Genomic DNA, 72,089 nt, shown 5'->3' with positions numbered 1-72,089 from the left:
AGGGATATTAGAGGCCATTCAGTCTAACACTTCCTTTTAAATTGATTCCAGCACCTTCTTTTTACAGTTTAGAAAATGAAGAAACAGAAGAATTAAATCACTTGTGCAGGATCACATGCCTAATATGCATATAAGGTGAGAGGTGAATATAGGTCTTTTAGACATCAAAAGTATGAACAAATCCATTATATCATGCTGCTTCTTTGTTGGCATCTATTTCATTTCCAGGATTCTGCTACCATAAAAATGTTGCTATGGACTTTTTAGTATACCTGAGTCCTTCCTGACTTTAAGTGTATATGTATAGTATATTCTATATATGTGTGTATGTGTGTGTGCATGTGTGTCCATATATATATCCTTAGAAAATAGGTATACATTTGTCATTTAAATTCCTGCCTAATTTATAAATAAAGTAAAATGTCTAGAGAGGGACAATGAATTATAGAAGATCACATAATTAATCACTAGGAGAACTTAAACTCTCATAAAGAGTGCCCACTTGAACATTATTACATGCTGCCTCCATACTCTATCTTCCCATTGTATTTTCTTAATCATAGTATATAGCTAGTATATAGTATTTATAATAAATTATTATAGATACCATAATGGAGATTTTAATATTCCACAAAGAGACATATAATCCTTATATATTATAATCCTAATAAAGAGACTTATAATCTTTTGTTGAGATTGAAATTTGGTTAATAGCTTGTGACTGGAGAGAGAAAAAAATCATGTAAGAAAGGAATTATAAAGGTAGAAATGATAAAAAAAATGGCTATATAGTGAAAGAGTTAAAGTTAACACTGAAGTTATGAATCTAGAAAAGAAAAAAGAAAAAAATGAATATCTTTAGTAGGATCTTATGTACAAGTACAACCTTGTTATCTATGCATCTAAAGATTGAAAGTCCTGAATTATTGCAATTTATAAAGGTAGACTAGATCAGAAGCTTGTTAGAATACCTTACGTGACTGCAGCATTTGGAAAAGCTCAAAAAACAATGCAAACCTCTCTGATATCATATTTATGGCCCATTCTTATATACTTCACAGTATTTCTGAGGCTTTAGTGACATACCATTTCTACAATTAGTGCCACAGAAAAAATGACAGAAAGTTAGGCTCAGATTTAAGTTTTAAAAGTGGAAGAAGACATTGATTATGAACTAAATATGTCTCATTCTCTCCCTGAGCCAAATCCTATGAGAGTAAAATTGACACAATGCTCATCCTACTCCCTTCTTTTCCTCAATTGTAATTTTTTCCTCTTCATGAGATGTAATTTACTTTATTTTATACCCTCTTTCCTAAGCTTCTTCCAGTATAATCCCTTTTCCACTTCTAGTTTCTTTTTTTTTAAATCATCACAATAAAATCAAATTATAACCAACATCCTCTAAGTATACCTATATCAGAGATAGAGTTTTCAAATGTTAAATATATCATCTTTCCCCATAGGGATATGACATTTTTATCTTTTAAAAGAAACAGTTTTTGTTTCCTCTTCTTTTTTATGCTTCTCTTGAATTCTGCATTTGAAGAACAAATTTTCCAAACACTTCTGGTCTTTTCATCAAAAATAAATGAAATTCATCTGTTTCATTGAATGTCCATCTTCTTCCTTGAAAGATAATGTTCAATTTTATGGGATTGTTGATTCTTGACTATAATCTAAGTTCCTTTACCATTCAGAATATCATATTCCAGGCCCTTTGATTTTTTAAAGTGGAAATTGCTAGGTTCTAGGTAATCATGATTGTAGCTCCTCAATATTTGGGTTATTTCTTTCTGGTTGCTTGCAATATTTTCTTTTTCATCTGATAATTCTGAAATTTATCTATGATAAATTTTCATTTTGGGGTCTCTTTCAGAAGGTGATGAAGTGGATTCTTTCAATGGCTTTTTAATCATCTGGTTCTAAGACAACAGAGCAATTTTCCTTGATTTCCAGAAAGATATTATCTAGGCTTTTTTATTCATCATAGTTTTCAGGAAGCTCAATAATCTTTAGATTGTCTCTACTAGATCCATTTTCTTGGTCAGTTGTTTTTCCAATGAGGTATTTCATATTTTCCTCTATTTTTCCATTTATTTTTGTTTTGTTGGAATGATTTTTGATATCTCTTTGAGTCATTTACTTCTATTTGTTCATTAATAATTTTAGTGCATTATTTTCTTCAGGAGTAGTTGAGTGGTTAAATGAGTTGTTTTGTTCATTGGGTTTTTTCCATCTCACAAATTCTCTTTTTCAACAAGTTGGTTTCTTTTTTCTATTTTATCATATATATGTTGTAAGGAGTTATATGCTTTTTTCCATTTCATCTAATCTATTTTGCAAGGAGATATATGCTTTTCCATTTTTCTAAATCTATTTTTAATGGAGTTTTCTTCAGATCATTTCTGAGTATACTTTTCCAAACTCTTCTGCAAAGTTCTCATTTCCTTTCTTTATTTGTCTTCTAACTCTTTTAAGATTCTTTTTGAATTCTTCTAAGAGAACCTTGTGAGATATAGACCAACTCATATCAACTTTTGGGGCTTTATCTGGATTTGGTTTGCCTTTAATATCTGTAATGTCAGGGCTAGGTCCTTCAGACAGGCCTTGGTCTCAGCAGGATAGACACCACGAGAATGGTCAGGAGTAGAGTCTATAGTCTTTTTTGTCTCTTTCACAGTCTGTGTCTGTCATAGTCTAACCCAGTCTTGAGTACAGAAGGCAAAAGAGCTACCAGGATGTTCAAAGATAGAATGTCTCATTTCTAGTCCTTCTCAGCCCTTCCTTAAATACCTTGGTATGATTATATCATTACAGCATACTGAATATGTGTGAACTAGAGAACCATTACATCACCATGCTAAATACTAAGTATGTGTATACTAAAGGACCATCATCTTACCAATTCCACTGAGTTAATACCTTGTTGTAAGTATCCTTGTTTCAAGTATATTTCTCCAGAGTCCCCCAATATCTGAGTTCCTCTACAAATATACTCAGGGTTTGAAATCTGTTTTTCTCTGTCTCCATAAAAGTTGTCTGGGGGGATTTCTTTTTGTTATTTTGCTCATTTTAAAGGTTGAGGTCTGCTCTTAGGGGGAAGGGTTTCCCTTACCTTCCTTTACAGGAAACAGGTTTCACACTTCCCTATGGCTAGTGCTACTAAATTCTTTCTTGTGCTGGGTGAATATGGACAAGTCCTGTATTATGTTGGGATACAGTAGCTCACTATTTGCCTTTTTTAGCTGCATGAGATGTCTCACAGCTAGTAACTGATCCACTGGCTTCTGAACCAGGACAGAGAATTAATGCTACTGAGTTTTGGCTAAGAGTTTTCCTGTAGAATCCCTCCGGTACACCACACTGTCCTGGGTCCTTGCACTGAGCTTGATCTTGGCCACTTGACCCATGGCCAACTGAAACAGACCTTTTCTGAAGTTCTTCAGAAATATCTTCTGAAATTTGTTACACTCCCAAAAGTTGTGAGTTCTATCACTCCAAAACCACTTCAGAGGCCTAATCTGGTGTTGATCTAAGGGAAACAAGGAAGAGCTCAGACAAATACCTGTCTGATCTCTGCCATCTTGGCTGAACCCCAGAAGACATGGATTGTGAGAATAAAGTTGGAAATACTATTTTGGGAAACCCGGGCCAAGAACTATATTTGCAAAGGATTAAGATAATAACAATATCAGAAAAAAGTGGAAAAGGCATTTTTGTCAATGTAGAATCAGAAAAACACATTTTATACATATACATACATATATGTGTGTATTATATGTGCCTCTGTGTGTGTGCATATATGTATATATATGCATACTAGTATATTGCATGTTTCTGTTGTATTAAATAGTAGATATGTGTGTATTTGCACATGTGTGTTTTTACATAAACTCTATTGCCTCATGACAATGGGATACTTAGAAAGCTCAATATTTGAGAAGAAACAATACAATGCAATGTATAACAACAAAGTATGAATTTGAACTGTGACTCAGATGGAATGAAATGATGCTTCAGATGGTTTTATAACATATTGGAATTTTTATTAAATCTAAAAGATGATGTCCAGAACTGACATTAAATAAGCCATAAAGCAGAGGTTTAGGACTGACCAGACACAAAAATTGACCTATCCTTCCAAAAGATTGTCTCTCTAGGTTAGAGTGAGGCAAATGAATAGACAAGTTTAATCTATAATCAATTCTAAGAATAAATAGGTACCTAGAGTGCACTGCACCACAATGGATGCACATCTATTGCTATTCACTGTTTCTCTTGTGCACACACAAGAAACAGTACTGACAGCCTCTTTCTTGCACAATGACTTTTAACATGGACTTTGTGGGCATTGTTAAATCTCCATGATGGAATTGGACTAATTGAAAAATCCTAATTTCTCTATTGGATAGATAGTCACACTGTACAAATACACTAATGAGACTACAGTTATATTTTCAAAAGCTCTTCACTTAAGAATAATTTTGTAAATCAGATCAGTTGGAAATGAGGAATATTAAGAAAAATAAACGGACAAAGAAGCAAGAAGGATGGATAATTAAGCCCATTTTTTAAAATGTGCCTATTGTACACCAAACCTAGAACCATGAAAGGGCATAGAGAATCAATCTAAAGATCATAAAGGCTTGGATTCCCTGTACATCTAAATCCCATCCTTCTATGCAAGGAATTAATACTCACCAATTATGGATAGTGCAACATTTTCAAATACACAGATGCTATTACCTAAAGAGGGATCAAACACATAATTGTGAAAACAGAATGTTATTTGATTTACAAATTAAAGAATTGCAAAATAGATAGTCTGAGTGAGAGAAATTATCAATGGCCAATTTATTTATCAATTTGTCAATCAATATCAGAGAAGACTTCATGAAGTATGTGGTATTTGCTTTGTATTTTAAAGAATGGCTGCAAAATCCAAAAGAAAAAGATGTAGAGATAGACTATTGAAGACATAAGGAAGAAAAATTATAAAAAATAAAAAAGCAGAAAATAAAGGTCACTTAGAGAAATATAGAGTAACCCAATTTTGCCTGAGCAAAGATTCCAAAGTAAGGACTACCAGATAAAAAAAAATTATTGCTTTTGAGAAGTAATTTTGAGTCACCAAAAAATGTTCAGGTGAAGAGAAACAACAGCAATATTGGGGCAGAGCCAAGATGGCAGAGAGGACACAGGTTTCTTTCTGACCTTCTCCCACAACCCTCACACTAATTACCAAAATCAGGCTCTGAATTAGCTCTGGACCAGCAGACCTCACAAATAAAGTGTAACAAATTATCATCAGAAGATAATTTCAAAGATCACCAGAAAAGGTCTGTTTCAATTGGGTATGAAGGAAGGTAGGCCAAGTGTAAGCAGGCCAAGCACAGACACAGAGTACAGCCAGCACAGACCCAGGGTGGTGAATTGGAGAATCTATGAGGAGGAATCTATAGCAGTGTTGGCTACTCTGCCCTGGTCTCAAGTCAGTAGATCAGCAGAGAAGTTATGAAACATCCAAGACAAAGACAAAAGGTAAATAGTGAATCCAGGCTACGCTACCTGGCCACACCAACCCAGCACCATTCACACACCCAGTGAATCAGCACTGACCCAGCACAGCCACTGTCACTTCTAGAGGAAGCTGCTACTTGTAGAGGAACCTTGGAAAAATCTCACTTGCCCTAAAAGCAGATCTCCACTTTAAAAAAAAAAAAATGAGCAAAAAAAAAGCAAAAAGAACTCGCACTATAGATAATTTTTATAGCAAAATAGAAGAACAGATTTCAAACTCTGAGAACACTAAAAGCAGATCATAACCAGATGAAGCACCAAAGGGAGATATAACCTGGTCCCCATCATGCAAGGCTCTCCTAGAAGAAATTAAAAAGGGTCTTAAAAGAGAGCTAAAAAAAATGGGGAAAGGAAAAAAAAAACAACAACTTTGGAAGAGGGTTTGGAAAATGCAACACAGACATTATCTAAAGAAAATTCACTGCAAAATAGGCAGTGAAATGGAAAAAGCAAATAATTCATTAAAAATAGATTTGACATTCTTCAATTGATAAATGGTCAAAGGATATGAACAGACAATTCTCAGATGAAGAAATTGAAACTATTTCTAGCCATATGAAAAGATTCTCCAAGTCATTATTAATCAGAGAAATGCAAATCAAGACAGCTCTGAGATACCACTACACACCTGTCAGACTGGCTAGAATGACAGAAAACGATAATGCAGAATGTTGGAGGGGATGTGGGAAAACAGGGCACTAATACATTGTTGATGGAATTGAATACATCCAGCCAATCTGAAGAGCGATTTGGAACTATGTTCAAAAAGTTATCAAACTGTGCATACCCTTCGATCCAGCAGTGTTTCTATTGGGCTTATATCCCAAAGAGATATTAAAGAAGGGAAAGGGACCTGTATGTGCAACAATGTTTGTGGCAGCCCTCTTTGTAGTGGCCAGAAACTGGAAACTGAGTAGATGTCCATCAATTGGAGAATGGCTGAATAAATTGTGGTATATGAATATTATGGAATATTATTGTTCAATAAGAAATGACCAACAGGATGATTTCAGAAAGGCCTGGAGAGACTTACATGAACTGATGCTGAGTGAAATGATCAGGGCCAGGAGATCATTATATACTTCAACAACAATACTATATGATGATCAATTCTGATGGACCTGGCCATCTTCAGCAATGAGATGAACCAAATCAGTTCCAATGGAGCAGTAATGAGTGAAGAACTCTGGGAGATGACTAAGAACCATTATACAGAATTCCCGATCTCTATATTTTTTCCCACCTGCATTTTTTTATTTCCTTTACAGGCTAATTGTACACTATTTCAGAGTCTGATTCTTTTTGTACAGCAAAATAACGGTTTTGACATGTATAATATTTTTTATTTAATTTATACTTTAACATATTTAACATGTATTGGCCATCCTGCCATCTAGGGAAGGGGATGGGGGAAGGAGGGGAAAAATTGGAACACAAGGTTTGGCAATTGTCAGTTATCTAAAATTACCCATGCATATAACTTGTAAATAAAAAGCTATTAAAAAAAATAGATTTGAAAAAATGGAAAAAGAAAATGACTCCCAGAAAAACATAATTTGTGAAATGGGAAAAAAAAATCCAGAGAATAAATTAACTCATTTAAAACTTCATTTGCACAAATACAAAAAGAAGTTTAAAAAAGTAAATAAAGAAAATATTCACTAAAAATCAGAACTGAACAAATGGAAAGAATGACTCTATGAGATATCAAGAATCAGTCAAGCAAAACAACAACAACAACAAAAAACCCATGAAAAATAGAAAAAAAAATAAAATATTTATTTGGGAAAAGTGACCTGGAAAACAGATCTAGGAGAGGCAATCTTAAGGATTCTTGAAGTTCCTGAAAACCATGATGAAAAAAAGAGCCTAGTCATTATTTTTCAGGAAATCATCAAAGAGAATTCCCTGGATGTCATAGAATCAGAAAGCAAAATAGCTATTGAAAGAATTCACTGAACCCCTCCTGAAAGAGACCCTAAAATTAAAACTCCAAAGAAGAGCAGCTTCCACATTAGAGGACTGAAGGGCCTGGAATCTGATATTCTAAAAGGCAAAAGGAATTGGATTGGAGCCAAAAATAAACTACACCATTAAACTGAGCTTTTTCTTTCAGGGAAGAAGATGGTCATTCAATGAAACAGGTGAATTCTATTTATATCTCATGAAAAGACCAGAGCTAAATAAAAAAGAAAAATGACCTCCAAATATAGAGCTCAAGAAAAGCATAAAAAAGGTAAAAAGAAAAGAACTTTTGAGAACTGTATTTCTATTATAGGTATATATATAGTGTATATATAATTGCTTTTATTGTTATAATATTAAAAATAAGCTAGTGTTGGAAAGGAGATTGTACTGGAAAAAGGGGAAAGTGGAGGGAAATTACATCTCAAGAAGAGACCAAGGAAACCTATAATAATTGAGGGAAAAAAAAGGAGGGGAATGAACACTGAGCTAATCTTACTCTCATCAGATTTGGCTCCAAGAAATATTAGACATATGTGGTTTCACAGAGAAACTTCTCTCACTTTATAGAAAAGTGGGAGGGAAAACAGGAAAAGGGAAGGGGTAATCTAAATAGAAGGGAAAACAGAAATAGTTGGGGAAAGGTATAGGAAAGGGGGAGTGATCTAAAGAGGAAGGGCTGCTTGAGGCAAGTAGTACACATAAGTAAAATACTGAGGAGTAGGGAAAGGGGAAAAGGAAAAAGAAATGCACAATTTGGGGTTAATAAGATGGCAGAAAATGCACAATTAATAGTCTTAACCATAAATGTGAATGAAGTGAACTTTCCCATAAAACAGAAGCAGATAGCAGACTGGATTAAAAGCCAGAATTCTAGAAAATGTTGTTTACATATTTACAAGAAACACATTTAAAGCAAAATGTTACATACAGAGTAAAGGTAAAAGGCTGGAGCAGAATCTATTATGCATCAGGTGAAGTAAAAAAGCAGGGATAGCCATCCTGATCTCAAATAAATTAAAAGCAAAAATTGATCTAATTAAAGAGATAAGGAAGGAAACTATACTACACTAAAGGGTACAATAGATAATGGAGCAATATCAGTACTAAACATAGATGCGCCAAGTGTTATAGCATAAAAATTCCTAAAGGAGAAGGTAAGAGCACTGCAAAAAGAAATAGACAGCAAAACTATAATAGTGAGAGATGTCAAATTTGCTCAATTAGAATTAGATAAATCACATTACAAAATAAATAAGAAAGATGTTTAAGAGGTAAATGGAATACTAGAAAAGTTTGGTATGATAGCTCTTTGGAGAAAATTGAACCAAGACAGAAAGGAGTATGTTTTCTTCTCAGCAGTTGATGGAAACTATACAAAAAGTAACCATATGTTAGGAAACAAATTCCTCAAAATCATTGCAGAAAGGAAGAAATAATAAATGAATTTTTTTCAGATCATAGTGCAATAAAAATTACATGCAATAAAAGATCAGAGGAAAATAGAACAAACAATAAATTGGGAACTAAATAACTTCATCCTAACAAATGAATGAAATAGCAAATCATAAAACACAAATAACAATTTCATCCAAGGCAATGACAATAAAGAGACAACATACCAAAATTTGTGGGATGCAGCCAAAGCGATAATAAGGGGAAATTTTATATCTCGAGATGCCTACTTGCATATAATAGAGAAAGAGAAGATCAATGGATTGGGCTTGCAACTAAAAAAAGCTAGAAAAAGAACACATTAAAAATCCCCAATCAAATAACAAACTTGAAATTCTAAAAATAAAAGGAAAGATTAATAAAATAGAAAGTTAAAAAATATTGAATTAATAAATAAAACTGAGTTAATTTATGAAAAACCAACAAAATAGATAAACTTTCAGTTAATTTGATTTAAAAAAGGAAAGAAGAAAATTGAATTGTTAGTCTTAAAAAACAAAAACGTAGAAGTTTCCAACAATTAAGAGGAAATTAGAACAATAATTAGGAGTTATTTTGCCCATCCTTATGCCAATAAATTTGATAACCTAAGTGAAATGGAGGAATAGCTACAAAAATATTGATTGCCCAGACTAACAGAAGAAGAAATAAATTACTTAAGTAGTTTCATTTTAGAAAAATAAATAGAACAAGCTATTAATCAACTCCTTAAGAAAAACTCTCCAGGACCAGGTGAATTTACATGTGAATTCTACCAAACACTTGAAGAATAATTAACCCAAATATTATATAAATTCTTTGAAAAATAGGGAAAGAAAGACTCCTAACAAAATTCCTTTTATGACACAGACATGTTACTGATACTTAAACCAGATAGGATGGAAACAGAGAAAGAAAAGTATAGACCAATCTCCCTAATGAATATTGATGCAAAAATCATATATAAAATATTAGCAAAGATATTGCAGATAGTTATTTGCAGGATAATACAACATGACCAAATAGAATTTATACCAGTAATGCAGGGCTAGTTCAATATTAAAAAAAAAAAAAAAACTACTAGCGTAATTTGACTATATAAATAAGCAAATTAACAAAACTCATATGATTATCTCAACAAATGCAGAAAAAGCATTTGATAAACACCAACACCTATTCCTATTAAAAACATTAGAGAGCATAGGAATAAATGGACTTTTCCTTAAAACAGTCAGTAGCATCTATTTAAAAACCATCAGCAAGCATCATATGTAATAGAGATAAACTTTCACCATTCCCAATAAGATCAGCGGTGAAACAGTTTGCTCACTATAACCATTACTATTCAATATTGTATTGGAAATGCTTGCTTTGGCAATGAGAAGAAAAAGAGATTAAAGGAATTAGAGTAGGTAATGAGGAAACCAAATTATCACTCTTTGCAGATGATATGATGGTATCCTTAAAGGAACCTTGAAAATTAGCTAAAAAAACTATTAGAAATAATCCACAACTTAAGCAATGTTGCAAGATACAAAATAAATCCACATAAATCACAAGCATTTTTATACATCACTAACAAAATCCAACAGCAAGAGATACAAAGAGAAATCCAATTTAAAATAAGTGTCAATAGTATAAAATATTTGGGAATCTATTCCTCCAGGGAAAATTAGGAATTATTTGAACAAAACTACAAAACACTTTTCACACAAATAAAGCCAGTTCTAAACAACTGGCAAACTATCAAGTGCTCTTGGAGAGGTCGGGTATATATAATAAATATGACAATACTATTTAAACTAACCTATTTATTTAGTGCTATTCCAGTCAAAATGCCAAGAAACCATTTTACTGATGCAGAAAAAATAGCAACAAAATTCATATATAAGAACAAAAGGTCAAGAATTTCAAGGGAATTTATGGAAAAAAAATCAGGAAATCAACGTAGGGTGCCTGTACTAGATCTAAAATGATATTAAAAAGCAATGGTCATCGAAATCGTTTGATACTGGATAAATAATAGAATAGATGATCAGTGCAATAGGTTAGATTCACAGAACAAAATAGTCAAGGACTATAGTAATCTAGCATTTGACAAACACCAAACCCCAGCACTTGGGATAAGAATTCACTATTTCACAAAATCTTATGGGGAAATTGGAAACTAGTATGACAGAAACTAGGCCATGAACCACACCTAATACAGTATACGAAGATAAGGTTGAAATGGCTTCATGATCTAGATATAAAAAATGATATTATAAACAAATTAGAAGAACATAGGATAGGTTATCTCTCAGATCTGTGGAGAAGAAAGGAATTTGTAACCAAAGAAAAATGAGTTCATTATTGATCACAAAATAGATAATTTTGTTTATAATAAGTCAAAAAGGGTTTGTACAAATAAAACTAATGCAGATAAGATTAGAATGGAAACAATAAATTGGGAAGACATTTTTTTACATTCAAAAGTTCTGATCAAGGCCTCATTTCTAAAATATATAGAGAAAAGTGACTTCAATTTATAGAATTCAAGCCTTTCTCCAATCAATAAATGTTCGATGGATATAAACAGACAATTTTCAGATGAAGAAATTTAAACCATTTTTAGTCTTCTGAAAAGATTCTCTAAATCACTATTCATAAGAGAAATGCAAATTGAGACAACTTTGAGATACCACTACCCATCTGACAGATTGGTTATGATGACAAGAAAAGATAACAACGAATTTAGAAGGTATGTGGGAAAACTGGGACACTGATACATTGGTGGTGGAACTGTGAAGGGATCTAATGATTCTGAAGAGCAGTTTGGAATATGCTCAAAAAATTATCAAACTGTGCATACCCTTTGATCCAGCAGTGCTGCTATGTGGCTTATATCCCAAAGAGATTTTAAAGGAGGGAAAGGGACCTGTATGTGCCAAAATGTTTGTGGCAGCCCTGTTTGTAGCTGCTAGAAACTGGAAACTGAATATATGCCCATCAATTGGAGAATGGCTGAATAAATTGTGGTATATGAATCTTATGGAATATTATTGTTCTGTAAGAAATGACCAATAGGATGATTTCAGAGAGGCTTGGAGAGACTTAGATGAGATAATGCTAAGTGAAATGAGCAGAACCAGGAGATCATTGTACACAGCAACAACAGATTATATGATGATCAATTCTGACGGACGTGCCTCTCTTCTTTTTTTTTTTTAATTTTATTTTATTTAATAATAACTTTATATTGACAGAATCCATGCCAGGGTAATTTTTTACAACATTATCCCTTGCACTCGCTTCTGTTCCGATTTTTCCCTTCCCTCCCTCTACCCCCTCCCCTAGATGGCAAGCAGTCCTATATATGTTAGATATGTTGCAGTATATCCTAGATCCAATATATGTTTGCAGAACCGAATAGTTCTCTTGTTGCACAGGGAGAATTGGATTCAGAAGGTAAAAATAACTCGGGGAAGAAAATCAAAAATGCAAATAGTTCATATTCATTTCCCAGTGTTCTTTCTTTGGGTGTAGCTGTTTCTGTACATCATTTATCCATTGAAACTCAGTTAGGACTCTTTGTCAAAGAAATCCACTTCCATCAAAATACATCCTCATACAATATCATTGTAGAAGTGTATAATGATCTCCTGGTTCTGCTCATTTCACTTAGGATCAGTTCATGTAGGTCTCTCCAAGCCTCTCTGTATTCATCCTGCTGATCATTCCTTACAGAACAATAATATTCCACAACATTCATATACCACAATTTACCCAGCCATTCTCCAATTGATGGGCATCCATTCATTTTCCAGTTTCTAGCCACTACAAACAGGGCTGCCACAAACATTTTGGCACATACAGGTCCCCTTCCCTTCTTTAGTATTTCTTTGGAATATAAGCCCAGTAGTAGCACTGCTGGATCAAAGGGTATGCACAGTTTGATAATTTTTTGGGCATAATTCCAGATTGCTCTCCAGAATGGTTGGATTTGTTCACAACTCCACCAACAATGCATCAGTGTCCCAGTTTTCCCGCATCCCCTCCAACATTCATCATTATTTTTTCCTGTAATCTTAGCCAATCTGACAGGTGTGTAGTGGTATCTCAGAGTTGTCTTAATTTGCATTTCTCTGATCAATAGTGATTTGGAACACTCTTTCATATGAGTGGTAATAGTTTCAATTTCATCATCTGAAAATTGTCTGTTCATATCCTTTGACCATTTATCAATTGGAGAATGGCTTGGTTTCTTATAAATTAGGGTCAGTTCTCTATATATTTTGGAAATGAGGCCTTTATCAGAACTTTTAACTGTAAAGATGTTTTCCCAGTTTGTTGCTTCCCTTCTTGTTGGAATCCTTACTAACTGCTAAGTAATTAGAGTTGATCTAATCTTACAAGAAGATGTTTTGGGCAGAACCTGAAACAAGGTACTAAGTAGAACTACCCATAATCCCTCTCTCTGGAAGGAGCATAAATAGGCCAATGGGCCATTCGGAGAGGCTAGAGAGGAAGACGCTACAAGTCGAGATTTCACCGAGTGAAGAGTGGAGCTGGCTGGAGGCTGAAGAAAGCAGAGGCAGAGGCTGAAGGACCAGACCTTTGGATTTAAAGACATTTGGAGAGAGCTCTTGGAACCAAGCAGAGAGATAGGCCTCTAAGCTAACCGGGCTATATTGGATATAATAAAAGATCTGAACTTTTATCACCTGGCTGCGTTTTGAGAAGAAAAAGCTCACCACATTTTGGCGCCCTGAACGTGGGACAAACAGACCCCTCAGTGGATTTCAGTGGAAAAGCTCCGATCCTGATTCAAGTGGAAAAGCCTCTGATCCTGATCCAGTGGAAAAAACTTCAACCCAGAAATTAGGGTGAGTGCAACAAAGAAATTTTGTTAGAAGAGTTAAAGTAGAATTTCATCTAAGATGGGACAGATATTTAGAAAACAGTCTGTTTCTGTTCAAGGAAAATGTTTAGAGAGCATTGTCAAAATTATGGAAAGCCAAGGTTTAATTATAAGTTTACAGCAAATCACTGAACTTTTACAAACTGTAAAGGACATATGTCCTTGTTTCTCTCTTGATAAGGAATTAGATCTAAATGAATGGAAATTGGTTGGAGAGGATCTTTGTCAATTCTATGATAAAAATGGGCCTAACTCAATAATTAATACATATAATGTAATACAATTGGCTATAAGAAGTTATTTAAGTGATAGAATGATGAAAAGGAAAGTACAGGAGGAAGTGCCAACTTTACTAGGTGAAAAGGAGGACAAATCAGATGAGAATGGAGTTAATTACAACTCTGAGTATAATACTTCACAGAAGAAAGAATTAGGTGATTCCACATCTCATGACCCTCCCCCCGCAATTAACCCTTCATGGGTAGAACAAGGGGGAGGGAGAGAGACAGAAACACAGTCAGCTTCTCCTGTAAAGCAGAATTTGACAAGATTAGAAAAAGCATTAATTAAAGCAAAAAATGAAGGAGAAGATATATCTGATTTTATAAATGCATATCCTGTGATTGAAGAGCTCAACTCCTCAGGTCAAAAAGAGAGAAAATACACTCCTTTTAATTTGGGACGCAATAGGCAAAAAGGAGCTGTTGTACAAATCACTTTTGACCAACTAGCTGGTGAAGGTCAGTATGCAGAGAGTTCAGAACAGATTTATTATCCCATAACAGTCTATGAGCAAATTTCTTTTTTTTTTTTTTTTTTTTAATAATAAATTTTATTTTATTTAATAATAACTTCGCATTGACAGAATCCATGCCAGGATAATTTCTACACGACATTATCCCTTGCAATCACTTATGTTTCGTTTTTTCCCCTCCCTCCCTCCCCCCCCCCCCCAGGATGGCAAGCAGTCCTATATATGCTAAACATGTTGCAGTATATCCTAGATACAATACATATTTGCAGAACCAAACATTTCTCTTGTTGCACAGGGAGAATTGGATTCAGAAGGTAAAAATAACTCGGGAAGAAAATCAAAAATGCAAATAGTTCACATTCATTTCCCAGTATTCCTTCTTTGGGTGTAGCTGTTTCTGTCCATCATTTCTCCAATGAAACTCAGTTAAGTCTCTTTGTCAGAGAAATCCACTTCCATCAGAATACATCCTCATACAATATCGTTGTCGAAGTGTATAATGATCTCCTGGTTCTGTCTATGAGCAAATTTCTAAGGCTGCAATAAAAGCTTGGAATTCTCTCCCTGCACAGAAAGATGGAAATAATGCTTTCACAAAAATAGAGCAAGGTCCCAATGAACCTTTTGCAGATTTTGTGGGACGTTTACAAACAGCTGTAATAAGAACCATTGGAGACAATGCAGCAACAGAAATAATGACTAGATATCTGGCTAAAGAAAATGCCAATGAGATTTGCAAGAGAATTATATGGGGGCTAGACAAAAATGCTCCTTTAGAAGAGATCATAAGACGCTGTGCCACAGTGGACATAAATGCTTATTATGCCCAAACTATGATGAACATGGAAAGACAAGGTCCTTCTTGGCAAAGGAATTATAGAGAAACTCGTCGATGTTTTCATTGCGGAAAAGTTGGACATTTGAGAGCTCATTGTAGATATGGAGATAGAGTGAGAAGACAGGGTGAGAGAAAACCTAAAACCCCATGTCCAAACTGTAACCGAGGCTTTCACTGGGCCTCTAAATGTATATTGACCCAGAGGAATGAGAGGCAGGGCCCAGCTCTAAAGTATCAATCAAAGGACAGGTGGGGCATGATAGCAGCTGAGGTTACACCCAGAGAGACTTTAGAAATTCAGAACTCTATGTCATCAACCAACAGAAAAGCAATCAGGATTACAGTTGGGAAGAATACAGGCCTTTTAAGACAACAAGACAATATCCAATGCAAAAAGCTCCAATGTAATTACCAGATGATGAGGAGAAATCCCAAAAGTGGTAAATAGAAGAGAATTAGATAGGTTAACTGCTTGGGGATTTCTAGGACTTATGGACATTTGTAAATTTTCAGGTCGATTTATGTTGTTACATTACTACTAGCCTGTGTTATATTACTATGGGCTTATGTATTTTAAGCAATTGCAAGAATCACTGGATTTCTTGAGATGAAAGATTGTTGATGAGACTTTTGCAGTAGTTAAATTTTCATGTTGATTCATGTTATTTGTTACATTACCACTAGCCTGTGTTATATTGCTGTGTGCTTTTGTAAATTATGTATAATGCCTCCCATATTGATGGATTTATGTATACCATGTATATCTGTTACAAAGTTCTGGCCCATATTGATGGATTTATGTGTACCCCTTCAGAAATCCACTAACCTGATTAGATTTCCTATTTCCTTTGGTGTTTTCATCTAACAAAAGAAAGGGGGAGATGTTGGAATCCTTACTAACTGCTAAGTAATTAGAGTTGATCTAATCTTACAAGAAGATGTTTTGGGCAGAACCTGAAACAAGGTACTAAGTAGAACTATCCATAATCCCTCTCTCTGGAAGGAGCATAAATAGGCCTATGGGCCATTCGGAGAGGCTAGAGAGGAAGACACTACAAGTCGAGATTTCACCGAGTGAAGAGTGGAGCTGGCTGGAGGCTGAAGAAAGCAGAGGCAGAGGCTGAAGGACCAGACCTTTGGATTTAAAGACATTTGGAGAGAGCTCTTGGAACCAAGCAGAGAGATAGGCCTCTAAGCTAACCGGGCTATATTGGATATAATAAAAGATCTGAACTTTTATCACCTGGCTGCGTTTTGAGAAGAAAAAGCTCACCACATCTTCTAATCTTGTTTGCATTAGTTTTGTTTGTACAAAGGCTTTTTAATTTGATATAATCAAAATTTTCTATTTTGTGATCTGTAATGGTCTCTAGTTCATCTTTGGTCACAAATTTCTTTCTCCTCCACAAGTCTGAGAGATAAACAATCCTATGTTCCTCTAATTTATTTATAATCTCGTTCTTTATGCCTAGGTCATGGACCCATTTTGATCTTATCTTGGTATATGGTGTAAAGTGGGGTCCTTGCCTAATTTCTGCCATACTAATTTCCAGTTATCCCAGCAGTTTTTAACAAATAATGAATTATTATCCCAAAACTTAGGGTCTTTAGGTTTGTCAAACACTAGACTGCTATAGTTGATTATTCTGTCTTGTGAACCTAACCTTTTCCACTGATCAACTAATCTATTTCTTAGCCCAATACCAAATGGTTTTGGTGACTGCTGCTTTATAATATAATTTTAGATCAGGTACAGCTAGACCACCTTCATTTGATTTTTTTTTCATTAATTCCCTTGAGATTCTCGACTTTTTATTGTTCCATATGAATTTTGTTATTATTTTTTCTAGATCATTAAAATATTTTCTCGGAAGTCTGATTGGTATAGCACTAAATAAATAGATTAGTTTAGGGAATATTGTCATCTTTATTATATTCGCTTGGCCTATCCTTCAAGAGCACTTAATATTTTTCCAATTATTTAAGTCTGACTTTATTTGTGTGGAAACTTTTTTGTAATTTTGCTCATATAATTCCTGACTTTCCTTTGGTAGGTAGATACCCAAATATTTTATGCTATCAACAGTTATTTTGAATTGAATTTCTCTTTGTATCTCTTGCTCTTAGATTTTGTTGGTGGTGTATAAAAATGCTGAGGATTTATGGGGATTTATTTTGTATCCTGCTACTTTGCTAAAATTATGAATTATTTCTAATAGTTTTTTAGTAGAATCTCTAGGGTTCTCTAGATATACCATCATATCATCTGCAAAGAGTGATAGTTTGGTTTCCTCACTGCCTACTCTAATTCCTTTAATCTCTTTCTCAACTCTTATTGCAGAGGCTAGTATTTCTAATACAATATTGAATAATAATGGTGATTGTGGGCAACCTTGCTTCACTCCAGATCTTACTGGGAAAGGTTCCAGTTTTTCCCCATTGCATATAATGCTTACTGAAGGTTTTAAATATATGCTCCTGAGTATTTTAGGAAAAGTCCTTTTATTCCTATGCTCTCATGTGTTTTTATTAGGAATGGCTGTTGGATATTATCAAATGCTTTTTCTGCATCTATTGAGATGATCATATGGTTTTTGTTTGTTTGGTTATTGATATAGTCAATTATGTTAATAGTTTTCCTAATATTGAACCAGCCCTGCATTCCTGGTATAAATCCTACTTGGTCATAGTGTATTATCCTGGGGATGATTTTCTGTAATCTTTTTGCTAATATTTTATTTAAGATTTTAGCATCAATATTCATTAGGGAGATTGGTCTATAATTTTCTTTCTCTGTTTTCAGCCTACCTGGTTTAGGTATCAGTACCATGTCTGTGTCATAAAAGGAGTTTGGTAGGACTCCTTCAATCCCTACTTCTTCAAATAGTTTATTTAGCATTGGAGTTAATTGTTCTTTAAATGTTTGGTAGAATTCACATGTAAATCCATCTGGTCCTGGGGATTTTTTCTTAGGGAGTTGATTGATAGTTTGTTCTATTTCTTTTTCTGAGATGGGAGTGTTTAGGATATTTACTTCTTCCTCTGTTAGTTTAGGCAAGCTATATTTTTGGACTTATTCTGCTATTTCATTTAAGTTGTCGAATTTATTGGCGTAAAGTTGGGCAAAGTAACTCCTAATTATTGCTCTAATTTCCTCTTCATCAGTGGTGAGTTCTCCCTTTTCATTTTTAAGACTAACAATTTGATTTTCCTCTTTCCTTTTTTTAATCAGATTTACTAAGGGTTTGTCTATTTTCTTGTTTTTTTTTTTTTTTTTTTTTACTTTTAATTTTATTGATCTCTCCTTTTAATTTTGGAATTTCAAGTTTAGTGTTTGACTGGGGGTTTTAAATTTGTTCCTTTTCTAGCATTTTTAGTTGCAAGCCCAATTCATTGACCTTCTCTTTCTCTATTTTATACAAATAGGTCTCTAGAGATATGAAATTTCCCCTTATTACCGCTTTGGCTGCATCACATACATTTTGGTATGATGTCTCATTGTTATCGTTTTCTTGGGTGAAGTTATTAATTATGTCTATGATTTGCTGTTTCATCCAATCATTCTTTAGTATGAGATTATTTAGTTTCCAATTATTTTTTGGTCTACTTCCCCCTGGCTTTTTGTTGAATGTAATTTTCATTGCATTGTGGTCTGAAAAGGATGCATTTACTATTTCTGCCTTACTGCATTTGAGTTTGAGGTTTTTATGTCCTAATATATGGTCAATTTTTGTATAAGTTCCATGAACTGCTGAAAAGAAGGTATACTCCTTTCTGTCCCCATTACATTTTCTCCAGAGATCTATCATATCTAATTTTTCTAGTATTCTATTTACCTCTTTGACTTCTTTCTTATTTATTTTGTGGTTTGATTTATCTAATTCTGAGAGTGCAAGTTTGAGATCTCCCACTATTATAGTTTTGCTGTCTATTTCTTCTTGCAGCCCTCTTAATTTCTCTTTTAAGAATTTAGATGCTACACCACTTGGTGCATATATGTTTAATATAGATAGTGCTTCATTATCCATGCTACCCTTTAGCAAGATATAGTGCCCTTCCTTATCTCTTTTAATTAGATCAATTTTTGCTTTAGCTTGATCTGAGATCAGGATGCCTACCCCTGCTTTTTTGAATTCACCTGAAGCATAGTAGATTTTGCTCCAACCTTTTACCTTTATCCTGCATGTATCTCCCCATTTCAGGTGTGTTTCCTGTAAACAACATATTGTAGGATTCTGGCTTTTAATCCATTCTGCTAACCGCTTCCTCTTTATGGAGGAGTTTACCCCATTCACATTTATGGTTAAAACGACTAATTCTGTATTACTTGCCATCTTGTTAACCCTGGTTTATGCTTTTCTCCCTTCTTTCCCCCTTATCCCCATTTCCAGTATTAAGCTTGTGAGCACCACTTGCTTCTCACAGCCCTCCCTTTTTAGTATCTCTCCCCCCACTGCCTTAGATTTCCTCCCCCTATCTTATCCCTTTCCCTCCCCGTTCCCGTATTCCCTTCCACTTAGCTTATTCCTTCCCTTCTCACTTTTCCCTTCTCACTTTTCAATGAGGTGGAAGAAGTTTCACCATAGATTGAATATGTCTAAAATTTTTCTCTTAAAGCCAATTCTGAAAGCAGTAAAACACTCATCCCCCTCCATTCTTTCTCTCAGATATAATAGGTTTCCTTTGCCTCTTCATGAGATGTAGTACCCCCACTTTACCCTTTTTCTGGTAGAATGTCCTTTCCACATCTAGTCTCTAGAACAAGGTATACATGTATTCTTTATACATCTTTATAGCTGAAATATAGTTCCCAAGATTAATCTTTACATTTTTAGATTTCTCTTGAGTTCTGTATTTGTAGATCAAACTTTTTGTTAAGTTCTGGCTTTTTCATCAAAAATAGGTAAAATTCGCTTACTTTGTTGAATGTCCATCTTCTTCCCTGGAAAAAGATGCTCATTCTTGCTGGGTAAGTTATTTTTGGTTGCATACCAAGTTCCTTAGCCTTTTGGAATATCATATTCCAGGCCCTTCAATCCTTTAATGTGGATGCTGCTAGATCCTGGGTGATTCTTATTGTGGCTCCTCGATACTTGAATTGGGTTTTTCTAGCCACTTGCAGTATTTTTTCCTTCATCTGAAGGTTCTGGCATTTGGCCACTATATTTCTTGGTGTTTTGATTTTAGGATCCCTTTCAGTAGGGGATCGATGAATTCTTTCAATGTCTATTTTACCCTCTGTTTCTATGACTTCTGGGAAGTTCTCTTTGATGATTTCCTGGAAAATAGTGTCCAGGCTCTTTTTTTCATCATGCTTTTCTGGAAGTCCAATGATTCTCAGATTGTCTCTCCTGGATCTGTTTTCCAGGTCTGTTGTCTTCCCCAGAAGGTATTTCACATTCTTTTCCATTGTTTGATTTTTTTGGATTTGCTTGACTGATTCTTCTTGTCTCCTCGAGTCATTCAATTCCATTTGTTCGACCCTGATTTTCAGTGAAGTATTTTCTTCACTCACTTTTTTAAAATCTTTTTCTAATTGTCCCATTGAGTTCTTTTGTTCTGTGGAATTTTTTTTCCATTTCACCAGTTTTGTTTTTTAGAGAGCTATTTTCTGTTTCCAGTTCACTAATCCTATTTTTCAAGGATTTTATTTCTTTTTCCACTCTGTCTTTAAATGAGTGGGGTAACTTCTCCAGCCTCTCTTGCCAAGCCTCCCTCTCCTTTTCCCAAGCCTACCTCTCTTTTTCCCATTTTTCTTCTAGCTCCCTTGCAAGAGTCTTTTTAATTTCTTCTATGAGATTCATAGAAGAATGAACAGATGATCTCCTCCTTTGGGGATTCACCTGGGGACTGTCTGTTTTTAGTCTCCTCAGGATTTAGAGTCTGCTCTCTATCTGTATAGAAGCTGTCAAGGGTTAAAGTCCTCTTCAGTTTCTTGCTCATTCTGTCTAATAATCAAAGACAAACTAGCAAAGAAACAAAAGAAAAAACCCTTGAAAGGAGGCTGCTTTCTTTGGGACGGGGGAGGGGCTGGGTGGTGTTACCGAGCTTCCTCTACAGACTGCGGGGGGGCAGCAGTGAGGTACTAGCAGGACTGTGCTGCGCCTGCGCGCTGAGACTCCAAGAGCATGCTGAATCACTGTGGGGGAGTGGTGGCCAGGTCCCAAGAGACTCCAGCTGTTTGGGGTTATATTCTTCACCCCTGGTGTTTTTAGCTTCTCTGCTGGGCTGCTGACTTGCTGCCGGAGCAAAGTATCCAATCCTGTAGCAAAGCTCTCCCCGCAGAGACAGCTGCGATCACGCCCCACCCCCTCTCCAGTCTGCTCGGCTGTGAGCCGCCTTCTCTGCTCTCGCTGTCACTGCCTGTCTGCCCGCAGCCTGCTTCCGATCTAAACCCATCCCCGCCCTCGCGCAAAAACAGACCTTTCCTGACGAGTCTCAAGGATGGCTGCTCTTGGTAACTATTTGTAGGTTTTTTTTCAGTCAAGCATTAATTCAGAGGTTTATAATAAGATGGATAGTGAGAGAAAAACGCGGAGTTTACACAGCTGTGTGTCTCCTCCTCTCCACCATCTTGCCCGGAAGTCCGGACATGCCTCTCTTCAACAATGAAATGATTCAAACCAATTCCATTTGTTCAGTGGTGAAGAGAGCCATCTATATTCAGAAAGAGGACTGTGGGAACTGAATGTGGTTCAGAAGATAGCATTTTCATTCTTTTTATTGTTGCTTGCTTACATTTTATTCTACTTTTTCTTTTTTTTTTGATTTGATTTTTCTTGTGCAGCACAATAAATGTATAAATATATATGAATCTATTAGATTTAACATATATTTCTATCATGTTTAATATAAGTTGAACTACTTGCCATCTACAGAAAGGCATGGCGAAAGCAAGAAAAACAATTGCAAAGACTAATGTTAAAGAATTGTCCATGTATATGTTTTGAAAAATAAAAAGCTTTAATAAAAAAAAAATTAAAAGTTGTGAACCTGGACAAATAAATGACGAAAAACAACAGCAATAAATGTGTAGAAAGATTATTATGTGGCCATAATGAAAAGGGCAGAATGTGGATGTGAGTTTGGACGCAAAAAGATCCATAAAGTGGTTAGAGTCATAGTTTATGCAATAGTAATGAGGGTTTAATGCTAAAGTTATAAAAGTGAGAATGAAGAGGATACTGATTCCAGGGAATATTGTGAAAGTAAATTAATAGGATTTATCCAGTTATCAGATATAGAAAATGAAATAGAATTATTATTTCATTCTTTGTATTTGTATTCTAATCACCTATGCATATTGTAGGCATTTAAGAAACAATTGTTAATTGATTGATAAGCAAGAGAGAGAAATTGGATAATGAGTTTAAAACAGAAAGAGTAAAGTTTGAAGAAAGGAAGATTTAAAGAAGAAATAACTTTATTTTTAAACATACAGCTTGAAAAATAAATGAGATATCCATGTGTAGACAACCTTTATGCACTTGAAGCTATTGATTTGATACTAAGAAACTAAGAAAGATCAGAACTAGAGATGCACATTAGGAATCAGTGTAATAGCAGGGACAGGTTAAGCTTATAAGACTGAATGGAGATTGACAATAATAACAGTAAAGAGAAGAGAGAAAGGAACAGCAGCTCCTATACTACTTTAAAAGCTTCAATAAAGAATAAGGAGCAAGTGAAAGAGACAGAGAGGATTGGTTAGTGGAGAAATAAAAGATTGGTGCAAAGTCCTACAAGAATTGTGTCAAGGGCACTGAACAGTATGAGCTGATACTGGTGGGAAAAGATAAGGACAACAAAAATAACATTCTAAAGCTATATTGGTGGATAAAGATGATTAAAAAAGGATAGACGTATGATAACAATCTATGGGGAGAAAAGTTAAATATTCAATTCTTTTTTTCTCTATCAAGGGGGAGAATTTGGGGATTGGAAAGGATAAACCAAAAAAGGCTGGTTGGGAGTTGAAGCTCAACATTATTTACACAGTAATAGAGAGTACCCCTTAATAAGTTAGATACCATATGAACTCCATAGTAGTGAAAAGAGTGTAGGATAAAATTACTGTTTTTTGAAAAAGAGTGGGGAAGATTTCATGGGAGAAGTTGTATATATATATATATATATATATATATGTATGTATGTCAAAGATAACATGATATGTTGCTTTTTAAATCAATATATGGCCTATAAAGATCCTTATGCAATTTTTAGTGACTACTATTAGCCCAGTGAGAATTTTGGGAACTTATACAAACTATCAGATAGTGTTTGTCAGAAGTAGTTAAAACTGCAAAATAAGTGTATTTGATGAATAGAAATGTATTGGAAATCTTTTCAATTATCAAATACATCTCAGATAAATTTCATTGGTTATAATACTGTATAATACAACAATAATGTGCAATACAAATGACAAAAATAGTTAATAAAGAAAAGCATGGAAATATATAAATGGTAATTGACTCCTCCATTATGTCCCAGAAAATACATTATTGAAATAATGTCATCATCTTTTAAGATCTCATCAGCCAAAGTACTCCAAATCATCACTAGACTCTGCCTCTGAATGAAAATGGGCATGCACTCTCAACCTCCATTTAAGGAAAGAACTCAGCTCAAATACTTCCTCTTTTCTCATCTGTACTACTTTGGGATGTCTCCAAATGCCCCACCAAGTTATGGAATAAAATCAACCCTGAACTGCACTCAACAGGTGATTACCATAGGGTAGAGAAGCTTTCCGAGGATTTATTTTACAGAATCAAGTAAATTTATTAGAATCTCCAAATGGAGAATGCTTTGTCTCTTTTAGAAAGTTGAAATGGGGAATTATTGCACCTGGCCTCATGAAGATGAATTCCTGCTACAGCAAAATCCCCAGTAGAGATCTTCAAGAAAGAGAGTGAAATTCCTAAAGGAAATAGATTTGATAGATTAGATTTATATAGCTTCACTCCTATACTTCTGCCTCCATTCACTCTATTCACAGTCTGTATCCCAAATTAATTAGTTTCTTCTGGGTGGAGAAACAAAAGAATGATTTTAGATTTTAGCTATGTATCTCCCTCACCACACAATCAATCATACAAAAAATAGGCAGAGCAATTGGTGAAATTTAAACAGGAGTTTGGAATATTTGTGGCTTGGGCAAGTGTTGTAGTCAGTTAGAACTGGTATTCCGAATAAGGGAAGAGTTAACAGAGACTCCTTTCTGCTGGGTGTACAGTGGTCAAGTACACCCTTTTCCAGAGAAAGCTGGGGTGTGATACCAGAAATATGAGGTTAATAAGACAGAAATTGATGGCCTTCTTCTAGTAAAGTTATACAGGGAAATCAGCAATAGAGTGCTAAGAAATCTGAAATATTTTCTAAAGATCATGTACTATTTTCAAACATTCAGTGGAGACAACAGAGAGCAGTTCCTGGGAGGAAAGATTACTCCTTGATAATTTGTCTTTTCAGCAACCTCTATGCCAGTTAATATAGAATTCAATAAAGCTCCTGGAACTATGTCATGTAGTTAACACCATATATAAGATATTTGGTAATTATAAGCTATTTCTTGTTTAGAAATACAGATGAAGGGAGCTAGAGTATTTTCTTCTGAGTTTTCTTCATAATCCCTCAATGTTTACTATGAGGAAGGCGGCAGCTTAGAGAGTATGACAGGAAATAGAACTATCATCTCTACATCTCTACAAATATTTATGACTTTATCAATATTGTGGAATAGGAGGTAGCTCAGAGCTAAGAGTCACTGATATAAAGCTGTCAATCTTGCCATTTTCTGCCTCTCTTTTTTCTCTTGGCTAAGACTAGTCAGGAATAGTTTGGTTTCATCTATGAAGGAGTTGAATATATATATATATATATCATTCTTTCCTTGACCTTTTTAACTTACCCTCATATGACCACATTTTGGTAGACAGAAGCATATAAAATAGCTATCCCTTACTGCGAGTACTGATATACATCACTATACTTATGATATTCTGCTACCAAGCCAATAAAAGGCCAAAGTAACAGATGTTGATGTATATGAGTGACAAAGGATAGGAAATCAATCCTAAGAAAACGGCCCCAGCTCATCAAGTTTGGGAGAATACAGGAGGTGGTGAAAACCGAAAGGGTTCTAGGCACAGTACAGAATAAGATAGATACTGACCGACATCCTCTTCCCCCCAAAGCCTAAGTAGGAATCTCAGAGACTTATTGGACTACTAAATTTTGGAAAACATACATTCCCAACCTAAGTATTCTGATTGTTCCTTTTGACCACTTCATAGACAAAACAAGTAAGACCCAAAACAAAATACAACTCTAAAAGATCTAAAACATGATGTTTAACAGAGTCTATGTTTGGATCCTTAGAACCCTGCAAGACTTAGATCCCTGTCCATAAAGATCAGGATGAGTTGAGCCTTTAGCATGCATTAACAAGTAGCTAGAATAAGTGATTATTTGGCTTCTGGAATTCCAGGTTCCCCAGATCAGACTCTCATTATACCACTTTTGAAAACCAATTGCTTCCCTATAATTGGACTGTAGTTGTTTGTGAAGACATAATGCTTTATGGGTAGCACAGGAAATTTTTATTGCTATAGAGAAATGTAACTGAAAACAAACAAAACAAAACAAAAATGAAATGTGCTTGCCAGCCTGGATCATCTTAACATTAGTGTTCTTCACAAATAGGAGATGACTTTGCTGTCCTTGAGGCCTCCATTCTACCTCCTTCATTTGTGCAATAAGCACTTGCCTATAAAAATCTAATTCTTGAAGAATCACATTTTGCCTAGTTAATTGATGATTCCATACTCTCTACACACCCAAATGATTTCAGGAAATGCAAGTCCTATGCAAATCTCTTCAATGGTCTGAGCTCCAATCTACATGGCTATCATATGAAAGAGCTCTAAAGGATGAGGAAGATAAGATCTATATTTACACTAATTACTTAGCAATGGTCATGAGTAAGGGCAATTACTCTGGGTCCAGAGAGCACAGGACTGGACAAGAACAAAAGCTCTCCTCTTAGGGATTAAGAGAAATTAATAAGGTCCTAATTCCTTGGTATAGGCTCTTAATTGAAAAAAAAATTCCACACAAATAGAGTGAAGCCTCTCTGACTTGATGGATTTCTGAAGAACATCCAAGTCACTGTCTTACCTAGTCTTATCTTTTGTTGACCAAATGAGTTTCTATACAGACATTAGAGAAGTTAAGGATAACAGCACACTTATTGCATATTATTGCTGTGTACAGGGAAAACAATCCTCGATTTGATAATTGTGTAACAGCTTTCAAGTGGTTCCTTCCACTCCCTACATCAAATATGAATAGAGTACTAATGTTAGAGCTGCCTCTAATAAGTTATGACAATTGTTCAAATATATGTTCCATTGGATAGAATACAACTGTTGTCAGTTCCAGGGAGGATATTTAACAAAGGTATTAAAGACTATGAGATACCCAGAGAATAGCAACTAGCATGATAAAGAGTTTCTGTGAGGATAACAAAAAGCCCTTTTCAATCTTTTGATGAGATTTGTGTGGTTTCTTGCTGGTATGATGGATTTGGAAGGTATTGCAATAAATTTTCTATCCCCAAAGAGATAAATGATCAGAAGAAAATTCAAGTTTAGTAGGGAAAAATCAAAACAAAAAAACTTACTGATGACATTTCTAGATGACATGTGTGGCAGCAGAATTAGAGGCATGAATGGCACTAGACAAATGCATTCCTAACTTCCAAGTCCTATGAATTCCCCATATATTCCTTGTTTTTGTGTATATTGCACAGACTGCATTGGAAAAAAATAGTCTCATTTAGAATTAATAGGTTTTTTTTTTTTTTTTAATTCTTCTTTACTATTATGATGGCAACCAGAATTTGTGAATTTTACTTCCAGTAACAAAACTAAAAGGACTATATAGAACTATAGATTTTCCCCCATTTAATGCCAGTATGAAATTTATTACACTTCCTATAGTTAGCAAGATCTAAGAACATTTAAGCCAGAGAAGTTTGCATTTAACAATATAATTGTCTTCAAGTACTTGAAGAAGGCCTGCTAGGTGATATGTTAGATAGAATGTTTGGTCTGAAGTAAGGAAGATTCATCCTGCAGAATTTAATTCCAGGCTTAATAACTTCTAGCTATGTCACCTTAGGCAAGTCACTTATCCTGTTTGACTTAGTTTTTTCATCTATAAAATAGAACGGAGAAGAAAATAGTAAATGAATCCAGTATCTCTGGCAAAATACAACCAAAGAAACAAGCAATAAAACCTGGACATGAATGAGAAAAAAAAAAAAAAACACTAAATAATAATGTGCACAAAATTTTACCCTTCTACTATTTGGTCTCAGTGAGCAGAATAAATAGAAATAAATGGATCCATTGGGTTTAGAAGAGAGGAAGAATTATACTTGGTATGAAGAAAAAATAAAGAAAAACAACAATTTTTTAAACAATTACATTTATCCAAAAGTGTAAAGGAATTTTAAGGAGATAGTGAGTATTTCCTCACTGAAAGTTTAGTAAAATTTTCATAAATTAATGTCAGATTCATTGTAGAGGGCATTTCTACTCAAGTATAATTTGGAATGGAGTGGACTCTGGAGTGGAATGGAGACTCTGAAGACTATTTTGACTCTGAGATTCTAGCATTCTATGGTTCCAAAGAAGGAGATTATTTAATAGATAAATTGTATCCAAATAAACATCAAGGTCAAGAAGGATAAGGCCATAGATTTAGTAAGAAATCTATAGAAACCTTTGAGAGAGGAATTTCACTAGAGGGGTATTGGACAGGTTGCAAGGGCCTGTGAAGTCAGTAGATAATGATGAGCTACAAGCATTGGACATGGACAACAATTTTCTCGTTTAAATGAATTAAATTATTAAGGGGAGTAGAAAGATAAGAGTGCATTTTTAAGAACTGAGAAGATCTTAGCCTGTTTCTAGGCTATGGAGAAATGGGAAAGAATGAAAATGTATTAGATGGAGTGGGTAAAGCGTAGACAAAAAGCCTTGTAAAGGTATAAGGTAACATGATCGGATAGTAGAGACAACCAGGCTATTCCCTTGAAAATGTCTTTGCAAATACCCAAACTCTCACATTGAGGAAGATAGATATTGAGTCCAGAGAAGACCCCTTGGCTGATACAGATACAGGTTTGTTGGCTCAGGCCCTGACCAATTCTATTTGACTTGAATAGAAACTTATCTATTGGCTCTATCATCACATGCATGGTGATACATGCATTGTGGTGAAGGTATTTGATTCAACTAAGATCAGAATAAGCAAGGAGATCTTCAACAAGACCAAAGTGGATTTCAATGTGGAAGTCTAAACTAGATCTTCCTGAAGAGTGATCTAAAAGTGCAAGCAACTGCTCATTTAGTATATGTGGAAGTCTATCATATAGGGATCCCCTTAGAACTGCACCTTTATCACAATAGTATTAACATAATTAATGATTCTTAGTCTCTGCAGGTCTGATGCGTGAACAAATCTGATTATCCCTGGTGAATGCAAACACTGTCTTATGAGTTCAACTGTAGTCTCAACTTAAGGCAGCTAGACCCTTCAGCCAGCCAGGAAAAGGAAAATCAAACTATCTTTACTTTCATCTGGACAGCATAGAATAGAATATCCACTACTAAAGTATTCTCCTCTGTGGATGTTTCAGAAATATTTCATAGAACTTTAGCTTACTTCTCACCACTTCTTTCATTCAATTCTTTCTTAAATATTTATTTGTTTTTATTTATTTTAAACATTGATTTTTAAAAATAATTTTGAGTTCCAAGAACTTATCTTCTCCCATTCCCCTGCTCTTCCCATTGAAGAGAGAAAAGAAGAAAACTAAAGAAATCAATTATGGTTGTGAAATCATGCAAAATGTTTCCATATCAGACATTATAATAAAAATCAAGAAAAAATGAAAAAAAAATATGATTAAATATGCACTTGCATGCCATCAGATCTCTCTCTGGAGGTGTAGAGTACTTTTTTATCTTAAGTTCTTCAGAATCATATTGATCACTTAGTTAAGTCATTTAGAGTTCATTTTCACATAAAATTGCTATTACTATCTACAATGTTCTCTTAGTTCTGTTCACATCTCCATCAATTCATGTAAGTCTCAGATATTTTTGAAACTATCTTGCTTATTAATTATAGCACATTCATATTCCATCACCATCATATGCTGCTTATTCAGCCATTTCCCAAATGATAAACATCCTTTTGATTTCTAATTCTTTACCACCACAAAATGAGCTTTTATATTTTTTATACAGATAGGGCTTTTTCTCTTTTCTTTGATCTCTTTATGATGCAAACCTGGGAGTGACATTGCTGGGTCAGAGGGTATGCACAGTTTTACAAACCTTTGGGCATATTTCCAAATTGTTCTCTAGAATGTTTACAATAGTTCATGACTCCAGTTGCATTAGTGTCTCAAATTTTTGTACATCACTACCAGTATATGTCATTTTCATTTTCTGTCATATTAGCTAATCTGAAAGGTACCTCAGACTTAGTTTTAATTTGCATTTATCTAATAAATATTGATTTAGATAATTATTTCATATAATTGTAGATAATTTTGATTTCTTCTGAAAACTGTCATGATTTGACCATTTATTAATTGGAGAATGACTTTTTAAAAAATAGTTTTCCTTCAATTTCCTATATATTTGAGAAATGAGGTCTTTATCAACTTACTGTAATCTTTTTATATCATCTAAATTTTTCTTTTCCTTCTAATTTTTGTTGTTTTGGGTTTTTATTCATTTTTACTTCCCATGATGGTTTACACCTTTTTTGTTCATAATTTCTTCCCTTATGCACAGATCTGATAGGTAAAACTCTCAATGTTCCCTTAATCATTTCTTTCACTTCTAAAAAGACTCTCTCTAGGAATGTTACTTTATGAACTAAATGAGAACTGGAGTTGGAGGAACCCGAAAAAACACATTCTGTGACTTACTAGTTTAAAGATGTTGTGTACCACACTTCACTTCTCTAGAGTATCCTCAATTTCCTCTTTTATAAAAGAAGGCATTGGAATGTATAATCCCATAAGGTCCTGTTGCAGAACTGAATTCCATGATATTTCTATTCCCTACTATTCTTTCTTCATAGCTAATGTAAAAATGTTACTGGGTTAAGAGGACAAAGGCAAAGGATCAGTGAGTATATACAAGTATAAAGCAAAGGAATTTATGAGAAAGGACTGATAATTCCAGACATATTTAACCATGCACTGAATTTGTAGACTACTGTTGAAGAAAAGTCAGAAAATTGAGTAAAGATCTTCAAGTTAAATTCTAGCAAAGAAATGAACCATTTTAGTGCACACAGTTGATTTAAAACTCATTAAACAGAGACTTAATATTGGATTCTGTCAGAAACAGCAGGTCTAAAACTTTCTCCTTGCTTCCAAAATAATTCTTTTAAGACTGTAGCATAGGCATACTTGGGGCATTGGTAGATGAGTAGCTTAGCAAAATTCAAGGTGCTTTTACAAAGTGGAACTACATTTAGAAGACAACAAGATTTCATTCAAATGATTTTTAGAATATATTATTATTATATTTCCTAAATAATAATAATATCTTTCTGTGGCAAAATCAATTTATCAAGCCATATTAAGGGAAGTACAATAAAGACTGATCTTAGAATTTATTCCATTTATTTATTGTACATTAGAAGAAGACTTTTAAATGTGTTCATACATTTGCAGAAGATAGGATATTTAATGGCATGTTACTCAGGAAGGCAAGAACAAAATTCAAAGAGATTATAATAAATGCCAACAAAATAAGACTGACATTACCCAAAAACATGTATAACAAAGTGAAAAAGAATCATTAGAAATTGATATTGCATGATGGGAGGGAATGGGAATCAAAGACTAGACAGAGATAAATAATGATGTGCCAAGTGGGGAAAAATTATGTTGCCCTGGTACTGGGGATACCTTAAAAGAAATATAAGAATTGAATGTTATCTTACTGTTTTAGTTAACCTATGTGCATCTCATGTTTTTTTGTTTGTTTGTTTGTTTATAAAATGGGAATATTTATATCAGCATTATTCAAAAGTGTAACTTCTGAGATTTAAAGTATTATACAAATTTGAAAACAATAATAATAATAATAATAATAATAATAATTATGACATACACATAAGATACATTGGAATGAGAACCAGAATTTAATTCAGAGTTTCTAGATTCAAATCTGATTTCTACCACTTATTATTTATGTCAACACTGACAGCTTTCTCATCTTTAAAATGAGGGACCCAGATTTTTCAACCCATAATGTTAATTCCAGGTATAAATATATGATCAATTTTCCTATTTATGCTACTGTAAACACTTTAAAAAATTTAGAACCTCAAGAAAACTTATGGAAAAGAAAGGAAAAATTAAAAAATAGAAAATACTGCAATGTTCCTCAAATCATTGAAATACAATAGAGTGGAAAAGAATTAAAGTGTGCCTTATTTAATATCTTCAAATATAAAAGATGCTATTTATAAGTACATAATCTTGGGATTAGTTTTCTGTTTCATAAAACTCAGTCATCTCTCTTATTAGATGGTAATTTTTGTGAGGGTAGGATCACTCTTTTTCTTGTAACTCTTCAGAATTTAGTATTTTGCTGAAAATTTTGATTTCTTAGACATTTCTAATTCCTAGAGTTCATCTAAAATTTCATTCAAAAGATATAGGACATTTTTTAGAAAAACATAAAATCAGGGCAGTAGAATTACTAAATTTCTGTCATATGATTAATAAGATTAGAGGGGATTTGCCCAGAGAATTTTCCCAAAATATACCTCCAAGATGCTGACATGTGCACTCTCTCAATTTAGGGAAAATGCTGGCATAATACTATGAAAGCAAAGTATAGAACATGTCAATATGAGAGTCAATACTAACTAGTCCTTCTAACCTCAAGACTCTTCTATAGCAATCTATCATATTGCCTTAAATTTCTATAGGTAAATATTAATTTATTTTTAATTAAGTAATTCACGAACAGGGATTTCTGATTAAAAAAAAACTAAACTAAATCAAACTGAAGATGTATGTGTGTGTGTATTTGTCAACACTTTAATAAAGATTAATTTATTAGATTACCCAGTAACTTAGTGATATTCTGAAGAAATGAAAAATAGCTTATATAAATTGGGACCAGAAATATGTTTGAAATTTAAGATATCACTGCCCAAGGAGGAAGTCAATTTCGAGTCTCTCATTGATGATAGTGGATAAATATCTAGGAGGGACTATTATGATAAAAGTTCCCTTTTCAGTTTTGTAACATGCTTTTAGATCTCATAAATTTCAAATTGAATGAACATGTTTCTTGGTGAATGAAATTATCCATGAAATTGTCTATGTTATTCATTCCCTTTTTCTCCAAGCTCTAAATACTCAACATAGATAAGTATTGGAGAAAGAGTAGAAGGAAAGAGCATAACTGATATGCATCACTGGTGAGCAATCCCTTTCCTAGTTACTTTTATATAATCATTAAATTCAGGGCCAAATTAAATCTCATATAATAATGCTAACATTTACAAAGTGCTCCCTGTGTGTCAGGCACTGTGCTAAGTGCTTAACAATTATTATCCCATTTTAAAATAAATTCCTCTTGCCTTACCACAAATCTCCAAAGTGGGAAAAGATTACCAAAGAAGTGTAAAACAAGGAAGAAATTATTATCATTTTGGAGAAAAATGAAGATTATGGAAAATAATGCAGTCTAATTTTGATCTCCCTAGTCATCACAAACTGGTAAGAAGATGTCTATAGAAGAGTGAATATTGTGCCCCTATCCTTGAAGTTATGTTTAATCTGACAGATGGATACACAGCAGCCATCACATGGAATGACTGCCAAATGGGCCATGTACACCACACAGAGAATGGAGAGAGTGTTACAGAATGCCAAAGATCTATTGACATTTTCAAATGACTGAAGAAACTTATGGAGATTATGTTTTTAGATTAGTTCTGATGGAAAATGGTTGTTAATACTGGGAAGAGGGCAGATAAAATTCTTCATTATAAAAAGGGAGCAAGGAAGGAAGGAAGGATGAAATGCACTTGACATCTGTACTATATTAGGTGCAACAGAATATAAATATTAGATTAAATATCATCCTACTCTCAAGAACGTTACCATCTAACAGATCCCTCTCCACTTTCCAACAATATTTGATGCCAACTTTACTGCTCTTCAGTTTTTGAATTTCCATATTATTTTAAAGATCAAGTAAAGATATTCAAGTATCATATCTGATGTTTCATTAGCAAGATGCAGATGGTTGGCTTGTTAGATTAATAAATAAGTTAATAATGAACAAAAAGAAGCATTATCTATGGTGTTACCAACCTGATTTAAGTGATTTACAGCCTCTGTGACAATCATTTATATTCTCTAGCCCTCAGCTTCTTTATTTATAAAATGAAGTAGGTAATTTAGATAACCTGTGGGATCCCTTTCAGCTCTAACTTGTCATCTTATCATCCAACAGGCAGTGTAAATCTTCCCCATGGGGGAATTTGTGCATGGATAATTTTGCTTATTAAAAGAGAAAACAGGGAAAATATAGACAGAATGGCATATAAAATAAAATCATTCTTAGGGACAGACAGACTTGGGTTCATATCCTGCTTTTGATATATCATGGCCATATGACCCTTGGAAAATTGCTTAATCCCAAATGCCCAGTATTGAACATGTATATTAAAAAGGTCCTCTTATTATGCATCAGTGGAAGGAATTTCCACATTGGGGATTCTCAATCCCTGAAGAAATTACAGTCTACATCACAGTTCCAAAAAGGAAAAAACAAAACAAAACATTATCCTGGAAATTCAAGGTTGAACTCTGTTAAGCTAATTATATCACTTTTGGTTGTATGTAAATAAGTAAAAAGCAACTGCATAATTTGCAACAAATAAGCAAATCTCTTTATGGATCTGGACTTCATTTTCTTTATCTTTAAATTGAGAAATTTGAACTTGATATTTACCAATAACTTCCATCTCTGAAATACTGAGTCCATGAACTGATGCTGAGTGAAATGAGCAGGACCAGAAGATTATTATTTACTTCAACAATACTATATGATGATCAATTCTGATGGACATGGCCCACTTCAACAATGAGATGAACCAAATTAGTTCCAATGGAGCAGTAATGAACTGAAGCAGCTACACCCAGTGAAAGAACTCTGGGAGATGACTCAGAACCATTACTTAGAATTCCCAATCCCTCTATTTTTGCCTGCCTGCATTTTTGATTTCCTTCACAGGCTAATAGTACACTATTTCAAACTCCGATTCTTTTTGTATAGCAAAATGACAGTTTGGACATGTATACTTATTTTGTATTTAATTTATACTTTAACATATTTAACATGTATTGGTCATCCTGCCATCTAGGGGAAGGGGTGAAGGGAAGGAGGGGAAAAATTGGAACAAAAGGTTTGGCAATTGTCAATGCTGTAAAATTACCCATGCATATAATTTGTAAATAAAAAGCTATTAAAAAAAAAGAAATACTATGAGTCTATAAGTTGTAGTACCCAAAACAGAAATATACTTTTAAGTAAAAATGGTAAATTTTATTAATTATCATGCTACAGGGCATTGTGATAAAAACATTGAAAGAAAAAATATACATGTATCTAATTACATTCTAAGACATTTATAAACAGGGAAACTCCATGGAAACAATAGTTTAAAAAGAATTCATCAGGTTCTCCTAAACCATCAGATTACTCTGGCTTCCCTTTTGCTGTTTCCTTATCTTGACCCTATAGATTAAGTTCAACCATGCTAACCCCTACTCTTGAATCCTTTTCCCCTATGTTCTTTTGTTATACTTGTCTTTCCAAACCACCATCCTAGATTACTCCCACCATCTGTGTTGTCTTCCCAGATGTCCTACTAAATGGTTCTAGAATGTGTATGTGTGAGGAATTTAACCACTTTACTGACATGCATCCCTTTCAGAGTTTATTGAAGCCTAGAGACCACCTCTTGGGATAATATTCTTTAATGTACAAAATAAATTACATAGAGTTAGAAGGAAAACAAATCATTTTGAAAAAGTTACCAACATTTTTTTTATATTTACAGACCTCATTTTATGAATCTTAATTTTAGAGGAAATCCCATAATCATGCTGACTGGCTTTAAAAAAAAAAAAAAAAAAAAAAAAAAAACCTTTCTTATAGTACCTTATTTCAATAGAACTCTCATTATATCAAAGTATTTATTTTACTCTTCCTCAGTTTACTATCTCAGTCTGCACAGGGCTTACTTCAAGTGTCTGTTACCCAAGCCTCTAAATAACTTTCCAAATTCATTTCTGGAGTAGATCTGCTCTCATATTCTACTTGTTAAAAATGAAGTTGCTTGTCATGAGGTATCTTTTTGTCCCTATTTCATATATTAAGTCCATTGAGACCACCAACATTTTCTCTTTTTTATGAAATTTACACAGAATTCTGATAACATAGGCATTTTATTGTATTAAGCTATATCCTTTCCATGCTTTTGAGGCCATCTTAACATGCAGGTAGATTTAGATTTTTTTCTTAAAATGACTTGTGAATAAAAGTGCTTATACACACTAAACAAAAGACCAGCTTCTTGCTATTATTACTGCTAAAAATATATCATCTGTCTATATGATAAAAGAATGCTCAAAGGCCTATCATTCTGTACAAATGTCATCATTGTGAAGATTGATTTAGCATTTTTCCATTCTTTAATAGGATTTCAAATGAGTTAAACAGATACCAGCTATATCAAGCTTACTGGTATAAGACTTGTAAATCAATATGATATTAACCTTGTGGGTTTCATCATGTCTACTTTATTGATTTTTTTGTTTTATATATATATTTAAATACATATACTTATATATTCAAATATATATGGAGATATAACAATAATGCAAAATAATTTTGATGATGCAAAAACATGTTTGACCCACCTATTATAAGACACACTCTACTTTCAGCTTCTCAGGTAAATACCTTTGATTTGGTCCTACACTATTTTGTCTATTATTATTTTCAAATAAACTCAGCACTAGAAGAAATTTGTGTCTAGCTTCCCCAGTTTCTATTTAACTTAACATTGTTACTGCTGCTGCTCCTGTTTTTGTTCAGAAATTTAATAATATCTAATACTTTATGATCTAAATGCCAGTGCTATATATAGCATTTTCTAAGCAAAGATTTGGATTGGCTAGTCATTTCCTTCTCCAGTGGATTAAGGCTAACATAAATTAAGTGATTTGACCATCTTCATACAGCTAGTGCCTGAGGCTGGATTTGAACTCAAGATGAGTCTTCCTGAGTCAAACTTAATGGTCTATTTACTTAGCTGCCTCTCTACATGAGCAGTCATTATATTCTAGTTATATTCCTTGATAATAGCAAAATTTCTTTTTCCTCTTTCCTATACTCATCTCCATTCCCTCAATTCCAATCAATTAAAAATTAGACTACTAAAGGAGAGAAAGCTGTGTAAGACAAAGAAGTAAGGGTTTTATGATGTGTTAACACATTCATTGTACTAAGCACTGGATTAAAGAAAAATGTAAAGAATGACAGTTTCTGCCTTTAATTAGAATATTTTCTAGTGGAGAAAGATAGCATAGAAAAGGAACCTGTCTAGAGGTAGGGGAGGGGGGAAATGAATTTATTAATAAAGTGACATGGTGTTAAACTCCAAAAGAAATCACAACTGGGAAGGGATGATAATTGGTGTTGTGGGCTCAATGAACCTGGTTTGATGTTCAAAACTTTTTTGTTTGTTTTGATTTGTTTTGCCTTTTTTTCAACTGGTTTGCCTTGTTTCTATCTACTAATTGGTAAACTAAGTTAGAAAGGAGAGATTCTAGAGTTAAGGTCCTTAAAATATTTCAGTCAGTAGGACAAATACTAGAAAAAAGTGAAGAAATATATAGAATGAGAGAAAGGGTTGCTGCAGAGCTGAAAAATGTGTAAATTCAATATTCAAATCTATGAAAGAGAATGGTATAATGTTAAATTTAAGAAGAAAATTCAGGGAAAAAAGATTTATGAAATATGCTTATTTCTTATTTAGAATTTCTGAGAATTGATGTCATAAGAAAGAGCACCTTCAAAGCAGTTGACTAAGCAGTATCTGATTTCTGGAAGGAATTGTGGGGAAGTTTTAAAGAGTACCATTACAAAAATGGAGAGACATCAAAAACAGTAATTAAAAAAGTTAACCAATATAAAATTCCTGAAAAACACAAGATTAAATACTTATGGAATATAGTAGAGTTTTTACATTAGAGGAATATATTCTTCAAAAGATAATCATAAATAGACAAACATACTCCCTCCAACTCATGAAAGGCATACATCAGTCTCTGGGTAGGGAAAAGGAATTGGGCTCAATGCTTAGCAAAGAGATTAATCACAGTTCTGAGTTCAAAAACCTACTCTGAGCTCAAGTTCCAAATACCTTAACTATTCAGGGCTTTACCACCCCACTTTCAATTTTATCTTCAAGATTTGGATAGTTCAAAGTCCTCAAACTATTGGGATTACCTCTAATACCCAAAACTGAAGACAAAAAACACAGAATCAAAACAAGTACCTCTAGACCTGTTTCTTTGAATAATTATAAATGAAGGAAAGAAGGGAAAGGCAAATCCTTTCTTCAGTTCTTGGAGCTGTCTAGGAACTCAGCCTAAAATATATGGGACAGGGAACAAACAGATTGAACATAATCTTGATTGGTTATGAAAAACAATGAATAAGATATTTTACTTGTGATATGAACTGAATTCAAATACTGCCTCTGCTATTATTTATTTTGTAACTATGAATGTTTTTTTAAATTCCCTAAGCACTACCTGCCTCATCTGTAAAATAGGAACATTAAAAATTGAACTAATTCTGCATGACTCAGTAGATACAGTTCTCACTGCTCACTTTGTTCCCAGTAAGACCTGGAGCTCAAATCCAGCCTCAGACATTTATTATCTATATGATTTTGTGAATCTGTTTGCTTTAATCTACTGGAGAAGGAAATGATAAGCCATTTCAGTATCTTTGTCATGAAAATCCTGCATATAGTATGGTCCATGAAGTCATAAATAGTTGGATAAAATCAAACAATTGTATAAAATTGTTATTGTATAACACTTCATAGGATTTTTGTTAGAAAAGAGTATAAAAAACTTAAAATTATATATTAATATTAGCTATTATAAGATATTCACTAGATCATTATATTCATTTTTCAAGTGTTAATTGATAGCTTATATTTTACAATATGTCCTTATGCTTCTCCTTCTAAGGATTCATTCTTTTTTAAAAAAGAACAAAGGGGATAAATTTTAAAAATTCCAGAAAACAAACACAACCAAAAAATGACATTATAGGAAATATTCTTTTCATACTTTAATCCTTGCTTTGCAAATAAGAGAGGAAGGTACATTCTCACATCTCTTCTGGATCCAAAATTTACTTAATGTTTCTTTGATTGCCTTCTTGCTTTCAAGTTCTCCAAATTTACTTCCACTTTTAACTAACATTATCAGTTACCTTATATATCCATTGATTAATAAAAAAATAAGAAAATAGACTAAAATAATGCAATTTGTGTCTATTCTGTTCAAGACTATCTATAGTTCCATCATCAGCATCTGTTCTAATAAAAATGAAAGGCCCATGATTCAAGTCATTTATCTTTTAAGTTAGGAGTCCTCATCATGAAGCTGCCTTTTTTCCATTACATACATCCCACGTAGAAAATGAAGCAGAAGCAACCCATAATTTCTAAATTCAAAAGAACAATGATTTTCACAGATTCTCTCAATGCAGCAAAATTTTCCCTTGGAGACAACTACAAAGAGAATAGCAATGTCATTGATTCTGCCTTCCTTTTATTCAAAGAAGCCAATATTCATTTTTAAATAAAAGAACTCTCTCTATGAACCCCATTTGTTTTCCCCAATCCAAAGTTAGCCCATTCCCATTTGCCAGAGGTAGGAATCTTAAGGACTCTAAACCATTCCAAAAGGAATAAAGAACAATAAAGAGCTGGTTATTTAGACCCACATTTGATAGATTCCTTTGGGTACAGAGCTTAGGAAATTCTTCTCTCTATGGAATTTGCTTTTAAGTAACATAACACTGGGGCTTAGTCTGTATTCCCCTGTCAATTACCATCCATCCAATTGAATCAGAAGCTGCACAGGAATTACTGAGATGGCTTTTTAAAATCTAAAATAAAAGAAGAAAAAGGTGATCAGGGATTGAGGTGAAGAAAACCTTGCTTCAGGAGGGACCTAATACCCAGAGCAAAAGAAATGATGGCATGGCATCAAGCATCAAAATCTGAAATAGTCAGAGCAAATAGCATTTGTTAGTTTTCTGATACTTCTATTAAAAATATCAGTGATTCTGCCTGCATTTCTTTTTGCTTTTGTTTTACTTAGGGTGCAACTCGAGGTGTGTCTGTGTGTTTCAAAGTTGGACCTAAGGTGATTTCCTTAATGCAATAAAGGAAATAACCAGTCTACTTCAGTCACATGTTTGGGCTATGATGCTTCTAGTATAATGAGAATTCTCCTAACAATAATCTTAGGGCACCACATTTCCCATTCCCCATCGACCAAGGCTATGTCTATGTTCTCCTCCATGGCTTATTGCTTAGGCATGCTTCAGGCACCTCTACCTTCAGTATTTAATGGCTCAAAACAACAAGACACATCTGCAAGACACAAAGCATCATTCATCAGGACTGTAACTGAAGTGGCGGATCGAAGGTTCCTTGGGTTTCAAGCTTTCATGAAATTGATGGCATCTTGATTAATTAAAACATGAAAGTAAGTTACAGAGGTATGACGGCAGATTCAAGTAATTGCCCCAAAGCTGCACACTTAAAGAGAATAGTGCAATCTGATATTCATGAAATGCTAGTTTTTTTTCCCTATAAATATTGAAATGTAATATTCAACAGTCAGTCATTAGAGCTAAGGCTCTTCATCATCTATCTGCCTTCTATGCATTTACAGGGAACTACACTGTTATCTTTACAAAACATGCTGCTATTTCCTTAAATTCTGAGTGCTCATTGGGAAGTTTGTTTATTTTTAATATAACAATAAGAATTTTCACAGGAATGATCATTAAAGTTACCTGGAACCTAGGATATTGTGCAGTCTGGTGCTTTATGATTGGGTCTCACATCCTGGATGATGTCCTAATATCAATCTTCTTGCATCCTCTTCTTTGATGCCCTAGGGTTCAATGATGAGGATTGAACTATATCTGCATGACAATGATACAGTCCTGTTCCAAATATTCTAAATGATGATATTTTGCCTTTATTTAAAGACAGATTGAGATATGGAGATGGTCAAGAGTCAGGAAGAATTGAATTTAAATCCTTCTTAATCATGAGCTAAATAATAGATCATTTGGGTAGAATTTAGTGGGGATTGAGATAGCATTTCATCTCACTTTATTTTACAGATGAGAGAACTGAAGCCCAAAGAGATTACATGCCTTTCCTAAGTTCAGAGAGATAGTAAATTTTCAAAGAAAGACTTTGAAGCCAAGTGTTTTGAGTCCAAAGCTAGTGTTATTGCCACCATTCCTAATATCTTAGACAAGTCACTTAACTGATATTCTCCTCAGGTAAATTCTTCTATAAATCAAAGATGAGTTGTGACTTGTGTAAGTAAATAAAACTTCACAGTGAGACTTTTGTACACTCTCAAGTTGCTAGATCTTTTGCATATGTATACTCCTTATTCAAACTTAAATTTGCATTATATTGATCAAAATGACTAGAACAGCAGATATTAAATTTGTGATATATAGGCAAAAATAAATCACTGTCTGCATTGAAAGGAATTGTAGAGAACATGATGACCAACCTTTTGTTAAAAGTATGAGCCCCTTCTATATTGTTCTTCCCAAGTGGATATCCAGGTTTGGCTTAACTGCACCAATGATTTGAAGCTCATTAGCTCAGGAGGCCATTTATCTTGTTTTTCCACTGCTTCAATTGTCAGAAACTCCTTTCTTATGTTGAGCCAACATCTGTCTTCCTATAATGTCAACATTATATCAAAGACAGAATTTTAAAAAATTCTATATTGATTGCTATATCATATAGATAAAGTTTAAATAGACTTATTTTAAGCAATTGTTCCCCATATCATCAAACAAGTTTTCTATGGGAGGTAGAGAATGAATACTTAACAACCTCAGTGCCTTCCTTACTTTCTCTTATCATAGCAAGAATACCAGTGTGGCTCACAGTTAACTTAACTTTTACTCTAGTCATATGACCAGCCCATATTCTTTTTAATTTATACATTCCTTTGATTGTATTCTTTACTCCATTTTCTCTGATTATCCCTCATTTGTCATAAGTAGCAACCTACTTATACACATGACAACTTTGTGCATTGCCATCTGTATAGATCTTCAACTTTAACACTTTGGGGAATAAAGCATTGCATGACTTTGTGCCATGCAATTATATTTCAATATAAGAACAAGATGAGCTTTTCTTTCTAGGAGAATCTTTGGGATTTTAAGAGAAATTGTAGAATTTTTATTTTGTTATGGTCTGGGATTTCCTCTCCCTATCTCATCCAGCTTGAAATGCAGCTACCAAGCACAACTCACAGTCCTGTAATGATTGGCAAAAACATTTTTTAGCATCATTTCAGTCCAGGACCAATTTGTCTCTCCTTAGGTAGTTGAGTGGCCTTCCACGCAATGAGGCACATCAAATTAGTATAAGATTTAGTTCAGATACCTGATTTGCTTTATACCAACTGAAAATTACACCATCTATCAGCCCTACCTTCCCTACTAGCAGACAAAACACACAGACAAATTTTGTACATGGATTTCCAGTTTTCGCAATGTCAGTAGACCTCATCTACTTCTCTTTTTTACATTCTAAGCCCAATTTGTCTAAAGAGGAAAAAAATACACGCAGAAAATCTCTGGCATTTATATATTGCTTCAAGATTTGTAAAGTACTTTATATAGGTTATTTCATTTGAATCTCAACAAAAACATGAATAAAAATAATTAAAAGATAGAAGTATAATTCTACCTTGCTGATAAAAACAAACTTCAGCTCATAGAATAGGTTAAATGATATATTTATGGAGTCAAAAATCATAAAGTGTCACAGACAAGATATAAAAATTCATAATCAGCAAAAAAATGGTAATTAAAATAAATTTAGAAAAGGAAGATTCACAAAACTAAAATTTATAAATTTAAAATTTGCAGTAACTTTCTTTTTTTTTTAATTTTTATTTAATAATTACTTTATATTGACAGAATCCATGCCAGGGTAATTTTTTTACAACATTATCCCTTGCACTCGTTTCTGTTCCGATTTTTCCCCTCCCTCCCTCCACCCCCTCCCCTAGATGGCAAGCAGTCCTATATATGTTGGATATGTTGCAGTATATCCTAGATACAATATATGTTTGCAGAACTGAACAGTTCTCTTGTTGCACAGGGAGAATTGGATTCAGAAGGTATAAATAACCCGGGAAGAAAAACATAAATGCAAGCAGTTTATATTCATTTCCAGTGTTCTTTCTCTGGGTGTAGCTGCTTCTGTCCGTCATTTATCAATTGAAACTCAGTTAGGTCTCTTTGTCAAAGAAATCCACTTCCATCAAAATATGTCCTCATACAATATTGTTGTCGAAGTGTATAATGATCTCCTGGTTCTGCTCATTTCACTTAGCATCAGTTCATGTAAGTCTCGCCAGTGCTCTCTGTATTCATCCTGCTGGTCATTTCTTACAGAACAATAATATTCTATAACATTCATATACCACAATTTACCCAGCCATTCTCCAATTGATGGGCATCCATTCATTTTCCAGTTTCTAGCCACTACAAATAGGGCTGCTACAAACATTTTGGCAGTAACTTTCAAGATAAACTGATTTATGAGGTTCCTTCTTATTTTCATACTACTCACTTCTACCCAAACAACAAGCTAATCTGTTGGGGCTTGTTTTGTTGTGAAATTTATCCTGAGTAAGGAATTATTTTGCATTGTCAGAGAGATTAGGTGCAAATCTTGCCCTAGTGCTTAATATCTTTGTGACAATAAATTTATCACTTAATCTTTCTTCACTTCAGTTTTATCATCTTTAAAAATAAAGGATGGGGGATGATATTGGAGTAGATGATTCATGTGGTCCCTCTTAGCTCTAGGATTAGACCCACAATCTGATTTCTGAAATGGTATGTTTCTATGATAATTTACCATCATCTTAAACTTGTATTGCATAATTCAATATAGCTGGAATGGAGTGTTTATGGAATTACCATAAACACACTTGCCCCATTGAAATTAAGGAAGATAGAAGGAGAAAATGTCTAGGAATATATGTTTTGATCAAAACTAAAATTAATTTCATCTTTATGTCACAAAGGTCATCTAAGACATTGAAAACAGGACACTAGAACAAATGCTGTTCAGTAAAATGAAGAGAGGCAATCATAGGAAACTGTAAAATGGCATGCCAAAGTATGATAGTAAGACATATTCAGTTACTATGGATTACTACAAAGTAGTCATATTCAACAGTTCTTGAAGGGAATCATTAGAACATTTTTAAGTGCTTATTCTATGCTCAACACTGTGCTAAGTGCTTAGGATACAAATATAAGCAAGTCACTCAGTTCTTGGTCACAAGGAGAAAACTATATTTTTGTTTTATTGTATTTTAATCAATCACATGTAAAAACAAGTTAAGCATTCATTTTTAATTTTTTTTCAAATTCTCTCTCTTCTTCCCTTTCCTCTCCATTCTTGAGAAGAAAAGCAATTTGATATAGATTACATATGTAAAACATTTTTCCCATATTAACCACATTGCAAAAAAATGAAAAAAAATAAAAATAAGGAAAGTTTAAAAAGTATGCTTTGGTTTGCATTCATTCTTTATCTGCAAGTGAATAGCATTTTTATTGTAATAACTTCAGAATTGTTTTAGATAATGGTATTGCTGAAAATAGCTAAGTCATGCACAGTTGATTATCATATAATATTACTATAACTGTTTATAATGTTCTTCTAGTTCTTCTTACCTTACTTTGTATTAATTCATATAAGTCTTCCTAGGATTTTTTGAAAACATCCTGCTCATCATTTTATAACACAAAAGTCTTCCATCTCAATCATTTCCCACAACTTGTTCAGACATTCTCCAATTGATATACATCCCTTCAATTAAGGAAATTACATTCTAATGGCAAAAATAATATATAAAGAAGAGCTAGGGAAGATGCTTCATAGGAATTAAAATTCTGGTTATCTGTGAGTTATGTAAGGCAAAATTCAGAATGATCCTTTGTGGACCAACACTACCTTTGTGTATGTGTGTGTGTGTGTGTGTGTGTGTGTGTGTGTGTGTGTGTGTACAAGTGATTCAAAATGGGCAGGAAATGTTAACTTTATCTCACTTTAATTCTTTGATGTGATACTATAGTCACAGGATGGAGGCAGGAGAACAGGTAAGAACTTATGTGTGATGCATCGATCTAACTGGCTAAGTTGGTATTGAGTTTAGCTGTTTCTATACCTTTAAAATATTGTTAGCATTTTCTGAATTTCAGCATTCTGAGGCTAACAATCAGATGCTATGCCATGGAAGAGGAAATTGGTCTTGGGTAGAATTTGGTTCTTAGATTACATTTCCTACTTATGAGATCTTGGTCAAGTCGCTTAATCTCTAAGTTTCTTCATCTATAAAATGTTGATTATGATAGCATTTACTTTACAAGATTGCTGTGAAAAAGAATGGAATGTCTGTAAAATAGTTTTCAAATATTAATTTCTACTATGAATTATGTTCCTGATGTCAACTACCAATATTATGGGAAATTCTTTAGATCTTGAAAATTCTGGGGATAGAGTGTTTTTTTTTCATCTTCTATCACAAATCTTAGAGGTGAACCCTCAAATCGAAGTCATTGGGCATCAGATTCCAAGTATTTCAAGATCTCAAGAACTCATAGTTGCTACTCTTCCCTTATCCCAGTGGTCATATACAGGTTTACAAAATAGGCTGTGGTTTGTTTCCAGCTATCAATCAGCTTGGAACCCCTCAAATATTTTAAATTGAAGCAGCTGCAGTACATATTCAAGTGTTTGCTGCAGATAACAGTGTCATTTGCATACCTACAATCTGTGTTAGAATGCCTGAGAGGCAATATGGTAAGAGTGGCAATACAAAGTCACTTTCAGATCTGTCTTCTTTTGGGTTTTAAAGGAGAACAGAAATACCAAACTGAAAGAAGCTTCTCCTTGTTTCCATCTGACTCTTATTTAGCATGTATATATAGCATCATGTTTTGCTTTCTTTCCTTTTCTTTCCCCCACCCCAGTTCTTTCTAATTGCTTTTCAGTATTCTATCAGCTCTCCTCTCACAACGATATAGAGCATACCTGGTAGGCATTATTATACATAATTTAAATGAAAGGGAAATGGAATCAAAAGCAGGTTGAGTGACTGGCTCAGAACTCCACAGGAAGTTCCTAGCACAAGCCAGGAAGATCCTACAGCTGTTGCTAAACCCTATTAGCTTTGTTTCTTACCTGTTCCCAGTAATTAGTCCAACTAAGCTCTTCTTTATTTGTCTATTTTGTTAACCTGCTTTCATTCAGTCTTTCAAAATTTCCCTTCCTTTTCCACTATCCAAGTCACTCATTTGGCTTACAAAGCATTTCCAAAACTAGAGGGATAAAGCTGATCTACTCAAAAGGATAAGAAAAATTAAAACAGCTAAGTCTTGTGGTTTGGTATTGTAAAACATTACAACAGACCTTGGAAGGACAATGTTCTACTTAAATGACAATTACCAAGAGCTGATCAATACTCCCTAATAAAAATTGCCTAATTAAAGATGTAATTTTTTTTCTTGGCATCTTTGATTTATGATTGAGCCTTGTTTTAATTAGCTATATGCTATTATTTTGGGAGGAGCATGATAACATAATTATTCAGTGTTTCATTACATAATATATAATGTTTAACTAAAACACATGACTAGAAACAAGGAAGTTAAACATTTTCCTGGTAATATAATAGAATAGGCTGTCATAAATAGCAATAGTAAATACTAAAGTAGCAATAATAATGATGATGATAATAATAGGAAAACACTGAACATTTTTGTTTAAATAAAAGTTAAAAACTGCAACAATCCCTGATTCAACAAGCACAATTGATCAATGTACCAGCTTCCCTGTCTAAAGCTGAACTAGACTTTTCTGTATGGTCTTATTGAAGAGGGAACCCCCAAACTGAAAATCCTTAAAGGAGAAAACCTCCTTCAACTCTGTCTCAGTGAGGGGACTCCACCCCAAGCAGTTTCATCTTTGTTATCTGTGTGGGGTTGGCTCAGTCCCAAAACCCTCAGAATTCAATTAAAATTCTAACCCTAGCTGAAACCCAGGGAGGAGCCAACCTGGGACTCCACCCACGAGCCCCTTTCAGCTTGTAGCCAAAGCCCCCTATTATAAAAGAGCCAAACTAAAAGCCTCTCTTTGCAGAGGTTCCAAACATGCCAGCTATACCATGCTTGGCATCCCAAGGAGGCTCTGTCCACTGGAATATGATTTCCAGTGTTCCTTCTCTTTACTATCACCTATTTCCTTAACTAGATTAGACTTTAGCCTGACTTCCAATCCCCATAATAAGCCTCTTTTATCAATCTAGGTTTTCAGATCTGTAAATTCCTTTACAGGGAACTCTTGCACTGCCAGAAGGGAATTCCAGAACTCCCTACCCTTGCGCTGCCACTAGACCTCATTTGGACCTTATTTAACTTCCTGACTACCAGTAACCCTGATTTCATTTGGATACCCCAAATCTAAACCTCATCATTATCAAGTGTAGATTTTGTTAGAGAATAATGAAGATAAAGAAAGTATATGCTTTTCAATTGTTTATTAGAATAATTCAGTCCTTGGTTGGGAAATGGGGAGTCAAGAAATACAATTGTTTTTGAACTTTTGATGACTGTATTTCAACTATATATTCTTAGTATGTATATACACATATACATAAGTATATGTATATATGTGTGTATGTGTGTAGGTTATTTGACAGAACTGCTCCCACTGCTTCCTGATGAAATATTCTATAGTCTATGTCAACAATATTGTCATATTGTTGAAATATGTCTATGACAAATTTATTGCTCCCATCAAATGCTATTTTACTAAACACACAATCTTTGCTAAATATCGCTTTCTTTGACCCTTAGTCTCAACTGGACATTGAACAATTATATCCAGTTTTTCAAACTTCTACCTTCATCTAGAGCTTTTGACTATAATGCAATTTATTTTACATGAAAAGTGTGAGTTGTGCCATGCTCTTTTAATTTAAAGTTCTGTTCAGAGAGGCCTGGAGAGACTTACATAAACTGATGCTAAGTGAAATGAGCAGATCATTATACACTTCAACAATAACACTATATGATGATCAATTCTGATGGGAGTGGCTATCTTCAACAAAGAGATGATCCAAACCAGTTCCAATTGTTCAGTAATGAAGAGAATCAGTTATACCCAAAGAGAGAATTATAGGAAATGAATGTAGACCACAACATAGCATTTCCATGCTTTCTGTTATTTTTTGCTTGAATTTTTGTTTTCCTTCTCAGGTTTTTTATCTTCTTTCTAGATCCAATCTTTCTTGAGCAACAAAATATGAACATATATATATATATATATATATATATATATTATATATATATATATGTGTGTGTGTGTGTGTGTGTGTGTGTGTGTGTAGATATATATAGTGTTTAACATATACTTTAACATGTATTGGACTACCTGCCATCTAGGGGAGGGGATGGGGGGAGGAGGGGAAAAGTTGGAACAGAAGGTTTTGCAAGGGTCAGTGTTGAAAAACTACCCATGCATGTTTTGTAAATAAAAAGCTATAATAAATAAATAAATAAATAATTTAAAGTTCTAAAGCTTCATGCAAATATTTTTGAAAAACATTATCCTTTAAACTCAGTCCTAAAACTGAGATATTGTGGTGGGGGGAAGAAAAGGTTCCAGCCATTTTCCTTGGGAATTTTTTTTTTTTATTCCTTTTAGCTTATTGGCCAAAATATGTTATGGCTGTCTACAACAAGTTATTTTTTTGCTCTAGGTGTCAAGCTATTTAAAACACAACACAGCATCATTCCTAACAGCTAGTGTCATTAAGTTTAGGTCTGTCTTATGGACTCAGTCTCCTGGTAACAAGCAGATTGATAGTCTGTCAGCAACCACACAATAACTGAGGGCAAAGAACCACATAGACAACTGGAGCACATTCAGAGAAAGGTCAAGCAAAATATTAAGGGGAGTAAAGATTTGAACATACTAGGTTAGAGAAGAAACTGGGGGTATTTTACTGAAGGGGATGGGAAGAAACATTTTGAGAAACATGATGCTTTCAGGGATTTGGTAGACTGTCCTAAAGAAGAGATACTAAGTAAACTTGCATTGTCTTGTACTTTGGTACAATTGAAATAGGAGCAATTACTAAAAGATACAAGGAGTCAACTTAATTTTCATATAATTGAAAATTTTTCAATAATTATAAATATTTATATGGCAAAATGGGTCACTATGGTAAGTAGCACAATAGAGGATTGATGATTGCTTGTCAGAGATCATCCTGTGAAAAGGTTGGTTTGAATTAAATGACTTCTGGAATATTTTGCATTTTCTCCCATATTTTCAAGCAAGAGTTTTAAAGTCATCCTTTTAAAGTCATCCCCACAAATTATTCCCTATATAAAAATGCCAACTAATTTGCTTTCAGAAAAAAAAAAAAGAAAGCAATTATATTAGTTATTGAAGGGATAAAAACAAGCAAATAAACAAATGTATATTTAGGCCTTCTTAGAGGTAAAACAAGAAAGCCAGATAATGATTTTTTTTTAATCATGAAAACTCAATGCATTCAACTTCTTTATCTCTAAAATGTATTATATAAAAAGGTGAGTTCAATGAAGTTAATTTATCCATGATGAGTCAGCTTAAAAAATAACTATATAGTACCACTTTTAAATTATAATGGTATTTTTATTAATTTACTCAACAAATATTACTTTGTGCAGAATGCTACTGTGCTAGTTAAAAGATAGATCAGAAACAGTCCCTTCTTTTATGGAATTTGACAATAAAGAAAAGAAGTATGATATGACAATTGCAGATAATCATATTACACAGTGTATTAATGAGGTACTCAAATAAAGTAGTGTGTGGTTTCTCAAGGAGAAATTACTGATAGGGGAAAGACGACAAAGGAATGGATCAGGAAAATTTTCTTAAAGTCAATTGTATTTTTTAAAATGCCATAAAGGATGTATAAGGAGTTCTACAGGTGAAGAGTAGAAAGGGAAGACACTGCAGACAAAGAAATTTACTCAGTACATGTAATATCCTTGGGAGAGAGAGACTTTGGATAAAGTACAATACCTGAAAAAAGATCTATAAAGAGGCTAGAATGGTTTAAAAAAATGATGCTAGATTACAGAGAGCTTTAGATGGCAGAAAATGGCTGTTAAATTTTAGCAGATTAGATCTTTACATAAAGAAGTTTATTTTGGCAAATAATTAAGGATCAGCCTGTGGTTACTGAAAGATGGTGGCAAAATGATGCATTAAAAAGTTTTAATAGATTCTCATTTATACATCATCATCGATATTTATACATAAAATTGATACTTTAAAACAAGAAAAACAGCCTGTTCTGAGAGTTTCCAGAATATAACAATAACATCACATACTATAAGTAATACAGAAATTAAATAATAAATAAAAGCATGCATATATTATTTTAAGGTTATCAAAATGTTTTATAAGCATCATTTAATTTGATCCTCTCATCATCCTTTGGCATTGGTACTTTGTTTTACTAAATGAATAATTGACTTTGCAAGAATAATCACTATTGATCTTAAATGTATGAATGACATATAACTTAAAATCATTACAGATCATGAAATTTATTGCACTAATAAAGTGTACTCTAATAATTTGAATAATCCATATTCTCTTAATAACTTCACAACTTTAGTCAATTGTATCAAAGCTAGTGTTTAAACAAAGGCCTCTTTGTTGTTACTTTGAAATATAAATGAATATATTTGATAGCAAAAACATATATAGTTAAACAGTCTGAAAGAGATTCAAGGCACAATACTTGGACTATAGTCAGGCTCATTTTTTTCCCCATACATTAAACAGAAATTTCTTTATACTCTGCCTCAGTTTTGAAAATTCCATAGGTCCATCTTATTTGATAGTTATTACCACAACTAAGATCTATTTTATTGTAAATGTAATTCTGCGTGTTTTCTCTTCCCACTGCTTTGTCTCTGGTTGTGGTAATAATGTGTAACATAATATAATGTCTCAAAGATAAAAGGTCCTTATAAATGGTTATTGATTAATTAATGGCAAAGGAATGGATAAAATGAAAGAGCTAAAACAGAAAAGAAAGTATAGAAGAGATGATAAAAATCTGCCTTCCCTAATTCTTAAAAGAGTTGGTAAATTATAAATATGAATTATTGCATGTAATGTCACATTCATTTGATGTAATGATTAGTCTTTTTGAAGTATTTTTTCTCTAATTTTTTCATTTAGTATAAAAAATGACTCTCTAGGTAGGAGACCTGACAAATCTGGCCTCTGGCGCTCACTGTCTGTATGACTCTGAGCAAGTCACTTGATCTTATGTTGCTTTAATCTGCTGGGGAAAGAAGTAGTAAGTCACTTTAGTATCTTTGCTAAGAAAAATTCATATGGAAAAATGAATCAAATGAATCAATTAAAGAACAACAATACAGTGCTTATTATGTGCCAGTCACTGTGCTAAGTGCTTTATAATTATTTTCTCATTTGATCTTCACAACAACTCTGGGGTTATATGTTTAATTATTCTTATTTTACAAATGAGAAAACTGAGACATATAGCAGTTAAGTAACTTGCCCAGCCCAGTTAGTGTTTAAGGTTGGATTTCAACACAGGTCTTCCTTACTCTATAAATACCACTCATGACATGCATGATGCATCTTATGATAAACATGCATGTGTATACACACATGTGTACATTCATGTTTATGCAAATATATATACATACATATACACACACACACACACATGTATGTGTTTGCATGTATGTCTGCACAAAGAAAAATGGAAGAAGCCAAGATTCATTATGGTGACTATTACTTTCTAAATAATCAAGAAGCACAAAAAAATAAATTCTCTCAGAAAATTGAGAGGTCACCACACTGCAAATAAAGGAATGCAAGATTTTTTAAGACTCACTAGTCACACAGGTAAGACTTGTCTACTGGTTAAGTAACAAAAACCTCTTCTTTTTTTAGCTTGTAAAATATAATTCCATTATAGCTAATAGGTTAAACAATATTTAAACCAGTAACAAATATCTCCATAAAACCTTTTGGTTACAAAGCTCCCCAGACTTTCTGATACTAAATAATGTGATAATTTATTGAATGTTTATGACCAACAGTAATACAGAAAACTGTGTTTCTAATGCAATGGCATATATATTCAGGTTAAATTACATTATTTTCATGTTACCCTCTGATATTTTAAATCCTGAATATTTTTATTGAGATTGTCAGTTTTTGGACCCATTTTTCTACATTTGTACTACCTTCTATAATACTAGAAATAATCTAGGGGGGAAAATGTGTCCATCTCATTTCTTCTTTCTCCTCCTTCTCCTCCTCCTCCTCCTCTTCCTCTTCCTCCTCTTCCTCCTCCTCTTTCTCTTCTTCCTCTTCCTCCTCCTCCTCCTCCTCTTCCTTCTCCTCCTCCTTCTCCTCCTCCTCCTCCTCCTCCTTCTCCTCTTCTTTCCCCTTCTTCTCCTCCTCCTCTTCCTTCTTTTTCTTCTTCTTCTTCTCTCTCTCTCTCTCATTTTTCATTGTCTATGTTTTGGCTCCTGTCCATCACCTCCCCTCATGTGTTCTCTCTTCTATTAGCACTCCCCCAATCTGCCCTCCCTGTATCTTAAGTCCTTCCCATCATACTTCCCTATAGGGTAAGGTAGCTTTCAGTACTCAACTAAGTGTATATGTTATTCCCTCTTTCAGTCAATTCTGGTGAGGGTAAGATTTAAGTATTGGCCAACCCCCAACCTTCAATCCCATCTTCCATTTACATATATAACATATATAACAACACTTTGTGGCCTATACATGTTCACACATGCATGCATAATTAGCCAAACTCTACCTCCCAACACCATTCTACTAGTCTACCCCTATTTCTTAGTCTTTTAAAAAATATTATACCATCATTGTCAATTCGCATCTATGCTTTCTGTCTATGTATACTCCTTTTGACTGCTCTAATGATAATAAAGTCTGTAAGAGTTGCAAGTATTATCTTCCTATGTAGAAATCAAAACAGTTTAATGCTAATGAAATCCTTGTGGTTTTTCTTTCCAGCTTATTTTTTATGCTTTTTGTTAGTCTAGTACTTGAAAATAAAAATTTCTATTCATCTCTGTTCTTTTCATCAAGAATTATTGAAAATATTCTATTTCATTAAATATCCATTTTCCCCTGAAGGATTATATCCTGTTCTGCTGGGTAATTGTTTCTTAGTTGTAATTCTAGTTACTTTGCCCTTGGTATATCATATCCCTAGCACAGTCCTTTAATATAGAAATCCTATGTTTTCCTGACTGTGCTTCCATAATATTTGAATTGTTTCTTTAAGAATTCATTATGGGGCATTATTTTAACATTATTTAAAAGGAAATTGGGAGAGTTCAAATGAATCTCGCCTTCTCTCTGACATCTTGGTTCCTCATCCAAATATTATGATGAATATAAAAAAAAGACATCTATCTAGATGAACAGATTATAGTATAGAAATATAATGCATTGCTTACATTGCAAAAAATGAAGAACTATATGGTTTCATATAAATAGGGGAAGATTTGCACTCATTTTAATTCATAAGGTATAAAGGGACTAGAAGAGCAAAGTAAACAGTAACAAAAAATAAGATTGTAAAGCATTTTTCTATTTCTTTTTTATTAGGAAGATAAGGAGAAAATGTATGTTTTTGTTCATTAAAAAATTAAGGATTTTTGTTCCATAAAATTTGTTAACTAGGAAGATGATGGCAGTTTTTCCTTAATTGGGGACAGGGGAAAAGGAAAACAATCACATTTAAAAAAATAAAGAATTCTGTATTCATTATGATTATTATGATTAAGCTTGAGATTTATTAAATGGGAAAGTATATATTAATTTCATTATTGCTTGGTTCCATATGCTAGCATCTTTCCAAGCCTCAAGTCTATGGAATATTCTACTCTGAATTTTGAAGTTGAAATTTCTATCATTAGGTACAGAGAATGGAAAGAATTTTGGAAAATGGATACAAGGTCTCTTGTATCATCAGTTTTACTGCTGAGTGTCCTCTCATCTAGTATTTCTTTCCCCTCAATTTTGGTAATTAGGTTTTTACATTATTTTTAATAAGAAAGCTCCCACCTTTCCCCACAGATTTAGTAATAGAGCTTTTTTTTTTTTTTTTTTTTTTTTTTTTACTAATTGTGCAATCTTCTGACACTACCTTGGTGTTCAATTCAGCAGAACTCAGTTTTCCAATGAGTAGAATTCCTGGTCTTTGAACCCCAATTTATATTTCATTAACTATTACTTCATCTGTGTCAATCATTACCATAGCTTAATTCCATTCAATGTTTCTGGTGATAAATATTGAGAACTATTTCTAATTTAAAGCTTTTCAGGAGATGTTTTTGCAGCAGTTCACACATATATGTATGAGTATATACATGTATGTATGAACATGTATATATGTACATATTGAAGTTCACCAGACCCTCAAAATAATTTAAATGAAATATTGGGGCAGTTAGAGAATATGTATAAGTAAGGTGCCATCTTCCTGCTTAGTGCTCTGCAAATCTCTTTCAAATAATTTTAGAATTTCACTGGGATAAAGAAGATATGGCAAGTATTGAAGAAAACTCTTTAATCTTAGCTTTAGTGAGCAAGAAAGTAAAAGTGTAAAAGTGCCCCAAAACAACCTTTTATGTTACAAGTTCCTGCAGAAATATTTCCTAAAGCTTACCAGAGTTCGGTAGAGATAGTCTCTGGATTAATTTTGACCTTCTATAGCAATGCATTTCCAAGACCCAAAATTTATGTGTGCAGAATATTAAATGTCAAATGCAAATATGAAAAAGAGAGTTCTACAGTTGCAGAGTTCCTAATTGATATTGAGCAGACTTTTCCCTTTAAATGTTAATGAAACTGTTGTAATTACTGAATGGCCAAAACAGCTCAGGAGCCAGAGTTCACAGCTGTAAACCATTACTTGTAAATTACTGGCACAGGGGCTACATTAACAGATGGATAGATTCATGTAAGAAAACTTTCTCAAGATGCTTTTCTTTCAGCTGAGTATGAGAAAGCAAATTAGATGGGCATATTAGAGAAATCCAGAATGACTATTTGGACATGTCATTGGGAGATAAGCACCCCCTTTGATCTTCCTCTTTTTTCATTATGATCTTTGCAGAAAGTGCTGAATATCACAGAACACAATGAAAGGGGAGGAAGAAAACTGACAGAGCTTATAAATATTGCATGAAAGTCTAGATATGCACATCTCTTCTGGCTTTTTTTTTGAAGATGTGTGCTTCCAATATCCCAAAGCAGATGGACACTGCAGAACTAAAGCTGAATACTAGAAAGGAGGAAGGTAGGAGTGTATGTGTGTGTGTTTGCGTGTGTATATGTGTGTGCGCGCTCGTGCATGCGTTTGTGTGTGTGTGTGTGTGTGTGTGTATGTGTGTGTATGTGTGTGTGCTGGAATGGGAAAAAATGACTAACAAGCCGGTGGTAGAAAAACAATTAGAAGAAAAATAAAATTTAGAAATTGTCTTATGTTTTAAAATGATGCAACCACATCTTTGAAAGAGAAATAAATGATGTTTTTATTGTCAAAAGCCAAGAACTCCTGTAAATTTTACCCTAGTACTACAACTTAACATATTATTAATTTTGAGAAAATAAAATAAAAAGTTATGATGCCAAATAATATTTTGCAATATTATGGGAGGATTTAGTGCAAGCATACATGAAAATGTATCTAATTGTTCTGTGCTGATCTTTTAAAGAGGAAATCACAAAGTCCTTTACCCATCCACCAACAGCATTTAAGGGAGATCCAGCCAAACTTAAGACCATAGGCATTGGCTGCCTAAAATTTACAAAGATAGTGTGTTCCAAGAATTCATTTGGAAATTATTTTTTTTTGTAAATGATTTGCAACTCATTAAGAATGTTTCCATACAAATAATATTACAAATTGCCTGGGTCAGGCAACAAAAATGGAAAATTTCCTAGATATAGAATCATAGAGTCTGATTTAGAAGTTTGGATATTAGCATGATTTCCTGGGGTAAGCAAATTTTCTCATCTGTAAACTGGAAGACAATTACATCATTTATCCCACAGAGAATTTGTAAGGATAAAATGAGAACATTTATGCAATATATTCTATAAAATGCAAGACCAAAAAATAAAAAACAAAAAACAAAAAAAACAAGCAAACAAATAAAAACACCACCAGGTAAACTGGATATCTGAGTATATGGAAAACAATGCTTAGAACCAGGAAGTTCTGAGTTCAAATTTTGTCTCAAATATGTATTATCTATGTGAATCTAGTTAAGTAACAACTTCTAATGTGCTCAGTTTTTCTCTGCTATGATGAGAATAAAATATGAATAATAATAGACACCATTTTATACAACTTTAGGATTTGCAAAGTATTTAATGCACATTGTCATATTTATTATTGTTGTTATTATTTTCTACATTTAATTTAGCCTAGAATAAAAATTGTACCAGTCTGGGAACAAAATGTTCACAAGACTAAAGCAGTAATGGGTAGAAAAATCATGTTATCTCCTATGCTTGGCCAATTTAGATCAAATAAGCAGTTTGTTTTTGGCATCCCACTTTTTCCACATTCCTCCTTCTTGGTGTTATCTTAATATAGCTAGGCCCTTCTTATTAACCCAGGACTATAGTTTCTTCTCTAGGCCTGATCTACTCACACGAGAGTTGCATGCTTTAAAATTACCTACTTCTATTTTTCCCAAAGAAAATTACCTTCATAGCTAATGTTCTCAAATAGGTATAAGGACAAAAGTGATCTGATTAAACTAATGCACAGTAATGTGTGGGAACCTAATAACCTTTAGGCTTAATTAAATCATTTAGTAGATGAAGTGGTTAGGGCAATAGGCCTAGTGTCAGAAAAATAACTGTGTTTCCCTCAGTTTCTTCATCTATAAAAGGGAGATAAAAACAGCAACAATCTCTCATGGTTGCTATGAGGATCAAATAGGATAACAACTGTAAAGTATTTATCAGTGCTTCACAAAGAATAGGTGGTATACAAATGTGTTTCTGTTGTTACTATTTAGTAGTGGAATTGCAGGCAACTCAAGAAAAAAATGTTTTTGTCAAAATTACTTGCACTCTCAATATCCTCTTGGCAGGATTTTTAATAGCTTAATAAAGGAAAATATTCCATAAAAATTGGATAAATGAACTTGGACCAACAGATAGCTATGATAGACAAGATTAAAATATTTGACATTCAATTTTTATCTGCTATAAATAGCAGCTGCCTTAAAATTTGTCTTCATTTCATGGCTTTTTCATTTTCTCCATTTGGGAGTCTGTATATTCTCCAAAGTTAAATCCTTTTTTTCTCCATAGTGGCTTCCATGGCATGGACATTTGAGTGGAAGAGATGGCTGTCAATAAAGATATTGTTTTAAAAAATCAGTCAAATAGCAAACATTTAGTGTGTGTTTCAGGAATCTTTCTAAATGATGAGGATATTTATTTTAAAAAGGCCAGAAAAAAAAAAGAAAAATAAATAAATAAAAAGACCAGAAGATGGTTCCTAGACATAAGGGGCTCAAATTTTAATGGGAAAGACCTTGTGCAAATGAATAAGTATATAAAAGATGCAGATAGAACATGCAGAAGGCAATTTGAGAGAAATTCATAATAGCATTTTTAGACAACTGTGAAAGACACCTTTAAAATGACATTAGCCTTAAAGGAAGCAAGGAGGAGCCAAGATGGTGGAGAGTGGCCAGGAAGTTGTATTTACTTTTCCCAATTTCCTTTATAATAACTTGAAATCAAACCTGGAGCAACAGAACCTACAAACAAAGAGTGAAACAAATTTCTAGCTTAATATTACATGAAAGGATTCAGGGAATTTTAGTTCACTTGGATGAAAGAAAAGTGCACCCCAGAGCAGATAGTATTTGGGCAGGCCATCAGGAAACTGTTAGCCACTGCAGCGATAAACAATTGATACTCCTTGGACCTGTGTCAACAAGATAGTGGGACAGCAAGACAACAATGAAACCTACAGAAACAATACAGGGAATAAGTTCCAGCCCCTGGCAAAAACTAGAAACCAGTTAACAACAGCCTCAATTAGGGTGGATTCCCCTAGTACAGTAAACAAGTCACCAAATAATTGAAGCCCCAGTATTCAAAGGCTGTGACTCTATGGAAAAAACTGGAACCATTTTTCCCTGTACCTTAGTAGCAAAGCTCAACTTTAAAAGAAATTAAACAGGCAAAAAATGAATAAGGAACAAAAAAAAAAGAAGAAGAAGAGACCATAGAAAGATGATATAATGACAGGGAATATCAAACTACCAAATCAAAAAAGGACAAAATGTCTACCTGCAAAACCTCAGGGAACATGAATTGATCTGAAGCTCAAAAAACCTTCTTAGAAGAACTCAAAAAAATTTTTAAAATCAAGTAAAAGAGGTAAAAGAAAAAGTAGGACAAGAAATAAGTGTATGAGAGAGACAAGAGCATGGAAAAGGAAAGACAAAATTGACTGAAGAAAACAATTCCTTAAGAAGTGCAATTGACTAAGCACAAAAAATGAAGAACACAATTCCTTTAAAAGCAGAATTAGTCATATTAAAAAAAGAGGCGCAAAAGTAAACTGAAGAAAATCAAGCTTTAAAAATTAGAATTAGGCAAATGACTCTGTGAGATATTAAGAATGAATAAAATAAAATCAAAAGAATGAAAAGTAGAAGAAAATGGAAAAAAAAACTCATTGAAAAAACAATTGAACTAGAAAAAATCTAGGAGAGATAATTTAAGAGTTACTTGACCACCTGAAAGTGATGATCTAAAAAAAAAAAAAAAAAAAAAAAGTCTGGAGAACATCTTTAAAGAAATTATCAAGGAAAAGTGCCCTGATATCTTAGAATCAGTGGGTAAAATAGTAATTGAAAGAATCCACTAATCATTTCCTGAATGAAATCTCAAAATGAAAAATACAAAGAATATTATAGCAAAATTCCAGAACTGTCAAATCAAGAAGAGTAGAAAAAAATCAAATATAAGAAGCCATAATCAGGATTATCCAGGACATGGAAGCTTCTACATTGAAGGATCAGAATGGAATATAATGTTCCAGGAGACAAAGAAGATTGGCCTACAAGCAGGAATCAACTAACTACCCATAAAAAATGAGTAGAATCTTACAAGGGAAAAGATGGAGATTCAATGAAAAATGGGACTTTCAATCATTCTAATGAAAAGAGAACAGAAAATTTGATCTTCAAATGCAAAACGCATGAAAAGTATAAAACAATAAATATGAAAGAATGAAAAAAAAGTTTGTCATTTAAAGGTTAAGCTGTTTGTATCCCTATGTAGAAAGATGATCCTTTTAATTGCTGAGAACTGCATCTTTAGTAGGACAAAGTGAATGTGTCTATGTATAGTGTGTGGATTTAAGTTAACATTGATATAATGATATAAAAAAATAAATTAAGGGAAGGGAGGGAAAGATTGTATTGGAGAAGAGGAAAAGTGAGACAAAATGAAGTAAACTACATCACAAGAGGCACAAAACCTATTGGAATAGAGGGAAAGAAAGTGAGCATTGTTTGAACCAAAATCTCATGAGAATTGAATCAAATAGGAGATTACATGCACATTCAGTTGAGTATAGAAAGTTATCTTATTCTATAGTAAAATAGAAGCAGAAAGGGGAAGACAAAAGGAGAATGGGTGGTAAAAGAGAAAACAGATTGAGGTAGATGGTGATCAGAAGCCAAAAATGGTGAGAATGGACAGGGTGAAAAGAGAGAATAAATTATAAACAGAAGAGAAAATATGATGGAGGAAAACACACATTTGGTAATCATAACTGTGAATGTAAATGGGGTGAAATCTCCCATAAAATGGAAGTGGATAGCAGCAAGAATTAAACAAACAAAAAAAAACAAACAAAAACAAGACTCCTACTATATGATATTTAAAAGAAACACATTTGAAGCAGTTATATTGACAGAGTAAAGGTAAAAAACTGAACCAGAATAGGCCCTACTTCCAACAAAACAATAAAAAAGCAGTAGCAAGAGCAGAAACAAAAGTAGAAATCCGGATTTCAAACAAAGCAAAAGCAAAAATCGTTATCTAATTAAAAGAGATAAAGAAGGAAAATTATATCATGCTAAAAGGTACTATAGATAATGAAGTAATATCAATACTACATACACACACACACACACACACACACACACACACACACACACACAAGAAACAAATGATACAGCATCCAAATTTTAGAGTAGTTTAGTCAGTTACAGGAAGAAACAAGAAGCAAAACTACACTAACTTCTCACTCTCAGAACTAGATAACTCTAATCACAAAATAAACAGGAAATGAGTTAAGGAAGTGAATAGACTCTTTTAAAAGGTAGATATGATAGACTTCTGGAAAAAATTGAATGGGTACGTGTTGGAATCCTTACTAACTGCTAACTAATTAGAGTTGATCTAATCTTACAAGAAGATTTTGGCCAGAACCTGAAACAAGGTACTAAGTAGAACTAATTAATACAAGGCTTGTGTTCACACCTTTACTCATTGGAGTCCACAAGTATGCTAGCTTCACAAAGTACACTTTCTAACTTCAAGGGAGTCCACACCTCCCTTAAAGCTCTTTGGGCCAGAGAGCACTGTTGGAATCCTTACTAACTGCTAAGTAATTAGAGTTGATCTAATCTTACAAGAAGTTGTTTTGGCCAGAACCTGAAACAAGGTACTAAGTAGAACTAATCAAGACAAGGCTTGTGTTCCCACCTTTACTCAAAGTCCACACCTTAAAGCTCTTTGGGCCAGAGAGCACTATGGGAGAAAACCCATAATCCCATTCTCTCAGAAGGTTCAGATATAAGGCGAAACAGCCATTCTAGAATACATATTTTCCTCTTGGCTGGCTGATCGCGCTAGACTCGAGAGAAACGTCTCTGCTGCAGAGAACACTTTTGACGGACTTCAGTGGAGCTACGCCAGAAGCCCTCTCTCCGCGGCAAGTGTGGCTGGGCTCCCCAGAAGGAGATAAGAGAGATCTTCCATCTCTGTTGGAGGCAGAAGAAAGCAGAGGCAGAGGCTGAAGGACAGAACCTTTGGCTTTGGAGACATCCGAAGGGCTCTAAGCCTCTAAACCGGCTGTCCTCTGAGAACAAACTCCAACATTTGAACTCTAACATTTGGCGCCCAAGCGTGGGAACCAAGGACCCTACTTTCACTGAAGAAGTCTCCAGTGACCAGGAACTGAGTGAGTACAACCTTTTTTGGCTGAAATGGGACAGATCCTAGGTAAAGATTCTCCATCCCCCACCCCAACCCCCCCAACCCCAGACCCACCCAGGAGTGGTGCTATAGAAAGCCTGCTTAAGCTGATAGAAGATCAAGGGCTACTTGTAACTTGGGGACAGGCAGCTAGACTTCTGGCTACATTAAAACGCACCTCCCCTTGGCTCTTAGAGGAAGAGAAAATCTCTCTAAAAAACTGGGCATTGGTTGGTCAACAGCTCTCCGCATATTACAATGAAAACGGTCCTCGTTCAGTTTCCATTGAAGTATTTTTTTTATATAATACGATACAGATAGCCTTAAAATACCGTACTTGTTCTAGGAAAAAAGGAAAAAACTCTAGGAATAGCCAAAGGGGGAAGCCTGAGATAAAGGAGGAAGACAAAGAACAGATTAATGGCCATATCCCCACAGGGCAGGGAGACTTAAGTGAGGCTCAAGGGTGGGGTGAATCTGAGGCAGCCTCAGCCCCACCTGAGGAGCAGGTAATTGACTTTCCTTCATCAACTCCACCCTCCTGGATGGAGGGAGGAGGGGTAGTGGGGGGGGCAGTGACAGCAACAGCACCTCCCCCCCAGCATCCAGCACCTCCCCCCCAGTATCCAGCACCTCCCCCCCAGTATCCAGCACCTCCTCCCCAGCATCCAGCACCTCCCCCCGGCATCCAGCACCTCCCCCCCAGCATCCAGCTGCTCCTTTGACTAGATTGCAAAAGGGACTAATTAAGGCCAGAGAAGAAGGGAAAAATGTAGCAGAATTTCAACATCACATTTTTCCTGTAATTCAACAGTTTAATTCTTCAGGTCAAGAAAGTAGAAGATACTCACCTTTTGATATAGAAATCCTCAAAGACCTGAAAAAAGCTTGCACTCTTTATGGGGCTACATCAGCTTATGTTAAGATGCTATTGCAAAATTTGTCTTTTGAAATCTTGACCCCTAATGACTGGAAATCGATAGCAAAAATATGCCTAGAACCTGGACAGAACTACTTGTGGCTTTCTGAATATAGTGAGCTCTGTAGGATACAAGCCCAACAAAATATTCAAAGTGGAGTTCATACTGCAATCACCTGTGACCTACTAACAGGTACAGGTCCTTATGCAGATGTCGCAGCACAAATTGGTTATTCTGTAGCAGCATATCAGCAAATTGCTGATAATGCTATCAAAGCGTGGGCTTCTCTTCACAATAAAGACGACAAAGGGGGGGCCTTCACAAAAATAACACAAGGGCCAAATGAACCCTTCGCTGACTTTGTGGGACGCTTGCAGACAGCTATCATAAGAACAAATGGAGAAAATGCAATAACAGACATCTTGATAAGGCAACTTGCTAAGGAAAATGCTAATGAGGTTTGCAGAAGAATTATACTAGGACTGCGCAAGGATGCTCCTTTAGAGGAACTCATAAGACGCTGTGCCACAGTGGACACAGGTGCCTTTTATAGCCAGGCTATGATGCAGACTTCCCAAAATCCAAACATGAGAAGACAGAATCCCTCTTGGCAAGGGACTTCCAGAGAGACTCGTAGATGCTTTCAGTGTGGAAAAGTAGGACATCTGAAAGCTCAATGTTGGTATAGAGATAGAATGGGAAGACAAGGCGGGAGAACAAGACCCCAAACCCCATGTCCAAAATGCAACAGAGGCTTCCATTGGGCCTCAGAATGCAGACAGATTCAGGGAAACGGGATGAGGGGCCCAGCCCCAGGGCCCAAGGCAAAAAACACTTGGGGCATGATGGCAGCCAATGGTGCACCCAGAGAGTGCCTAGAAGTCCAGTACCCAGACATGACCAATCAACCAGAAAGCCATATGATGGGAGAAGGGGATTACACAGTCAACCAGCCAGGAAGCAACCTGATGGCAGAAGGGAATTACAATTGGGGAGAATAGAGCTGTATGCAGCTGGGACAACTGAGATACCCCCTGGAGAGGTGAAATCTGTTCCTCTCCAGCCTATGGATCCCTTACCTCCAGGCACAGTAGGCTTGACCATTTCACCTTCTTGTATGTACAAAACAGTGTCCATCCACACACTGATGTGGGAAACTGGGGAATGTGTAGATAATATCCCAGTCACTAATACAGGTAGTCAATGTGTGACTTATCACCCAGGAGACGTAGTAGCATCAGGGTTACTCATACAGAATCCTAATAAGCAGCCTCGTGATAGTCACCCAGGTTCTGACTCCAGACCACAAAAACCAGAAATATACTGGACAGCAGCAGTAACGGCTGACCGACCTATGCTCACTATCTATATAAATGGCCTACCATTGGAAGGATTGGTAGACACAGGTGCGGATCGTACAGTTATTAGAGGTGCCAGTTGGCCCAGTCACTGGCCAAAGATTAAAGCAGATACCTATATGTCTGGAGTAGGAGGATCAATAGCAGCTGAAGTTAGTGCTGCCCCTATGAGATGGACTTTTGAAGGCAAAACAGGAGTTTTTACTCCTTTTATAGTTGAAAAAATCCCCATCAATCTGTGGGGAAGAGACGTTTTACAACAATTGGGGTTAAAAATGAGTACTTCGGTTTTTTAAGCAGGGCTGCTGTTGAAGGCCAGCCAACACAGAAGAGCCACGGGTAACCCTAGAGAACTTCTAAATTTAGTTCTCTATACCATTAATTTTTTAATCTTTGATAAAGATGCACTGGCTCCAGCAGACAGGTTTTATAACCCACCAGAAGAGCAGTGTCCAGTGCGAGCAGCTCCACTATCTTTAGATAATCGCCAGGTGATGTGGAGAGACCCAGAAAGTGGTGAATGGAAGGGACCAGATAGACTAACTGCTTGGGGGAGAGGATTTGCTTGCATCTCTACAGGTGGAGAAGGAATCAAATGGGTGCCTACGAGCCGCATTCGCCTTGTCCATCGCAGAAAGATGGAGCAGACCCTTGAAACAAAGGAGAAGACCCAAGAAATATCGGGTGGTTCTGTTGCTGATTGTGCTCATAAGAATTATTAGATTCCTGGCACATGAACTAATGGACAATGGAATCCTATTGGACTGTTTCTAGGACTTATGGACATGTGTAAATTTTCAGATTGATTCTTGTTATTTGTTACATTACTACTAGCCTGTGTTATATTGCTATGTGCTCATGTAAATTATGTATAATGCCTCCCATATTGATGGATTTATGTATACCATGTATATCTGTTACAAAGTTCTGGCCCATATTGATGGATTTATGTGTAGCCCCTCAGAAACCCCCTATGTTTTAAAACAAAAGAAAGGGGGAGATGTTGGAATCCTTACTAACTGCTAAGTAATTAGAGTTGATCTAATCTTACAAGAAGTTGTTTTGGCCAGAACCTGAAACAAGGTACTAAGTAGAACTAATCAAGACAAGGCTTGTGTTCCCACCTTTACTCAAAGTCCACACCTTAAAGCTCTTTGGTCCAGAGAGCACTATGGGAGAAAACCCATAATCCCATTCTCTCAGAAGGTTCAGATATAAGGCGAAACAGCCATTCCAGAATACATATTTTCCTCTTGGCTGGCTGATCGCGCTAGACTCGAGAGAAACGTCTCTGCTGCAGAGAACACTTTTGACGGACTTCAGTGGAGCTACGCCAGAAGCCCTCTCTCCGTGGCAAGTGTGGCTGGGCTCCCCAGAAGGAGATAAGAGAGATCTTCCATCTCTGTTGGAGGCAGAAGAAGGCAGAGGCAGAGGCTGAAGGACAGAACCTTTGGCTTTGGAGACATCCGAAGGGCTCTAAGCCTCTAAACCGGCTGTCCTCTGAGAACAAACTCCAACATTTGAACTCTAACAGAGCACTATGGGAGAAAACCCATAATCCCATTCTCTCAGAAGATTCACATATAAGGCGAGACAGCCATTCCAGAATACATTTTTTCCTCTTGGCTGGCTGGTGGCAGACGAAGAGTTTACAGAGGAAGAAGCTACGAGTGGAGAGTTCAGTGGACAACCAGATTCATCTTCATCTCACACCACTGTAGTTGGTGCCTGGGCTCCCCAGAAGGATACAAGAGAGACATTCCATCTCTGTGTTGGTTGGAGGCTGAAGAAAGCAGAGGCAGAGGCTGAAGGACAGAACCTTTGGATTTGGAGATGTTCGGAGGGCTCTAAGCCCCTAAACCGGCTGTGTTTTGAGAAGAACAAGAACTCCAACATTTGAACTCATAACAGGTACGGAAAGAAACATTCTTTTTTTCTCAGTGGTTTCTAGGAGCTATATACAAATTGACCATGTATTATGGCAGAAAATCCTTACAGTAAAATGCAGAAAGGCTTAATAATCAAAAATAAAAATTAAATATTAAATTTAGATCATGATGCAATAAAAATTATATGCAATAAAGGGTTATGAACAGATTGATTAAAACCTACTTGGAAATTAACCAATCTAATCCTAAAGAATGAGGGGGTCAAACAAAAAAAAATATAGAAACAATCAATAATTTCATGCAACAGCAATGAAACAAAATACTAAAATTTATAGGATGCAGCCAGAGCAATTCCTGGGGAAAATTATATATCTCTTAATGCTTACATGAAATAATAGAGAAAGTGAAGGTCAATAAATGGGGTATGCAACTAAAAAAGTTAGGGGAAAATTTTAAATCTCCAATTAAATAGCAAATTAGAAATTCTGAAAGTCAAAGGAGAGATTAGTAAAAAATGAAAGTGAAAAAGAACTAATGAATTAATAAATAAATAAGTTTAAGAAATAATCTCCAGGGCCACATGGATTTATAAGTGAATTTTACTGAACATTTAAAGAATTGATTAATATGTAAACTATTCAAAAAAATAGATAAAGAAGGAATCCCAGCAAATTCTTTTTTATTACATAAATATGGTGCTAAATCTATACCAGGAGGGCCCAAAACATAGAAAGAAAAAAATAAACCAATCTTCCTAATGAATATTGGCATAAATTTTTTTAAAAAATATATTAGCAAAGTGGTTAAAGCAATTCATGTTTTATTTTATTTTATTTTTTGTATAGATATGGATGCATACCAGGAATGCAGCTTCAATATCAGGAAAATTATCAACATAATGAGCTGTATCAAAAATTTTTTAAAATCAAACAGAAATCATATATTTATCTTAATAGATACAATCAAAGCATTTGATAAAATGCAGCACCCATTCATATTACAAACAGTAGAGAACATAAGAATAAATGGACTTTTCCTTAAAATGATAAACAGAATCTATCTAATACTATCAGAAAACATTATGTATATTGAGGATAAACTAGAAGCCTTCCCTATTAGTTCAAAGCTGCTATCACTGCTCTTATTCAATATTGTATAAGATATGTTAGCTTTATCAATAAGAAAGGGAAAAGTGTAAAGAATTAAAGTAGACAATGAAGAAATAAAAGTATCACCCTTTGCAAATGACATGATGATATCCCTAGAAAATCCTAGAGAATCAAGTTAAAAAAAAACTATTTGAAATAATTAGTAACAATAGTAAAGTTTCAAGGATATAAAATGAACCCACATAAATTTATCATACTCATATATTACTAACAAAGTCCAGCCCCAAAATATAAAAAGAGAAATTTCATTTAAAGTAACTGAGGTTAAAATAAAATATATGGCAATCTATCTACCATGACAAACCAGGAATATATAAACAAAAGTATAATACACTTGTTACACAAGTAAAGTCAGATCTAAATAAATGGAAATAATATCAAATGCTCATCAATAAAGATGAAAATTCTATCTAAATTCATTTACTTTTTCAATGTCATATCAATCAAACTATCAAAAAGTATTTGATAGAACTAGAAAAAGTAATAATAAAATTCATCTTGAAGAAAAAAAGCTTAAGTGTATTAAGGTGGGAGGTAGATGGCACACTGGATAGAGCAGTGGAACTGACTTCAGGAGGACCTGAGTTCAAATCCAGCCTCAGATACTTAATACTTCCTAGCTGTGTGATCCCGGGCAAGTCACTTAACCCCAAATGCCTTAGAAAAAAAAAAAAAGCATACATACATATATATATGGTGATGAATATGGGGAAAATGAATGGGAGAGGGGTTAACTGTACCAGATCTAAAACTATATTATAAAGTGGTGATCATAAAAAAAGTTTCTACTTGCTAATAAAGAATGGTAATTCAGTGGGATAGGTTAGATGCCATAAGACACAATAGTCAAAAATTATATTGATCTACTGTTTGATAAACCCAAAGATTCCAACTTCTGGGATAAGAACACAGTATATAAAAATGTCTGGGAAAACTGGAAAGTAGTATACCATAAACTAGGTTTTGATCAATATCTGGAACCGTATGCCAGGATACAGTCAAAAATGAGTGCTTGTTTTAGAAATAAAGGGTAACACCATAAGCAAATTAGGAGACTAAGAGATAGTTTATCTGTCACATCTATGAAAAAGGGAAGAATTTATTATTGAACAGAAGATACAGAGCATTATGAAATGCAAGATGAATCATTTTGCTTACATTAAATTTCAAAGTTTTTGCACAAAGCCAAAGCAACCAAAATTAGTAAGAAAGCAAAAAACTGGGGGGAGAGGACGGGGGCTTGATTACAACCATTATTTCTTATAAAGGCCTCATTTCTCAAATCTATAGAACATGGAGTCAAATTTAGAAGAATATAAACCATTCCTCAATTAGTAAATGGTCAAAGGATGTGAACAGGCAGTTTTCAGACAAAGAAATTAAAGCTGTCTATGATCATATGAAAAATGCTCTAAATTACTTTTGATTATAGAAATGTAAATTTAAAAAACTCACACCTACCAGATTGCCTAATATGACAGAAAAGAAAAATGATAGAAGTTGGAGATGTGGGAAAATTGGGGCATTAATGCATTGTGGGTGGAGTCAACCATGCTGGAGGGCAAATTGGAACTATGCCCAAAGGACTATAAAACTGTGCAAATTTTTTGACTCAGCATTACCACTAGTAGATTTGTATCCCAAATAGACCATTAAAAAAGGAATGGGTATTATATGTGGAAAAATATTTGAAAGAACTCTTTTTGATGTGGAAAAAACTGGAAATTGAGAGGGACATTTCAATTGGGGATTGACTGAACAAGTTGTGGTATATAAATGTAATGGAATACTGTTGTTTTATAAGTGATGAGCAAATTTCAGAAAAAATCTGGAAAGTCTTACATGAATTTATGCTGGACAAAGTGAGCAAAATCAAGAAAGCATTTTACATAGTAATAGCAACATTGTGGAATGATCAACTTTGATAGTCTTTGCTCTTTTCAGAAATACAATGACTTAAGACAATTCCAAAAGTCTTATGATGGAAAAATGCTATCCACATACAGATAAGGAACCGTGGTGATTGAATTTAATGAAGACATACTATTTTCATTGTTTTTCCTTTCTCATGGTTTTCCCTTCTGGTTTTTCACAATATGATTAATGTGGAAATGTGCTTGATATAATTGTACATGTTAACCAGTATCAGATTTGTTACCATCTTAGAAAGGAGAGGAAGAGGGAAAGAGGGAGGAAATGAAAATCAAAATCTTATTAATATAAAAACTGAAAACTCAAAAAAAAAAGGCATGAGGAAAATTAGGAAGTGGAGATGAGGAAACAGAACAGCAAAGTTATTATGAATAGCCAGTGCAAAATCAGGGAGGTGAGAGATGCAGTATCATCCTTAAGAAAGTATAAGTAGGATAATAGAGCTATATCAGAAGAAGATAAAGATCTATATGGGAGTAAAAAAAAAACACAATTGGAGAGATAAGAAGGGGCTAACTTTAGAGAGCTTTAGATAGCATATAGAGGTGACTATCTTTTTATTTTTGATACTTAAAATTAAGCCACTTGACCAGAATCAGAGGATGGAATGATCAGATCAATGCTTTCACATTTGTAGATGAGTTTAGACAGAGAAACACTTGCAGAATGAGACTAAATAAAAAGACTATTTTAATAATCCAGTAGAGAGGTGATGATTTTAATTAGTCATGACTATGTGAATGAAAAGAAGATCATATATAGAGACATTGTGATAGTTAAAACCATTGGGTTTATCAACATATTAGATACACAAAGTAAGTTAGAGTGAGGAGCATGAATAAAGTGAAGAGCGTATGTGATAGAGTATAGTGTTATTCTCACCTTTAATTGTATTCTTTAGTTGTTTCAGTCTTGGCCAATATTTTGTTTCCCTCTGGAGTTTTCTTGGTGGAGATACTAGAGGTAAACAGGTTCATAGGGTTTTCCAGCTAATCAGTGTCAGGCCAGATTTGAACTCAGGCCTTTCTGCCTCCAGTTTTGGCACTCTATCCATAATACTTCATACTTGTCCTTAATTGTAATGGAAAGTTTAAAAAGTAGGTAGAGCTAAGAAAAAAGGCAGGGATTCCCATGAGCTCTACCCAATCCTCTAAAATACCTTTAAATAATGACTGGAAATGATTTCTGGAAAGGAAGAAGCCTCAAAAAAAAAAAAAAGACAGAGTAAAACAATTTTCTAGCCCAAGACAACTTAGAATGTCAGTTTAAAAAAAAAAAAAAAAAAAAAAAAAACTTACGTTGCACCCAAATGAGAGCAGAGTATAATCAAGCCCAGACCACTCCAGTATATGGACAGTTCCAGCAAACCAGACTGGTATACACTGAATCAGCAACAGCAGCAACTGCTTCTAGAACTCTCAATCCACAAATAGTGAGGGAATTGAATAACTAATTAGATGATTATTACATAACATTGAAGCAAGAATCTGTTGATTTACCCCTACTCAGATCTGGATCTCACTCCTGAGGGCAATACCAGAGTGAGGAAGAGAACTAGCACCGCAGAGTTTTGTTGCCACAGTGAAGTGGGGAACCTTTTCACAATTCTGGGACAGAAAAAAAGTTCTTATGATCACTAACAAAACAGAACATACACCAAGAGCATAGTAAAAACCTCTTCTTAGATCATACCACCTTAGTAGAACTGAAAATGTATAAATACCTAGAAATATCTTTGAAAAGAGCTACACAAAACCCCTGAAACTTGGGAAAGTACTTCTTTCATCTTGGAATAAGAGCCCTAGAATAACAAAATGTCAAAAAGTCAAATTAAAGAATAAGAAAATAAGCAAACAGCGAAAAAAAATGACTATAGAAAGTTAGTGTGGTGATAAAAAAAAGATCAAAACACTCAGAAGAAAACAAATTCAAAGTTTCTACATCCAAAGCCTCCAAAAAATATAAATTGGATCCAGGTCATGGCAAAGAAAAAAAAAAGATTTTGAAAATCGAGTAGGATGGACCCACACTCTAATTTTTAGCACCAATTGGATTTGAAATTAAACATACATCTTCATATTTTGTTTTCACTTGCCTTGGTACTTAAAATTTTAGAATCACGAAATTTTGAGTCATAAGAAACCCCCTAGATCATTTTAATGTAATCCTTTGTTTATTAGATGAGAATAAGATAGACCAAATAACTGATACATCCTATTAAAAGTTGCCTAATAAATTAGGTAAAAATAAATTTATTACAGTAACAGAGCAAGGACACATATCTCTTGAATCTGTCTGAAATCTTTTCCATTACTCCATGTTCAGTTTCAAGTACCTTGACAAAAGGATAAAAATGACTTAGCCTACTAATATATACAAAGAAATGATACTTACTAGGAGAACAAAACTAAAGAGGTTTATATTGTTGGGAAAGAAAAACTTCCAAAAATGAAAGTATTGTAAACAAACCAAATACGTGAGGATATGAATGTGAATTAAGAGATTCAACTATAGTTATTTGGATTAAAATTTGTAACACATTATGTCATAAGTAAAAGCATTTAATAGACCCAAATATATTCAAATTCTTCCACCTGTAGTTCACTCAACCTTTTAAAGTTAAAACACTGAAAATTTGAATTAAAACTGATCTTATTTTTCATAATTAATATAATAATAAAAGCTCAAATTCTTCATTAGGAATTTTGCTCACCCATCTGTTTAAATGTAACAATAACAAAATCTCTTTAGTGATTCTGTAATTTAATATACATTTTGTATGCCTAATTATTTTAGTGGATGTAGATACATGCCCATATCACAAAAGATATAAGAGCCAAATAACACATAAAATGCAGAATTTATAGCTAATCAAATGAGCAGCAAAAACTGTCCATTTAAGGAACACTGGTATTTCACTTTGACATGGGTTGCTTAACTTACCACATTATCTCTGCTCCATTTCTCCAGTGGTTGAATTTACCTAGTACATTAAGTACATCAGAAGAGGAGGGACCTTCCTCTGACTGAGCACTTCCTATACCACCTATTGCCTGAGGGACTGAGTTGACTTCCATTTCTATAATGCAACTTCTCCCTAAATACAAAATGTAATTTTGCCTGTGTACCCTTAATTTTCAGCCTTTTATGAGAAGAATAGCAAGATCTTCCCCTTAACTCTTTCATTCTCTGTTTGGCTCTGGAAAAAAGACTTTTAGGAGCCATTGGCATGATTTCTATCTTTGCCAACTTAAGGCAACTTTCATCTCATGTTATGAGTTTGATCTTCCACTTAAAAAGTAAAGATTATCTGCTGATAAGACAACAACCTTCTTTCTGATTCATTTATGAGAGATAACAATATCAAAGTTGTGACCATTTTTGTATATGGCTAAGGTGGAGTGTAATATTTGTCATGGGAAATAAGAAGGTTGTAGAATTGCATTGTTAACAGTGTTTGAGTAAGAGACATCTATGTTG

The sequence above is a fragment of the Antechinus flavipes genome, chromosome 4 (assembly GCF_016432865.1).
Source record: "Antechinus flavipes isolate AdamAnt ecotype Samford, QLD, Australia chromosome 4, AdamAnt_v2, whole genome shotgun sequence".
NCBI lineage: Eukaryota > Metazoa > Chordata > Mammalia > Dasyuromorphia > Dasyuridae > Antechinus > Antechinus flavipes.
This window is presented reverse-complemented; position numbering follows the sequence as displayed.